The sequence below is a fragment of the Populus trichocarpa genome, chromosome 4 (genome assembly GCF_000002775.5).
Source record: "Populus trichocarpa isolate Nisqually-1 chromosome 4, P.trichocarpa_v4.1, whole genome shotgun sequence".
NCBI classification, from domain to species: domain Eukaryota; kingdom Viridiplantae; phylum Streptophyta; class Magnoliopsida; order Malpighiales; family Salicaceae; genus Populus; species Populus trichocarpa.
This window is the reverse complement of record NC_037288.2, coordinates 2,933,768-3,003,765: the sequence shown is the minus strand read 5'-3', so window position 1 is coordinate 3,003,765 and position 69,998 is coordinate 2,933,768. Positions and strand designations below refer to the sequence as shown.

At 33.4% G+C, this 69,998-nt stretch overlaps 6 protein-coding genes and 1 non-coding gene across 11 annotated transcripts in view; 4 read left to right on the top strand and 3 right to left on the bottom strand.

The window, feature by feature from the left end:
- The first annotated feature begins 2,212 nt into the window (after positions 1-2,212).
- On the top strand, positions 2,213-7,456 carry LOC7494350 ((E,E)-geranyllinalool synthase). Its single transcript, XM_024599200.2, has 12 exons — positions 2,213-2,596; positions 2,939-3,134; positions 3,232-3,452; positions 3,570-3,693; positions 3,995-4,110; positions 4,186-4,415; positions 5,279-5,394; positions 5,595-5,693; positions 5,778-5,993; positions 6,076-6,205; positions 6,306-6,551; positions 6,642-7,456. Exons 1-12 carry the CDS (start codon positions 2,272-2,274, stop codon positions 7,131-7,133), a joined length of 2,511 nt encoding a protein of 836 aa, XP_024454968.1. The 5' UTR covers positions 2,213-2,271; the 3' UTR covers positions 7,134-7,456.
- A 2,724-nt stretch (positions 7,457-10,180) lies between these two features.
- Positions 10,181-14,484, bottom strand: LOC7494349 (serine carboxypeptidase-like 31). The gene is made up of 10 exons (XM_024599253.2): positions 14,089-14,484; positions 12,620-12,727; positions 12,378-12,473; positions 12,177-12,269; positions 12,008-12,090; positions 11,625-11,912; positions 11,209-11,339; positions 10,907-11,002; positions 10,719-10,824; positions 10,181-10,546 (listed from the first exon to the last, which is right to left on the bottom strand). Exons 1-10 carry the CDS (start codon positions 14,369-14,371, stop codon positions 10,400-10,402), a joined length of 1,431 nt encoding a protein of 476 aa, XP_024455021.2. The 5' UTR covers positions 14,372-14,484; the 3' UTR covers positions 10,181-10,399.
- A 6,889-nt stretch (positions 14,485-21,373) lies between these two features.
- On the bottom strand, positions 21,374-21,445 carry TRNAQ-CUG (transfer RNA glutamine (anticodon CUG)). Its single transcript has one exon. It is a non-coding gene; the product is annotated as a tRNA-Gln (tRNA).
- A 554-nt stretch (positions 21,446-21,999) lies between these two features.
- LOC7490807 (helicase-like transcription factor CHR28) lies at positions 22,000-32,734 on the bottom strand. Of its 2 annotated transcripts, XM_024600182.2 has the most exons (12): positions 32,290-32,734; positions 31,995-32,067; positions 31,514-31,900; positions 30,175-31,382; positions 29,485-29,556; positions 28,551-28,628; positions 27,542-28,451; positions 26,514-26,644; positions 26,101-26,322; positions 24,231-24,824; positions 23,906-24,115; positions 22,000-22,529 (listed from the first exon to the last, which is right to left on the bottom strand). In XM_024600182.2, exons 1-12 carry the CDS (start codon positions 32,446-32,448, stop codon positions 22,425-22,427), a joined length of 4,149 nt encoding a protein of 1,382 aa, XP_024455950.2. In that variant the 5' UTR covers positions 32,449-32,734; the 3' UTR covers positions 22,000-22,424. The 2 variants fall into 2 exon arrangements, with proteins under 2 accessions (XP_024455950.2, XP_052307921.1); XM_052451961.1 differs by lacking the exons at positions 31,514-31,900; positions 31,995-32,067; positions 32,290-32,734 and having other exon boundaries at positions 30,175-30,489; positions 30,582-30,785.
- Positions 32,735-43,877: 11,143 nt separating this feature from the next.
- LOC7490806 (protein GID8 homolog) lies at positions 43,878-48,392 on the top strand. 2 transcript variants are annotated; one of them, XM_052452552.1, is made up of 7 exons: positions 43,878-44,072; positions 44,171-44,271; positions 45,077-45,236; positions 45,573-45,676; positions 46,578-46,709; positions 46,952-47,108; positions 47,980-48,392. In XM_052452552.1, exons 2-7 carry the CDS (start codon positions 44,269-44,271, stop codon positions 48,099-48,101), a joined length of 678 nt encoding a protein of 225 aa, XP_052308512.1. In that variant the 5' UTR covers positions 43,878-44,072; positions 44,171-44,268; the 3' UTR covers positions 48,102-48,392. The 2 variants fall into 2 exon arrangements, with proteins under 2 accessions (XP_052308512.1, XP_002305675.1); XM_002305639.4 differs by having other exon boundaries at positions 43,881-44,072; positions 45,570-45,676.
- Positions 48,393-55,001: 6,609 nt separating this feature from the next.
- Positions 55,002-56,351, top strand: LOC112327141 (uncharacterized). The gene has a single exon (XM_024598620.2). The coding sequence runs from the start codon at positions 55,206-55,208 to the stop codon at positions 56,349-56,351; it is 1,146 nt and encodes a 381-aa protein (XP_024454388.1). The 5' UTR covers positions 55,002-55,205.
- A 10,312-nt stretch (positions 56,352-66,663) lies between these two features.
- LOC7494347 (uncharacterized) overlaps positions 66,664-69,998 on the top strand; it is a 4,232-nt gene continuing 897 nt past the window's right edge. The window contains exons 1-2 of one of the 3 annotated variants that reach the window (XM_024598942.2): positions 66,664-67,196; positions 67,274-67,344. In XM_024598942.2, coding sequence (XP_024454710.2) covers positions 67,133-67,196; positions 67,274-67,344 — 135 coding nt within the window. In that variant the 5' untranslated portion in view covers positions 66,664-67,132. Of the gene's footprint in view, positions 67,345-69,998 lie in introns of all 3 variants that reach the window. The other 2 variants (XM_024598941.2, XM_002305637.4) reach the window with 2 other exon arrangements.

Here is a 69,998-nt window from a genome sequence, read left to right as displayed (position 1 = left end):
AGAAATTAAAGAACGAGGATAAGAGGAAATTAAAAAATATAATCAAATAATTATTCAAGCTGAAGAATTCTATTATTTTTTTATATATATAAATCCTTTTAAACTAAGTTGTTTATTTATTCACAAATGAATCATGGCGAAGAGAAAACATCAACATGAGAATTCTTCGATTCCTAGGCCCTCGGGATCTCATGCTTTCTCCTCCTTTTGCCGCTCGACTGGGGTATCTGTAATTAATTACAAACCGGCCACGTCAAGTGTAGGATCAATCTCTATCTTTCTGGGGTGCCTGTCCTCGGTCCGCGTGCTTTCTCACCACAAACATTAATTGCCAAGTTTTGTTTTTTACTTTTATTATTGGATTTAAGCATTAAATATCTATCAACTTGTAATCTCTCTGCCGTAATGGTTTGTTTTTATATTTTAAAAGATTTTAATTTTTTTAAATTAATTTTTTGGTATTTTTGTTTTATTTTTATTTGTTAATATCAAAAATAATTTTAAAAAAATAAAAAAAATATTTTGATGTATTTCTGAACAAAAAATATTTTAAAAAGCAACCGTTACCGCACGTTAAATATACTCTTATGGCAACGAACAAGAGAAGCATCAAATATTAATATTTTGTATTGTTTGTGGTGTGTAATACTTTTTAACAATATTTTTTGTAAAATTTCAAAAAATAAAAGTTATTTTTAATTACAATACTAAAGTTTGGATTAACAAGTTCAAATCTTATTACTGACTCTCTTTTATAATATGTGCGGATTTCAAGCCCTGAAAGCCTAGATGCTTTAATTACTTGAGGGGAGATAGCCCTTACAGATGCCTTTGTAAGAATATAACTTTCACTAGTATGGTTGGAAGTGGAGCATTGATGACAGCATAAATCATGAAAAAAGAAAAAAAGAATGGATCTACAGGTTTTTGCAATTGTATATGCATGGCTTAATTATGATCTCTGATTATAACTTTTTTGTCCGCAGGTATGGCCTTTATATATTGAAGCCAACCCAGAGAAGCTTATTGGAGAAATATATGACTCTAATTGTCGTCGTTGTTCTGCCATCGTTATCCCTGCAGTGGTTGAGATGGTACAAATTAATGGTCGAGAGACCATTCTTCCTGATCGGATAAAGAGGAACATATGCTATAAAAGGGAAGAAATTCTTGAAAGGTGCCTTTTCCAATCCCTACCACATGGCTGGCTGGCTAAGATGTTCGGTTTAAGGGTATTAATAACAAGAGAAACATCAAATATTAATATTTTGTATTCTCTGCGGTGTGTAATATATATATATATATTAAAATATTTTTTTATTTTTAAAATCAGTATTTTAAAATTATTAAAAAAGATTAAAAAATAAGTTTAATAATTCTTTTTTAAGATAAATATACTTTTAAAAACTTGTTTGCTGAAAGAAACTTGTACACGCAGTGTTTAAGTTGGGGTGTTCGATCTAATCCATGGACTGCCTCCTCAAGTTACTTTCATTATTATTATTATTATTACAAATCATGGGCCTTTTAAATAAAGGTTTAGGCTTATGAACACAGGAGAATATGAATATCGGCTAGCTCTTTGAGATCAAGTAATTTTAATTGGTTCCAAACAATGGATTCTATTATCTGTGATTATTTGTTGCGGTAAATCAAAATAAAATATATAATTGGCTAGACACAATGCTGTTTTCTACATAATTTCCTAAGAAACGGTAAGACTCAATTTTGTTTTCCTAATTAATCTTGTCATTTGATAAAGGGTAAAATTTTTGGGGCTATAGTTTATAAAATTTCATATAAAAACATGGGGTAGCTATTTTATTTTTTTATTTATTTTTCCGATGATAAAGATATTCCCAAACTAATTTACTTATCAACCAAGACATCCCTCCCCTGCATATCTGGTGATACATTTTTTTTGCATAAGAGTTTAGCATTACTAGTTTATTTTTATAAATTATATTTTCATTTGTGAAAATGTAATTAACTAAGAATCATAATCCAGAGGGACTAGTCTTCATTGTTTTTGGACGTATTAATTAATTCTGTCAGTCTCATGACTAGGCTGAACACAAATCCAATTTTACTTATGTGTGAACGTATGCACTAGATTATACAATCCCACGTTATACATGCCATGTCCCTAGCAGTCCACGAACTTTATAAGAAGAATTCATTTGCTTATTACTACTCACTCCAGCAACTAATTGATCAGAAAGAAGAAGGAAAAAACACACTCAATTTCCTAATATCCTCTTTCTTTTAATTATGGAATTTTCAAAATCTTTCAATATTCAAGCTTTAGTTAAAACGATCAAGGAAGAGTTGTTGTCAGACAACAACGATCCATATTCGTTTATTGCACCTTCTGCTTACGACACTGCATGGTTAGCCATGGTTCCGGATATGTCCGAACCATGTCAACCCATGTTCAAGAACTGCTTGGATTGGGTGCTCAACAACCAGAACGTAGAAGGGTTCTGGGGAGAGTATGATGGCCATGGCATGCCCACTATTGAATGCCTTCCTGCAACAATTGCTTGCATGATTGCACTCAAACGGTGGAATGCAGGAGAAATGATTATTGATAAAGGTAATGATAGTGTACAAACGAGTATAAAATAATCATATCTTGATATTTTTATATTCGGTACGTGTTAAAATCTTGAGCAATAAATGATTACCAGTTTAAATCTTGCTATTCCATTCTCTTTTCTTATATGTGCATATTTCAAACCCTGGAAACCCAAATGTTTTAATTACCTGAGGGGAGATAGCCCTTACCTATGCCTTTGTAAAAATATAAATGGAAGTGGAGCATTGACAGCATAAATCATGAAACGAAATAAAAAAAGAATGGATATAAAGGTTTTTGCAATTGTATATGCATGGCTTAATTATGATCTCTGATTATAACTTAATTTTTTGTCCTCAGGTATGGCCTTCATTGAAGCTAACGCAGAGAAGCTTATTGGAGAGATATATGACTCTAACTGTCCTCGTTGGTTTGCCATCGTTTTCCCTGCAATGGTTGAGATGGCACAAATTAATGGTCTGGAGATCATTTTTCCTGATCGGATAAAGAGGGTTGAGATGAGCATATTCTACAAAAGGGAACAAATTCTTGAAAGGTGCCTTTTCCAATCTCTTTGAAGATCAAGTTTGAACAGAACGTTCTATTAGCAATCTTGATTAGTTCCTGCTAACATTGTTGTCCTTTCCATTCAGGGAAGAACTTGTGGACAAGTATCATTATCCTCCATTACTATCATATCTTGAAGCATTGCCTGCTCTATATAATTTTGATCAAGAAGATGCACTTAAGCACTTGCATGCCGATGGTTCATTATTCCAATCCCCCTCTGCTACAGCAAGTGCTTTCATGGCTACTGGAAACAAAGACTGCTTGAATTACCTTCAAACTTTAGTTCAAAAATGTACTAATGGAGGTTAGAAACATTCCTCAGAAGCTTATTTAAGTCCATTATTTTTCTCATTACCACTTGCAGCAGTTTGGTATTTGTGTATATATTTTTCTTAAGTGAATCTAAATATTTGCGAGGCAGTCCCACAAACTTATCCTATGGATGAAGAGCTATTAAAGCTTTGTATGGTTAACCAATTGCAAAGGTTGGGTTTGGCTGAGCATTTTAACCAAGAGATTGAAGAACTGCTGGAACAAGTTTACAGGTATATACAAGTAAATAAGTAAGTGATAATATATATATATATATATATATATATATATATATATATATATATAAGATTTATAATGAGCTTTTAAAAGTTATTTTTTTAAAATAAAATTCAAATTCAAATATTTAATAGTAGAATCTGTCGGGGACCATGATTGATGGTAACAGGAACAATGAAAGTTTCAAAGCCCGATGCACTTGATAAAACTAAACTAAATTATTCTATCAATATAAAATTATGAGGTGATTCTTTTACATAAATTTATATTTATTCTCTAGCATTTCATTTGTTTCAGGAATTACATGAACCGAGAGTCATGGCCAAAATGGACAAATTCGATGGCAACACAGCTATACAAAGACTCTTTGGCATTTTGTCTACTGAGGATGCATGGATTTCGTGTATCTCCATGTATGATGGTTCTTAACTATGCCAGTACTTACAAGCACTGCGTCTTCTTACTCCTTCATTCCTTTTTTTTTCCAGGGATGTTTTGTTGGTTCTTACTTGAAGAAGAAGTTCAAGATCAAATAGAAAGCAACCATGAATATTTCTCAAGTGTAATTCTTAATGTTTATCGAGCTACCGATCTTATGTTTCCTGGAGACCATGAACTTGAGGAGGCAAGGTCATTTTCAAGGAAGTTGCTTGAGAAAACCACATCAATGGGAAACGAAGACCAACATACTGTTCCTTTTCCAAGTTTCCACTCGGTGGTAATTTCTTACTATCCCATTGACAAAACAAAAGATATACCATCTAATTTCTAATTTAATTAGTTCCCATATAAGCAGGATTAATAAAGGAACACAAACTGTTTCTCACATTTTAATAATTACTCGATGATCAATTTCCGATTTGTCGATGCTTAATGGTGGTTTTGGTGCAGTTAAATTTTTTTTTTCCTTTCAAATTAAAAATAAAAAAACATGGTTAAAATAGCTTGATAGATTGATCCGGGGCCTAGATGAATTCTGGTTAAATAAATAAATAAAACTTTTTTTATTAATCTTGGCCGTTAATTAACTTATTAATTGTTTTTTTTTTAAAAAGAGATTGTTTTAATTCTTTCTTAAAAAAATAAAATTTTTGGGTAGGGGATTTGACCCTTAGGTTTTGTAATGCATGCCTTATGGTGTTTTAAAAGACTTTTTCTTGAAATACAAGGAATAGTGAGAACAAATAGAATGTCCTATCTTGAATTTTTAGAAGTATTTGAGATTATTGATTGTTTTTTAAAATATTTTTTTGTTTAGAAATGTATAAAAAAATATTATTTTTTTATTTTTTAAAATTTATTTTTGATATTATCGTATCAAAACGACCAAAAAACAGTAAAAAAATTTAATTTGAAGAAAAAAAATCAAAATTTAACAAAAAAACAGATTGAAAATCAATATCAAACACCCCCTTAAATTAAGTCTGCCACTTAGCTTCTTTCAAGGAACCGTTTCTGAAAACGTGAAAAAATAAAAATATTCTACCTTAAGGGAAGAAAAATAAAAATAAAATTCTTAACTACTAGCTAGCTAAGCATTTCTCATGTGTCATAACTTTTGTGCGCTAATTAAATATGTAGATTAAGCATGAGTTGAGGTTTCCATGGATGGCTCGACTGGATCACCTGGAGCATAGAATGTGGATGGAAGAAAAGAATAGCTCCGGTCTATGGATGGGAAAGACCTCCTTCCATAGGTAGGGAGATCTTACCAATTATTCAAAATATATAATTAATTTTGAAATGTTAACTCTTTGAATTGTTACCATTCAATCTCGAAGGTTGAACGATAAGGTAAAGATAAAACCTTCAATCATAAAAAAGAAGAAAAAGAAAATGTCAAGCACTGGAACATAGTAATGATGTGGACTAATATTCAAAGGTTTGATACCTGCAGGTTATCATGCCTTCATAATGACAAACTTAAGCAACTGGCTGTGAAAAACTACGAGTTTCGACAAACGACATACAAGAGTGAATTGGAAGAACTGACAAGGTAACACACAGGGAAAGTAAATTTTTTATGAAGTATAAGTACTAGATAGTTAAAGGAAATTAATGTCTTGGTTGTGTGAGACAGGTGGTCTAAGAGCTGGGGCCTTAGTGACATGGGGTTCGGCCGAGAGAAAACTGCGTATTGCTACTTTGCCGTTGCTGCTAGCACATCACTACCTCAGGATTCTGAGATCAGAATGATGGTAGCAAAGAGTGCTATAGTTATCACAGTTGCTGATGATTTTTATGATATGGAAGGCTCTCTTGATGATTTGGAAAAAATCACAGATGCAGTTCAGAGGTAAACCAATGTGCCTATACAGAGAAATAAAAGATTATGAATGGAGATCAAACTCCTAATGCTCCCAAAATTACTTTGACAGATGGGATGCTACGGGCTTGAGTGGCCACAGTAAGACTATCTTTGATGCCCTTGACAGCCTTGTGAACGAATTAGCAAGAAAATACTTCCGGCAACACGGAACCGATATAACAAACAGTCTCCGAGATATAGTAAGCTTTCCAATATTTTTCTTCACCTTTATGGTTTGTTTAATTTTGTCTTCACAGTTGATTAACGTGTCTCGGTATTTTGTTTTTTATGGTATGAAAGTGGAGTGAAACATTTGCTTCCTGGTTTACGGAAGCTAAATGGAGTAAAAGTGGATTCATACCTGCAGCTGAAGAGTATCTTGAGACTGGCATGACATCTATTGCTTCACACACCTTGGTTCTTCCAGCTTCATGTTTCTTGAGTCCAAGCATACCAGATTACAAACTAAATCCAGTCCAATATGAAAGCATTACCAAATTATTAATGGTCATCCCTCGTTTGTTGAATGACATACAGAGTTATAAGGTCAATTGTCATCTTTCATGTATTCTTACAGTTCTTTCTTTGTGGTATATCATATAGAAAGCTAATATATATTGTCCAATCCATTCACAGAAGGAACAAAAGGAAGGGAAAACCAACTTTGTTTTGCTCCACTTGAAAGAAAATCCAGAGGCAGACATCGAAGATTCAATTGCCTACGCCAGAGAGATTCTTGACAAAAAGAAGAAAGAGCTGCTGGAACATGCTCTAATGGATGGTTTTAATGATTTCTCTAAACCTTGCAGGCATCTCCACTTATCTTGTGTGAAAGTTTTTCAGATGTTCTTTGATTCCAGCAATAGATATGACTCCAACACAGAAATGTTTCAAGACATTCAAAAAGCATTTTATATTCCTGTAGAAGTTGGAGCACCAAAGCCTCTGCCTCCTCATCCCGGATCAAAACAGAGATATCCAACAGTAGTAGCCAGCTATCACTTCAATCAGCGGTACAAAAATCGAATCATTAGATTGGCTGCAAACAGTGTTGTTTCTCATCCTATTTCAGGAAATCCATACATGAAGATGCCTATGGCACCGAAGTTAAAATTCTGTTTCATGTAAGTAAGTTTGTAATTTAATATAAGAGAATAAGAGCCGGCGAAGAAACTCTTGGGCTGTAGGTGTCATGTAGCACAAAGTACTGGTGATGACCAGGATTTCAGCAGCTATTGTTTTGCTGGTGTGTACAGTATGGTTGTCTGCATATAGCATGTTGGTGTTTACAGTATATTTCCTTTGTATTGCAACATTGCGAGACTGTGATTGCAATATAACAATAATAGTTGTATATCTATGTTTGTAATATGAAGTTAATCTCTTTATGTTATTATGCAAAAGAGAATGGATTCAAATTTGAAAAATCAAGCATAGGAGATATTATAGGACTTCTTGGAAAAAATTTATGTTCTGTTAGGTATAAATCTGGAATAAAACTGAAGAAATTGGAATGAAAAATCAATGTGAAATTTAAATTATTTTTAAAATATGTTTTTTAAGATAAAAAAATAATGATTAAAAAAAACTTTATTAAAAGGGATGATTGTGATACTGACAATGAAGGAAGAGGTGGACCCGTGGCAGCATTATGTTTGTAACAATATGTAGATCCTTTTTAATATTATATAGGATGCTAAATTAATGTTGAATGATGAAATAAATTAATTTAATTTAATTAAAAAAATTCTTATTAAAAAAGGTATATCTAGCAAAGATAAAAAAAAAATTAAAAAACAAGGCATCCCTTGTTACTCTTAAAAAGTTTGAAAAATTCTATAGAAAACAGAAAAAATATTGGAAGATGAAACAAAAAAATATGATATTAAAAAATGAAATGAAAAAAATCAAATAAACTCAGGCGAACCTTCTAACCCCAGATTAATATCTCAAACTCACAATCTGTTAATCTCTAGACCCGGACTCAATCAAGAAGGTTAACACTCGACAAATTTAATGTTAAACAATAAAATCATAAAATAAAATCAAACTAAAATAATTTTAAAGGTAAAAAAATAGCAAAAACAAATTGAGGATCAAATTCAATAGAAAAAAAACGATGATGAAATCGAAAAACAAATTAATTCTATAAAACATTTTAAATAAAATAAATAGAAATTAAAAGAATGCGGACTAACTTTAACATATGAAAAAATTCATGGGGGATGAAATTGAAAAGAAATTCTAATTTTATAAATTATTACAAATAAAATAAATACCAATCAAAAGACTAAAGATCAAATCTGGAGAAAAAACTAATTAAGGGGTTGCATTGAGTTTTTTAAGGACCAAAGTTAACAAATAAAAAAATCTATAAGGGATGATATTGAAAACAAATTATTTTTTTATAAATTATTTTAAATAAAATAAATATTAATCAAAAGATTAGAGATCAAATCTGAATAAAAAATAATTAAAAGGTTGCATTGAATTATTTTAGGAACAACACACAAGAAAAATAATATTTAAATAATATTATATAATTGGTATATGACATAACAATCACTCTTTCAATTCGATAATTGTCTAAAAAAAAAAAAGAAAAATACACGAATGTCATTGCACACCTGTTTTTTTTTTTTTCCTAGCTTCTAGGAGTAAATTGAATAATTCTAAATTTGAAACGCCAAGTTACTCTTAAGTGATACGTATATGTCATTTTATATTTAAAGGTAAAAAAATCATTAAATTATGCAAAAAAAATTTGTAAAAACCGATTTGCCTCCAATTAATTCAGCAATGCCAAGTGAACCTTGGGAAAGATAAAAATATCTTTAAAAGCAACCATGATAAGTTTTGTTAATAAAAGTATAAATATCAAAACATTGTTAATAAAAGTATTTCAATAACCCTTGAAATTTTAATTCATGGAATTAATTGTCAATATTTTGGTATAAATATTGGACCTACAAATAGACTAGTATTTAAATATCAGGAGTTGCCAAAAAATTCTCAGAATTATTTTAAATATTCTCCAATTTTAATTGGAAGTATTTTTTATCACAATATACGAATTATGAAAAATCTTTTTGCCTTTGAAGATAAGTAAACCTTGTTAGGGCACCTACATAGACTCTTTTTATAAGAATTCATTTGGGCACACAATCTCATAATAAATTCAAAATACCAGATTTATTCGTAAGAGTAAATCTTTATCCTGACCTATAAACAGACCACCTGTTAGGAACCCATCAAAACCTTTAAATCATATCTAGACCGCACAGTGTAGTTTATCTCAGGTAAGGTGCGCTAGAAATGTTAAAACTTTTTCTAGCCACAACCAGTCTCTTACCTTTGAAATTTCTGATAAAACAAATACACTTGAGTTTCCTAACGACCTCGAACCAAACAACTAGGTAGTGACTCTTTGACCACCAACTTCACGAGTCCACGTACGACATTAACTACACAATATTTAAATTAGAAACTTTTAAAAAACAATTGGTCTACATGGGAAAGTATAATATATTAATCAAAATTAAACAATTTCCCCTCTTTCTTACTTTGAATTCAAAAGGTTTTGGCCATTATTCCGCATGCCTAAAAACTATAATGTTTTTTGAAACAATATTATTTGTTTGAGTAAAAAGAGAGGAAAACAGTTAAATGGCATGCAATTTTTTAAGAAAATAAAATTATGTACGAATGTGTGAGTATTACAAGCAATCTAACATAATAATGTAGTTGTACTAATTTTAATTATATTTGATCCTTTATTTTTGGTTTGATAAACTAAACCACTTCAAATCTGTATTATTTTTTTTTAGGATGCATATTGTGTATCCAACCTTTTTAAAATGGAATTTATCCAAATTATTTGTTAAATAATACTTATATATATATACCTAGTTAACAAAGACAAATACTAACTTTTGACCGTAGATCACTAAGTATTGTTTTTATAAAAATATAATAATTTTGTTTTAGTAAAGTAATAGAAATATTCTAATCCAACTATAACAATGAGTTTTGGGAAATGAAACTTTTTATCTAAAAAAAAGAATTAATATAAGATTAGGATTGTTATCATTGACAAATATAAAATAGAAAAAGAAAAATGACTTGGAAAGGAAAAAAAAAACATGAATAATAATAAATAAATAAATAAATAACAGTTTTAGTTAATTAGGATTCTAAATTTATTTATTTAAAAAAGACCAATCAAATCACAACTTGACAAAAAAAAAAGGAGAGAGAGGCGTTATGGTATCTTTAAAAGCTTGCCCCCTAATTGAGCATTCTATTAGATTTAAGATATATATTTAATGATATCCTAATATACTAAGAGCAAAATCTTTGAGGAACAAGATGTCTTGATCTTTTACACCACTTATTTATCGTTCACAAGGAAGAGATTCTCCTAGAAGAAAGGCTGAGAAGAATGCGAGGGAGTTGCTTGGTTTGAAGATTGGCACAGCATGTCCAGCTCCTCTAAATGTTGCAAATGTTAGACCCTCGTATTCTTGGAACCAACCACTGACCTGATCCAAAGAATTATTCCTCGTTGTCAGAGATAACTTGATGATACTGTTAGTAATTCTTTCTTAAGACAATATATCTGAATGGAGTGGTTGATCTACTTTAGGACTAATTGATATAAGGTTTGATTTAATTTAGCTCAGGTTTTTGCATGTTTGTAAACTATGTAAATACCTGCTTCTGGTGGTACCAGGGCCTCCATGCCTTGGTGATTTGCAGTCCCAGAGAGCTTAAGCTGTATCTTGTAGACAGCACAGAAACTCCTCCATCTGTATCACCACTGAACCATCCAAAAAAGATAATGTGAGGTTGATGAAGAATATTTCATTAATTTACAATCTCCACAGTGCAGGGATTCAAACCTGTAGACCCATATTTTAAGTCCTCTTGCTATCAGCTTCTTGTATATAGGAAGAACTGATGTCTTCGAGTCCGGCCATTCCTCAAATATCTTCTTGCTGAATCCAGAAAGTAGCCATAATATTTTTCAGTTTTGAATGAAACGCATATATGTCTCATGGACTTCACATGATTAACTAGAATTTCAATTTGCAGCCATTGGAATTTCCTGACCCCGTGTGTAAATGAAACTAAAAACATTGAAAAACAGAATGAACATTGTTATAGCTATTATAGAGAAGCATATAGATAGAAAACGAATTACTTGCAGATGCTCCAGTTCTTGAGCACGTGACCATCACTCACATGGAGGGCCTTTTGAACATCTGGTCTGTTGTAGAAAGCTTTTGCATAGTCATCCCGGCATGGATCATAACCACCCATAATTCTTGGCATCTGATAATATAATTAGACAGTCAGGTCATCACTTTACCCTTTGCTTCAAAAATAAGCGACAATCAATACCTATGAGCTTCAGATTAAAGTACATCAAAAGAAGAGGTCAAAAAAAGGCCTCATCTACAGCTAGTTTGTGTAGGAATTTCATCAGCAGAATACTCCAACAAAACAATTCATGATCAGACTCAGCTTAAGTGAGGTCCTTTCGAAAATTCAACAAGGCCATATCGCCACTTCACTGAAATAATATCAACAAGATTTAGCAATTCTGAAATCATTTACCTTCTTAGATGAGGGCCTAAACATGATTTGTGTAAATCTGTCATCTGAACTTGCTGAATCACCGATACAAACTGAGGTGTAGAGGCTGAAAATATCTATCTCCTTGTACTGTTTGATTAATTCATCAACAGACTCGGTACAATCATCATTGCTCCATGTGTCATTACTGTCAAAGTTGCAGCTTTCTCTAATTATCTTATGAGTTTCATCTGATATGACAGCATGACTCCAAGCATAGTCCACCATACCTCTCCAGTCTTCAGCATCACTTGTTTCAGGATTTCCTAACTATAATGTCACCAAAAAGAATGGGGGTAATTCCTTAAACAAATACTATCGAGAAACAGGAAAGTCATACACAAGATTTTGTTATGGGACCATACTAGAATAGCCTTGAGGTCGATGTAAAGGGAAGGATCATTATTCTTGTCAATTATAAGCTCAGCAAGCTCCGGGACATACTTTCCTGTTAATACATGTTAAAAGTAGTGTCAGTAAGATTAGAAATGAATCGGATGAGTCAGGAAACTAATTGCTGTCAAGGTTAAATACCTGCATAGCTCTCTCCTGCAATATAAAATGCCCGCTTTCTATATGATGGAAACATGAGAAACCACTTTTGCAGGAAAGCATAGGAATCATTTGCTAACAGAGAGGTGTAAAGGAAATCTCAGGATTTTCTGATGGTACTAAAATGGTCCAAAGCACTCATATATAACACAATCTCTGCAAGAGAATCAGCTTGAAACTCACCCGTAAATTCATCCCCTATGATATGATAATCATTAGTTGTGTTCGAATATGAAAACCCAACTCCAACTGGAGATTCCAGGAATAACATATTGGCCTCTGCATCATCATAGACACGAAGAAGGTTGAAATCATTTTTTTTCTAATTAATAGCATATTACGGAGTTATGTAAGGTACCACCATATATACTTGCATGTCATTTTTTGTAAGATTGTGGGACCTCATTAGATACACACACACACACCTGTATTCCAAGAGTAAGGATTATACTTAAGTCCATGTCCATTGGTGTCTACTATGAAAGGGCCAATCTCTTGTGTTGCTCCTTGTCCTACAGAAGAGCACCCAGGACCTGAAACATGGAGCATCTTGTCACCTCATTACAGAACATAGAAACTAGTTATTGAAAAGAACTTGCTTTGGATAAGGTGGATAGAGGAAGAAAAACGAAACCCCCACTTTGATACATTAAGAAAGAGGATTTATATAATACTACGCTGAAGCTCGGATAAAAAAAAATGTGAAAAAATTGTTGAGGCCGCGGTAAGTGTGAAAAAACCGTTAAATAATTTAGTTAATTTAACGGTTAAAAAATATCTCTAATGACAAGTAAAAAACATAGTTTAGCTTTTTAAAAAACATTCAAGATGATATTTTTTTTAATATTAAGACTATGACATATTGAATCGACACAAACTTTGCGGATTAACCCATTGAACCCGCGACCCGGATCATGGGCTTTATTGAATTTAACAACTTTATATTTTTAACTATTTCTTAATTAATAATATGATAAAAAAAATACTCACAAAATTAAGCACCAATTAAATATTATGATATTTGTTTGAGATTATAATAATTTCATAGAAAATAAACAGAAATAAATTATGAAAATCAATTCTAAATCCATCAAATATTAAGGATAAAATAAATAAAAAAGCCAAAAGGATTCAATAAAAAAAATCTAAAACATTGAATTTAAAAAAGAATTGCAACTCCTTCATTGTTCATATGAAATGATGGAGTTGGGATTTTCTAGTTTCTTTAATTCAACCTGACTTAAATATAAAAAAAAATATAAAATGAAATTTTTTAAAAAATAAAAGAAAAAAAAGTAGCTCTTGCACTATTTATAATCGGTTTTCTGGTTTTTTTTAATTCAATTAAATATTGGTGAATAAAATTAAAAAAATTTAAAAAAATTTAAAAAAAAAAAAAAAAGGAGAGTTCCTTCCCTGTTTCATATACAGTGAAGGAGCTGGGCTTTTCCAGTTCCATTAGTATAGAAGTTAATATATTTAAAGAACATGTGCTTTTCCACTATAATACACTCTAGATTTGGTCAAGAGATTGGTAACAATCTAGTGGCTTTGAAGATAATTACAAGATGACTAAAATTTCTCCCGCTAGAGTACTCTATAGTGATACCTGCATAATACCTTTTTCCTTGGACTCCTTTTGTTCTGACTTCTGATCAATACCTAGCATTTCAGTCTAGCTAAATCCTGACAGGATGAGGCATCACAAAGGATGCTGCAATAGCTAGACACCGGCGTTATTTTTTATTCTTTTCGAGCCGAGAGAACAAGCTTAAATGGCATTCCATCGATCATAACCATTCATGGGGTATATGTCATTTCCATTTTGGCCTAAAAAACACAAGGAAAAGGTGGAAGCTGCCTGTCTAATGATGATATTATGCTATATGCTTACCTCCATTAAGCCACAGGACTAGAGGTTTTTCATCAGGATGAGTTGTGGCCTCATAGAACCAGTAAAACAATGCCCGTCCATTCTGTTCATTGACGGTAACATAGCCAGCATAGTGCTTGAAGTTCACATCTGGCTGGCCTGGCAAATTAGTTACAAGATGCTCACCTCCCAGAGGCTGGCCGGGAAAATGCCAGTACTGTCTAATACTCACAACAGGGTTCACAGAGGATAAAGCAAAATGAACCGAAGCAAGGAAAACTGTCACCTTGGGTACCAAATCCATATTGGAAATAAAGAACAATTTAGTGAGAGATATAGCTTCTAAAAAAAGGAGATGATGCTACAAGAATGCAAGGATGTCTATTTATAGTATTGGAGGGTATTTTGAAGGAGATAAATATTATACAATTGATATTTGGGAGACCAAGCAGTCCTATGTGCCATGGTGATTTTACCATGTTGGCAACCTTAAAGGCATCTGACATGGACTTTTAGGCAACTTGTTCTTGCATGAACATGGTTTGACGGGGCCTCCATATGTCGGGTGGGTTGATTACATGGTGGCATGATCATAGAATTACATCCATCATATATATCCCTCTCGTACATGTTAAAAAAACATTAGATTTTATGACACCCGACGTTTAAATTTCTAATCTTGGCGTGGATTTTCTGTATTTTATGATAGCATTTAGTTATTTTCATAAAATAAAAAAGATAAAAATAATAGAGATAAAAACAAATTTGTTTGGAGAGATGAAAATAAATACATCTTTGTAGTAGTTTTTAATAAATTTTTATATTTTCAAAACATAAAAAATTAAAGGACATGTCTCTATTATCTTTTTTTTTTTTATCTTGAAATAATAATCAAAAGTTACCTGCAAGACAATAAAAGAAAATCTAATCTCAATATAGTTGGTTTAAAAATATCATCATAGAACTAAATATATATCTCTATATTTTTTTTATCTTGAAATAGTATTCAAAAGTTACCTACAAAAAAATAGAAAGTTTAATCTCAATATAATTGGTTTAAAAATACCATCGTAAAACTAAATATAATTTTTTTATAATAATCAAGATTCTATATAAAGTTATTGCCAAAAAGACATAACTAAATAGAAAAAGAAATGTTATATTTGTATTTATGTACATGAAAAAAAAAATTCTATATCAAACTGAAAAACTAAAAAATTAGACTTTTAAAAATCTAATTTGTCCATTGTAAGATGCTTTCAGGACCCTATATAAATTTAGAGCCGTATAAAAATAATTCTTGTTTGTAGACCTTAACCTAAGAGTCAATCTCTGAAGTATAAGATGGAAAACACTATTAAGTATAATTTGAATCATTATCCTAAAACACCATGTTATTTCTAGTCATCCAGATCCCCAGATCCTCCAAAGAATTCCATAAGACAACAATAAAATTGCTACTGTAACCAAATGATTCCACTGTAGCAAGATATGATCAAATAAATTTGGCATACACCACTAGATCCCGCAGCCAATTCATAAGTCTACTTCATAGTTTCCATGGCTCCAAACAATGTAGGAACAAATGTTTGTAAGATTCTATATCACAGTCACAAAATGGACAACTCGCTTGCTGATGGGATGTGATATGTTTGTAGGATAAGAACTCCCTGGTTCATAAGCTATTATGCATCAATTGCCAAATAAAAACTTTAATTTTAGGAGGTACTAGATCTTTCCATAGTAATGAAACGACGAAGATATACTTGGAAAAATTATCCTGTCAATAGTGATATATCTATATTTAACTGTGTAATCATATGTTGTGTCAAGATTTCAATATCATCTATATCTATCGTAAAAGTAAATATGTATCTCACAAAATCCCAATTTAACCTGTGCATATCTATCGTTGATCATAGATGTTATATCCTTGCCTAAAAAGTGAGATAGGCATGACGACTCTGAGTCATTGCTGGATTGAATTATATTTTCGTTGCTTTTTTTTTTTTTTCTTATTTCTTAGAAAGACTAGTCAAAGTTTACTCTTGTCCAAGTCTTTCATAAAAGAAATATAAGATACTGGTTCAACTAAAGGGAGAGAATTTGGAAGATATTCACAGAGTTTGAAATTGGACTCATAACCATGTTTGTATGTGCATCCAGTCATGTCTTTGCTTGTCCATATATGTCCGCTCTCCTATTGTTTACAGAATCCACTAGGGATTTAATTAGCCCCATTGGACAGACCTTTGCGAGGCAGGGAAGAGAGGGCAAATCTCAAGTTCGAAATGAGTATTCTAACAATCTGATATACTCTGCTGGGCTATTTCCTGTTTGTTCTATAATTTTCTAAATATGGGTCTGAATGTTCTCATGATTTTCTTTGAATTCCTGCTGACAGCTTTAGGAAAAGATCAACAGAGACACTTGAATCTGGAAATTCAAAGAGAGAAGCGAAGCTATTGGCATCAGATTGGTAAAATATTCAGCTGGGGAAGTTTAGCTTCAGGTCTGGGCATTTGTTTGTATAGAGTATTTTATACGCGTGAAGGGTAAATGTTTGGATTTTCTCATTGATGCTGGTAATGCTCGTCTCCAGAATGGTCCACTTGTACTTGGCTGATGGAGCTGAGGGAAATCCAATGGCTGCAGAGTTCACCGTAAGAATATTTCCCTTCTCACCGTAAGAATCACACTAAAATGGAAGGAAAAAAATATCTAATGACAGCTAGGAACATTCGAAGCCTGTTAGTAATATATACCATTTGATGATTTGAAATTAGATTACTGTTGCAAAGTCTACAACATGAATGCAGAAATGCTAAATCAGGTCATAGCACGTGCATATCCTTGTGCAGATTGACCATGTTCTTGCTAGTCTGTGATCTTGTCACAAAAGTGACAAAGTGGAAAGACATTATGGTATATATTCCTATTCCAAATTGGTGGTGACCCTAAGATATACAAAAGGCAAATGTTCTTCAGAATCTCATCATCACAAATTAGAGAGATGGATTTTTCTGGCGAACCTTGTCAGCTTGTGAATATTGAGTCTGGTGATAATGAACCCTAGGTGGTGAAAGGTAGGAAAGGAACGACCAAGATGGCTGCTGAATAATGACTTGTATCCCAACTTTACTATAAGTTGAATATGAGATGGAGATCGTCTCTTAGGTGTTTAGTTTATACAGTTTTCTTCAATTTCTTCTGATATTCTTTCTTCCATCCAACAATCATTAACATAACCAATATTATTAGCTTTCAAAGATTCTGTGTTCATATGTAGCTTTTGTTGTTGATCTGATATATTTTTTAGTCTCGAACCAAAACAACAAATCCTATGCTGATTCTAATATCCGCATAATCTTATTGAAAGAAGGTAACCACTCTTTATAAAAAAAAAAAAACAAAGAAAGAAAGAAGGTTTATGCAAGCTCTTTAATCTTTTAGTAATAGAACTTGACATCTAGCATCATGATATCATCTACAAATATTATCCCACTAAGCATGTTCTTTTTTCCACAAGAAAATGGCACCAAAGCACTCTGGGAACTAGCTACATCGATCTCCTATAATCTATTCCACATGAAGCACAAACAACTTTATATTGGCCAATGGATATCTCTGCCTATTCCCTTGGTAATCCTATTAGGCAATTCCCTTTTTGGTTGATTTCGCAATTTCTAAGATTCTTTTGTTTTGCATAAAATATTTTAAAGGGAAATGTTTTCCGGATTTTTTCATGCATATTTCTAAAAAATATTTTTGTATTAAACTTTGTTTATTTTCTGAAAAATATTATCAATTTTCTTATAAATAGGAATTCACTTATAATATCATCCAACTATTTTAACCACTACCTCCATCTCACAATTACCATCATAACCACCACCATCTCCTCTTATACCACCACCTCCTATTTCAACATAAATATTTTCTAGAAACTATTGATGATTGCTAACCAATTATACTCATTATATAATCAACATACATGTGTTATTTATATTACATGCATATTAAAGATTATCTCACTTATTCGGAAAACAAAGCCAAAAGATAAACAGATGTAGAACTGAAAATTATTGATGATCCTTAGGAGGAACGTTAGCAGAAACTATAACAAATACAAAAATTATTCAAAAACAACTCATAGCAGATAACATAAAAGATTTCAACTCTAAAAGTAGAGACCAAAATGAAATTACAAAACCAAAACAGATCCCCCCAATTGATCTCAGACATCTCCTAAATTGATTAAATTAAAAAGAACTGATCAAACCTCACTACTTAGGCAACCAGTCGACCAAAAGAACCACCCAGTCAACCGCCCCACAGGTCAACCGGTCGATCAGCACCATCAAGCCAATCGATCATCTAGTTTAGTTAATCGATTGATCCGGATTCTAAAATCTTGATTTCCTAGTCTTTCAAAATTTTATAGATCCTCAAAACTCAAAAATTCTAGTCTTCATATTAAACTATTTTAAGCCAAACTACCACCCTAAAACATTAATTAAACATCTTAAATCATCCACTTATCAAATTAATATATACATCATAAAATCCCAACACATTTTTTTAACCCATCAATTATCAAACCCCCAATTAAAAACAACAAAATAGCAAGAAATTTACTTGTTTCTTCAAACCTTATTTAAAACTTAAAAGCTTAAGTTTAAAACTGAATTCCTTGGTATTTTTTAGAGAAAATTCACGATAAAAAAAGAAAAAGAGAAGAAGGGAAAAACAAATTCTTTGGCAAAAATTCTTTTTAAATACATAGGTTAGGTTGGGTTCTTCAATTATACTTGGGTTTAGGTCTGATAGGTTAAAACATGGATCTTATAACTTTTAAAAGTAATTCAATTATTTTATTACGCTTTAAAATATAAAAAGACCAGTTTGTCCTTATCAATTTCGAAATGACCAATGGACTCTTGTAAAAACACTATATTACTCTTAATAACCAATTCATTTGTTTTTACATTGTTTAAATGTACAGTATAATGTGTACTCGTTTTGTTTTTTAACTGTGATTGTCATTTTACTAAATAATATATATAGCATGTTTGTATCATGACATAAGTTTAAACACCTATGTGTGATGTGTGATGTGTCTTTGGTGCTCCAATTTGGTTGTTGCGCAGCACAGTCTGAACCATGAGGAGACATGTTTTCCAAACGAGACAATTGCTTTTCATTCAAGCTTTACCCTATTGCTTGCTTTACCAGTGGACAAATTATCTGATTATGATAAGCACCAACTTCCACAAGTTCAATCATTATTATTTTTGCAGAAAGAATTTTTCTTTTTAATAGGTGGGAAATGATCAAGCCAGTGACCTGTTCAAAGTTATGATCAAGCGCATTATCGAAGAAGCTACAAGTTCAACGTCTCATTTACAGAGAAAAGATTCATATCAGATATATCCATGAAATAATAATGCAGAACAAGCAAGGGAACTCGTATCTAATTATGATATTGCATTGCTCATAAATCTTAGATTTTGGCCTAATCCATTCTTAAAATAAATCATAATTTTTCGTTGGCCTTGAAAGCCATTATAATTTTACAAATTCTATTAGTTGTCGCAACATCATCGTCTAAAACTAAAATTATCCATGAATTCTCCCTCCGCCTCCAATGTTGGAAGACAATGATCGATGTGCTGCTAATAATACTGTCAAAACCTGAACTGTTTCAGCTATAACCTAAAGTGAAAAATGTTTGGCCAAGGTAAGTGTGTTCGGAAACGTGATAGAAATTGAGCTTAAGGTAAAATATAACCCAACTATACATAAACTTCACCTACAAGAACTAGTTTTTTTTCACTTTTTCATTCTTTTTTCTGGACTTCATTCACAAATATTAACCTCTACTATGTTCTTAAACACACTCTACAGTCTTCGTGTATGGTCAACAACAAGTGCTTTGGGCCATTCATCTAATCTCTTACCTATAATTCGGTATCGGAGCACTTAAATACAAGAGCATATATTTCATGGGGTGAGATTGGTGTTTCTATATGAGTGGTTGTGTGTCCATTCTGCAGCATGACAAGGCAGGATTACATTCCCCATGGTCAAAATCTGATTTGCAGGAGCCTCTTTTGTATTTGCATCTTTTCAACGAGAACATGATTCTTTGACTATAAAGTTGATATGAAGAGCACAAAAATTTGTAATTTTCTTTCTTCTTGGTGTTATTAGAGTTATCCACGTCTTAATGATACCCAGGAAAAGTACAAAGAGATAGGATGTAATCAATGAGAAGAAGAAAAAATTCCCATGATCAGTACATGCAAATTACAAACAATTTAGTGGATTGTCTTGAGAAAAAATTAAGGTTTAATGAGGCATGCATCAACATTACAACCATATGACTAGCAGATAAAAAGATTGAACCACGCACTAGTTTTCTTACTCAAAAGCTATCAAGAAGCTAATAAACTAGGAGTACAATATCTATTCCAAATTCTTACTCAAAAAAAATATTTGAATATATTTTGGATTGAAAAAATAACAATGATCACAGTACAAAATACTTATAGCTGCCCACTTCCAAAAACTAAATTGTCATGTGCAATTGTTTTTGACCTACGTAACATTGGCATCACCATCAGTGTGGCATCATACTTCTCTCAACTGGGTAGCGAGCGTGTAGTGCATGCGTAGTCTTCCTTGAAGAAAGCTTGGTTTTGTGTACTTTTGATTTATTATTACATAAAGAATGCAATTAGGCTTAGCAAACTTCATACTTGAGTTAAAAGAGCTTGGGAAGACTTTGCTCAAGTTTCATGCTCTTTTTCTTCTGAACTACCTTTAGCTTTTCCCCTTTTTTTTGTCTCGACTTCTAATTTTAAAAAAATTCCAGGAATCTTTATATTACCTTTAGCTTTGGAAAAATAATTCCACTTTTGTCACTTTTTCTTAATTTCTCAAATTGACTCATTGCAATCACACCAAACAATGCGCTATATAATTTAATTTCTTCATACCCATTTATATTTAATAAAAGCCCTTAATTAAATTTAACCAATTATTTAGTAGTCAATTTACCAAAACACCTTTTGATATTTCAGGTTGTTGCAAAAAGCTTGTACGAGGACAAGACAATAACGATTCTTGTGGGATGATGCATTCTTTGTTGTTTTGTGAAACTGAAGAGAATGTGGAAATTGTTCTTATCTTGGTTGACAGTAATTTTGTGTCCTTTATTATTGTTTAGTTGTGGTTGGTTGTGTTATGGGTTTTTATATTTGCGAGTTTGATTTTAAAGGGGGGGAAAAAGGGCAAAAAACTTAGGTCCCACCGAGATTTGAACTCGGGTTACTGGATTCAGAGTCCAATGTCCTGACCACTAGACCATGGGACCACTTCTTGCAAGTGTAAGCCTTTAAATTAACATAGGTGAAAAGACATATACCTTTGGTTCCATAGAGCACCCGAAAGCCCTCATGGTGGCTTTGTTTTTCTCCTTTCCCGTTCAATATGATGGCCTGTGTATTTTTACAGCCTGAAAAGCAATGCTTGCGCAGGCCGTAGGCAAAGCAAGTTTCCCACATTAACTTTTGGTTTAAATTTCTCCCTTTTCGGTATACTTCGGCCATGTTCTCCGAATTCTCAGTTCTTCATTAATTTGCTCTCGTATATTGTGGTATTTATCACAGCACCGAAACTATTTTTTTTTAAAATAAAAAAAAAAGTACACAGCTGAGACACCCACTCGACGCAAGTCCCAAAATAAGTACCGTAACTTTACAGCAAGCAAATGAAATGCAGTCGATCACAAGCTGAATATATGAGGGGCACAAATGACCGTTCCTTCGAGGAGATGGCTAGGTTTTGCGATCTCTGTTCCTTGAGAAGAACAATGCAAAGCCTTTAATGAAAATAAATGCAAAATGATAAGTGGGGCAAAAGAAAAAAGAAAAAAAAAAGACCCTTTTAACATTTACAATTGGAGAGAGAACGAAAAACATCAAAGCAATAACTATATAACTCTTTATCTTCACTTGCTATAAGACTACTGTAAGTCTGTAACCCTATGTTGTATCCCACTGTAGTGGAAAACAAAATGAGAGGATCCACTGTTAGACCGACAAAAAAAAATGGATAAAGAATGGATCATCGTCAAAGCCAACTATGCACGTATCTTATCTACTAGTCAGAAAATCCTATATCCCTTTGTTATCTTGTTGAACCTAGTCAGGCAAAGGCTCAAATATTCATCTGCAACGGCAAGCAGCTAGGAACCTACGGATAGATATCTGAGTTTTGCTGAAAAGGAACCTGTAGGTGATCTCTGGGTTTTACTGAAAGAATATCTGCCAAAAAAAATTTGAACTCTGTCTTCACACCATAAATAGGTAATTCAAGTCATCCACGGTTAGGCGAGTCTGACGACCACCATTTTCATCCTCTCCAAAGGCAGATGCCACCATCTCTCTCTTCTTTTGCTGCAAAAAAAATGACCCCATTATTTTTGTTTTACAGAAATAATTCAGAGCAAAAGTAGTAATGTAGTATAATAAAATAGACAATTAAAAACACGATTATCCAATAATAAACATTCGTGAAAGCTAGATAATGCACTTGTAAAAAAAAAAAAAAAATCTACAAGAATATGCAACAAAACTGAAGGTACAAGAGACGCTGGTCATTATGTTGGAAATTTGGCCAAACCTTTGAAATTATCAACCAGAAAAGTGTTCAGAAATGCATTCGAGTTTTGATTTTAGAACATTGCTAGGTCAAATAAACTAAAATGCAAACAAGCCAACAGCCTATTTGGCTGAAGCTACTTTAGCAAAAACACCCCCTTAAATGCTTTGGTTAAAAGCAAGCAAATGTTGTTTCTATGGTACATTAGGAACTACAAGGACCAAAGCAGGCAGCTCAAAAGCACTTCAAAAGAAGGTTTGACTCCTTTAAGCCAAAGCATCCAAAAGGCTGCTTTTGGCAAGAGTTGCTACAACTTGCAGGCCCAAACATGAGCTCAAAGTCATAACCCATTGATCATGTTAAGCATGTTTGTCCAAAACAAACATCTTTTTCTCAGCCCCCACACTTTTATTGGCTAAAACCAAAGAACTAAAACATGCACTTGACCACACTGAGCTTGACACCTTGAGCCCATCCAAACATAACGTATTTACAGTGACCATTAAAGGAGGTCTGTTCACAAGTTCAACCACTTCAATTATTCTACGAACATTATGTTGATGGCTTGAGCACTGTTAAAGCAAAGTTCACCTAATATCACAACCCATCCCCTTTTTCTGCTCCCCTTACTCTGCTAGTTAAAGTTGTTATAGCAACATTACTATGTTCACTTAAAATACTTAGTTGAGCCAAGTTCACCTAATACCCAAACTCCAAAGATCACATATGATATACAGCTAAATAGTGCGATTAATCAATGAATTCAGTTGGCATCTGAACAACCATTGACTTTAAGAAGTCAAATCTCCATGGCATAGGTGAAAAACGTTTGCCTCTAGCCTCTAGCCTCACCAAAATGAGAAACACAGTTCTTAATTCATCTACAGTGCTGCAAGCCTGTAATATCAATTCATTAACAAAAACTAAGCAAATAACAATGGCAACGGAAGAACCAAATACTCCTTACAGACCATTGAGAGCACCACATCTATCATCTCCAAGTAATACTTTCCATTGTTAAATAAAATTATTGCATGATTAACCATGAAGGGGCAATTTAAACAATTTATGATGGAAAAAGTGATGAGCGATGTCCCTTTAAATGGTGGGGAAAAAAGTTGGCTACTTGATGAGGAACTGTGTAACAAAAATTTAATAGAAAAAAAAGTACCTGGAGAGCTAAGATACGATCTTCAACAGTGTTTTTTACAGTTAATCGCAAAACTGTAACTTTACGAGTTTGCCCAATACGATGTGCCCTATCAATTGCCTGATCCTCAGTTGTAGGATTCCACCAGAGATCCAGAAGCAACACATGGCAAGCTGCAACCATGTTCAGTCCAAGACTAGCTGCTTTCAGAGACATTATCATAACAGATACCTGTGGTGCAAAGGGATCAAACATCAGGGAGAAAGAACATGTGAAAACACTTGAGGGGCATAAAAAACCATTTAGCATAGTTCTTAGAAGTTCAAATGGTTAAAATCCCACAGACCTCTGGAAGGGTATTGAAATCCTTCACAGCTTTATCTCTGGCAACAACTGACATTGTTCCATCCAGTCTTCTGTACTGAATGGAAGAACTCTTAAGACAAGCTTCAAGCAAATCTAGCATCCCTGTCCACTGGGAAAACACTATGGCTTTCTCCCCAACAACCTTAGCTGGGGGGTGTCTTTTATCAGTTCCATCATTAAGTGAGCCTGTAGAACCAGATGAGGTTTCATGACAAGCAACATTTCCATCAGCAGAATTCTCTGACAAATTGCATTTAGACAAACAATCTTTTGGTTTAGTGAGCGATTGCAGGACTTCAAGAGTTGCCCTGATTTTTGATGAATTATGGGGACGGTTGTCAGAGGATGAGCTAACTGCAGCAACAAGCTCAGAACCAGAACCAGAAGAATCTTGATCAGGCTCGTCAGATAGAGAACTATTTAATGTGGCTTTGGAAAACACCGAAGACACATTCAGGCGAACTTTGCAGTTTGACACAGGGCATTGGTTGTCGTCACCAGTAAGATGCTCACAGATACATTGTTTGCAGAATACATGACCACAGACTGAAACAACAGCATCTTCAGGCGGATCCTGTATGAAAATCAGCAGAAACGTCAGAAAACATAGAGCATTGACAACTGTATCAGGTCACAAAAAAAAGTTAATAAAGCAGTTGGGGTAAGCTACATGGAAAAGCAGTTTAAGAAATAATAAAAGAAAACTAAAATATAAAATAAGACTGATAAATACACTACATTATAAAGAAACTATTAGTGGCAGCAACCCTGTCCAACAATTTATACAGGTAGGGGGGGGGGGGGGCTGCATCATGTGCTTAAGCTTTGATTTGAAGCTCCTATATATTGATCTCGCACTAAAATTTACCTCAAATAACTAGTTTTTAAAGTAGAACCAGCCATTATTTTATCATTTTTTCTAAGTTATATTGCAGCTGGGATACTTTTATCTAAATTCTCTTAAAACACCAAGACTTCTGAATGGCATGTACCAGCAACAATGATTCTTAGTTGCTTTTATTAAGCCTTTATATGCTTTTATCTAAGTTTTCTATGCAATGTTTGCTTTCCTAACAAACATAGTAGCATTACTATTAGATAAAAGAAGAAATGATACTCCTAACCAAACAGTAGTCCTGTTGGAAGTACCTTAAAGTATCCTAGAGGCTTCGAAGGATTTGGAAAACTATTCTATGTGTAACTGTGAAAGCTCTAGACAAAATACCACAATGATCTAAGGAGCTATTGAGCACTTTGGGATGGAGAAATCAACTTATTCCTGGAGGAAATTAGTTACGTATGGTCAGTATGATACGAAGGTTAGCCTCAATACAAGGAACCTTTCTCCTCAAAAGCTGCAAACTGAATTCCCACAGAATTCAGCCAATACAAGAAGCCTTTCAAATCAAAGATGTCAACACCAAATCAGATAAAAGCCTATTCCCCCATTCCTGCTTACAAAACCCTAAACCTAAAAACATCTCAACTATTAATGCTTGAAATTTAAAGATCCTGTTTCTTATACATGTAAGAGACATGCATCTTCATGACTATCTTTTCAGGAAATCCAGAACAAAGCACTTGCAACAGCATCCAATTATCTTAAAATCATGTTTCAGGTCCCTTAACTGATTGAACAAGCTGACATTTAAATGAAGAAGAAAGACAAATTAAGATGAACATGTTACAATAAATGCATGTGCACTGAGAATTATTTTCATAATAAGCATCCACGATATAAATGTACCGATGAAGTTAACATATGGAAACAAACCAGTGAAGTTACAAGAGAGAGAAAAGGCGAACGTAGAAATAAGCAGAGTGATCGGGCAAGAAAAGAAACGACATACACTACAGATGCCACAGATTGCCAAAGATGCTTCTAAGCATTTGAGAAGGCATAATTGTTTCTCCTGAGGAAGCTTCTTGGCCATCTCAATTGAGGATCCACCTAGAGAATTTGAATCTAAACCCTTGACAAGAAGAGGATGATCACAAGCTTGTCGAAGACGCAACAGCATCAATAAGATGTTAACATAATTTTGTTTAACAGTTCCAGCAGCTGCATATTCCTGACGAACAAATGGAGAGGTTCAAAGAATTGATTAATTTGCATACAAAAAGAGTATAGAAATAACATGTTTACCACATTAACAATGTTACAATTAAATTTTCTAAAAAAGGAGGGAAAGGGAACGTGATAACCAGAAATATGAAAGAAAATTGAAATAATTTCTAAATTACTCTTCCAGTAAAAGCATACTTTAAACTGAGCTCGTGAATCAATTTCTAGTCTGGTGTAGAAATCACGTTCTTCCTCTGTAAAGTCCACTTTTTTCAATTCTACTACTTTGGGTGGAAGGTTAATAATAGGTTCCCCGTCAAGAAGAGTGCCTAGAGCAAACATTAGCCATCAGATGAGTCAAAAAAGAAACTGCAATAAGTTGCACAACATCAGCAGCCTAGCTAAAATTTACAATCTATATGACGCAAAACAGACAAGAAAAAAGCATGTAGACAAGCATGCAAAGACAGAAATTTTGCAAGCAACATGTTTCAAACAGATCAAAGGAAACTCGTATGTTTATGCATTACAAGACTTAAACAAGTTGTGTGAGTAGTAAAATCATATTTGATGGCACCTGTTCATGCATTGAAACATCAAAGGATAGGTCATTTTACTTGTAACTAAACTCCATCAACTAATCACAGTATTAATCTTGAAGATGTAAACTTTAGAGCAGCCCACAGCAAGACCCTCGAGGCAAAGACAAAAAGAACTAGAAACCACATCACTAATTTAGACCCATTCTTCTAGTTAATACACTACTAATCAATTTGTCAACAGAGAGAAAGAATGGAAAGAGTAGTTGAAAGCTGTGAAAAAACTTCCTAACTATAAACCACATTCTAATTTAGACCAATTCTTCTAGTTAATACACACTACTAATCAATTTGTCAGCAGAGGAAAAGAATGGAAACAGTAGTTTGAAAAAACTTCCTCGACTATCAAAGCAATCCCAATGAATTGGAAGACAGACAAAACATTCAAACAAGGACAGATAATCAGCTCCCAGCCAAGCAACAAACCTCGAATAGAGAACAACTAGCAAAGGATCACAATTATACAATACAATAAAGGAGATAGATAGGTAGAAGATGCTGGGGTTTTTTAATTTATTTTGTAAAATAAATTAAGGATCTTTAGGAAAATCCAGAACAGAATGAATTTCACCACATTGACTGACAAAACATACAAAATTAATGCACGGGAAAATCGTAAGATATTACCTTTGGTTCGACGAAGCATTACTGTCTTCAAAACAGCTTGTAACTTTCTGTACCCTTTTGCTGGATTCTTTTGAATTGGGACCTTTATTGCTGAGCAGAATAGCTTGTAGACCGCATAAGGTTCATATCTGAGGAATCTGAAATAGCTATAGAGATCATCGATTGCATTTTGGATAGGTGTACCGGACAAGCACCACCTGCGTTTTGCCCGAAGACCCCAACAGGCCCTAGCCACTTGAGTTCTGTGATTCTTGATGCTCTGGGCTTCATCAAGGACAACCCTAAACCATGCCACCTTTGCAAGTGGCCGGGCAATGGACTCAAGCATTGCACTGTCCATTCCCTTCTTATTCTTCAGACCTTTTTTGCCAGAAGTGGGAGGATATTTCCTTTTCTTACCATATGAAAGTCCTAGGTGCGGAACATCATCACCTTCCATTCTTTGTTTCTCTTCATCTTCATCAGCCAGAGGCTGCTTCGGGACCTCCATGCTGACAATTGAATATGTTGTAACAACAACATCATACTTTGCCACCTCGGAAGGATCTTTTGTTCGATTGCTTCCATGGTATACTAGAACAGAGAGATTGGCTTCAGTAGTTACCTTCGTATGCAGCTCATCAGCCCACTGTCGCAAGACACTTGTGGGGCAAACAATGAGAGTTCCAGCAGCTGGCCTTCCCTTGGATTGCCCAGGAGAATTCAGGCTCTTTGTTGAACTTCGATTTGACTTAACTTGAGAACCATCAGCACCTTTTTTCAATCTATCAATCTCAATAACCCCATCGTCATCATCATCCAAATTTAAGGTCTCGCACTCTTCTTTCTTAACAGCCACAGCATCCACTCGACATAAAGGAGCTCTTTCCTTGAGTATAAGCGCAATGGTTGATACTGTCTTTCCCAATCCCTGAGAGAAAATGATTGTATAAATGCCAAAGCCAAAAGATAAAAACAATTTCTCAATGCCAGAACTATTAAGTGGCTTTAGCAAGTTAATAAAATCTACCTGATCATCTGCAAGAATTCCTCCAGAACAGTGCAAGCTAGATGTTTCCTTCTGAACCATCCATGACAAAGCAATTCGCTACACAGGAAATTATTGCGCACATCAGTGGGATAATAATGCATAAACATGCATATCCACAAGCACATAAAAAACACACATGCCCATTAGAATAGAAAAGGGAATCCATATATAGTTTTCAAACCCCATCTTGGAAGTAGGAGTGAAGAAATGCAGAACATCACAAATAGAAAGCATATAACAATAAACAAGTACTACAAAAACAATAGTTGACTTCAAATGCAGTTAGTCAATGCCAGTTGATTTTAAATTGCTAAAAGCCACCATAAAAATCCACTTCAAATGTCAGTTTTGCCAATCCCAATTGATTTTGGATAACTATACAAACTACCGTAAAAAACAGGATCCACTTCAAAAGTAAATTTTGCCAATGCCAGTTGGTTTTGGATCACTAAACAGGTCAGACTGAACTGAAATCTCTGTCATTGCATTAAAAACCCAACTCATCAATATCTCTAGCTCTATAAATGTATTCTTTCCACTGGCACAAACTTGAATTTGATTTTGTATATATGGATTAACATGAAAAAAAGCAGAACACAACTCAAAACAAATTGTGGCCAACCAGAAATATCCATTTTTGGCTGCCACTACAGGCATTTTTCCTTGCTACTAGAATGGAATATAGGAGATAAAAGTACGTTCCAAGCTTGTTGATCCACATCTGGTAACTGCAAAGAGATTGTCTGAATATGGAAAACTATTTCCTCGTGTATAGAACTATTGGGAGGAATATATTAGAGTCTGCTGATAGAAATCAATTCCATAATACATACCGATTTCATGATGCGTCTAACGCATCAAGAGTCCTATATAGCCTTATTTCTTTTATCTTTAGAAAAAAGAAAGTTCGAACCTGGTGTCTCAAAAGTGGTACTGCCAAAAAACCATCGGGTGGAACAGCTTCTGACTTTGGTTGAGCAAGATCCTGTCAGTGTGCCATAAAATTAGTCATGTCAAATACTCACAATGCAAGTCATGATCTAAAAATCATGGAATCATGAAAAAGCTCTTTAATTTCCTGATAAAGGAGACAATGTGGTATGTAGCAATATAAAAATTCTGAAACATGAACTAGTTGTGTGTATTATTCAAGATGGCAGGACCATGTCTCTATTCATACATGAGAAAATCAGTTAAATTTCATTAGAGGATCACAGCATTTTTTTTATTTTTTTCCGTTGAATATTTGCTAGCAAGGAAAAATTCTCCATAAACAAAATAAAATTATGTTCCTCCTAATATGTGAGCAAATTCCTGCACATTGTACTCATGCTTGTTGTAAGGACATTTGGTGAGAATGTGTCTATGAGTCTGTGACACAGCCTGTGAGCATCCAAACAAAATATTTCAGGCTGAGGGAAGGAAATCTCGTATCAATGTGATGACATCTGACCAGAAAGTAAATTGTACTCCGGCTCCAATGATTTCCAAATTATGTATTTATTAGTTTCAATTTCTTTTGAATTCGAAAGGAATTTAAAAAATCATTTTTTTTTGTTTTAGTGTAACATAGCAGGTAGATTCCCTAGCTCACAATACTCACCTGCAATGCAACTCGAAGTACAAGTTGCTCATCATTGGCCTTGAACCTTGTGCCTTCTACTGTGGAATGATGAAGTGAATCATTGTATGTAGGGTGTAGCAAAGGAACTATGGGCTTACTAGGAGCAAAACATTGGTTTGAGCGAGCAGGTTGACTGATATCGTCAAGAATACATATATCAGGTTCATCATCAACATGGGATTTGCTACCAGATGAATTACTCTGAATTGATTCAGGGCTGACTATTGAAAGATGAGAACCCAAGGCCTTAGAATGAATAGGCAAGCCTTGTTTTTCATCCTTGCCACAACCCAGCTGCATCTTGCTTATATGGGATGTCGGAGCAAAGGGCAAATACTGCTCTGAAGCACTTAAATTCAAATATACACTATCGAAGGGAAACCTACCAGCAATCCCCTCAACTTGAGCTCTTGAAGATCCAAGAGCCATGCCCCCTCTGTCATCGTTGGTGTAAATCACATGCTTCTGACTTTGCACAGATGATAAAACACCAGAAGGTGACTGCTGTTTGTCTTTGTAAACAAAAGTACTGTTTCCATCGCTCCAAGAACACTTCCTGTCAACAGCTTCGGTAACACCTTCACCAGACTGCCATGTCATGTTCCTACATGCAACCAATCCATCGGTTTTTTCATCCTCTACACAAACTGTTTGGACCTCACTGATGCCTAACTGAATATCACTGGGTGGCATAACCGATGCTTTGTCATGGTTAAGTCCATCATCAGCACTTGATGAAAATTTTCTGGTCTTTGGAAACATATAGCCATCACCTTCAGATTTAAAATTCATCCCATTTACATCAGAGCAAGGCATCATCGAAATCTCTGGTCCAGAGCATGCATTCTCAGGTTGAAATTCATTAATTTCTTGATTAATGGGAAATAATCCAAAATTAAAATCACTGGAAAAATCAAAACCTGAAGAATCAGTATAATGTGCATCATATCCATTCATGCCAAATTGCATAGCTGAATCATGATCCCTTAGTTCGCTATTAAAACCAGGATAATGCCAGTCAGCGGACTTGGTAGAAATCATATCATGATCTGTATCCATCAAGGGCATGACCATCGATCTATGAATATCAGTTTTAAGTTCTAGAATTCCTAAGCTATCATTGTCTAAAGCATCACGTGATCCAAATTTCTCATCCAAACCATCCATCCAAGGACCATGTGAAGAACCTGCAATTATTAGAGAAACATAAATGAGAACTCCAATAATGAACACAGTGATCTAAATCAACCTACCAAGTACACATCATCAAACATACAATACAAAAGCAAAAAAGAAAACGAAAAACAAGTTTACATGCCTTTGGATTCAACATTCCCTTCCACATGCCTCAATTGGTTTCCATTATCATCCAAAAGAAGCTTTAGGTTCAAACCACCTGCATGATCTGCAACAAAGCTAGACACTCCATCAGCAAAAGTAGTAGGTTCTGTAATGCAACTGGCTATCTCTGATTGTGACGCTCCTGCCCTCATTGTTCCCTGATCTTCTTGAAACGGGAAGCAAAACTCTCTACTACTTCCAGAGCGAGCATGCATAAGAGAGCTCATTTGTCTCCCTGTGTAATCAATAGAACCACCCGAATGCCCTGCCCTAGCATCCGAACCTTCTGGATTGTGCAAAGAGTAGGCAGCATGATCCATGGATTCTCCCCCTAACCCATCTGCCCCTTCTATCTTCTGAGACCCTAAACAGTATATGAACAAAAAAGGTAATTACAACCTACACAGCGACACCCAACGCCACATCATATTCCAAGGATTTCAGTTCAAATCTATTACCACTTTGGAGCAGCCAGTTTCGGCTATTTCCAGCATCCAGCACCGTCTCATCCAAAAAATCTCCTTTACCACTCTGCAATTTGACATAACAGAAAAAAGATTCACTCAAGAAGCAGAAAACAGCAAAAGCATCACTCTTTTTCTCTCAAGCAACAATATTCCGCCTTTAAACAATCAATCAAACAGCATCAAATTCAATAATTTAATCACAAAACAAGTTAAAGTTCTCCAAATCCTAAAATCCAGTTCAATTTAACCTAAAAACACAAAATTCTCAAGCAGACCGGAATCTTACCGGAGAAGCAGGCGACGGTTCTTCTCCGAGAATTGTATAAAACAAATCGACATCCATTGACAAATCCTCCTCCTCTCCATCGCCGCTATTACCGTCACCAACGGCCATAATTTCACCACCTGGCATAACACTCCCCGACCTCCCGTCAGCCATTATCATGATTGTCGACTCAAATCACAAATCAACCAAACAAAGATAGAAACCCTAGCAGTGAATTCAATTAAACTCGTTCTAGAAATCCGAATCGCATTTTGATTGTAACCGCTTTTAAGAGAGAGAGATATTGAAGCGGAGTTTCGGGTTTGGGGTTTATATGGCGTGTGTTGTTGTTCGTGGACTTTTTCTTCCCGATCAGAGAACCGGAAAATCAAATAAAATAAAATTGTGTATGAAACGAAGAAGAAGAAATAAAAGAAGGGGAAGTCTCGTGTAGAAAGCGAGTGGCGGAGATTTAAATATAGGGTGAAGAGGGGGTGGGGGGTGGGTGGGTGCGTCGGTTAACGACTTTTTCTTTGGTTTTTACCTCTCTTTTCTTTTTTTTTTTCGGTGATGGAAATAATGGATGAAATATACTATTTATTTATGGCGAGATAACTGATGGGGAGGGGAAAGTGCGAGGGTCGGAGTAGCTTTGGGTTCGGTTGCTCTGTTTCTACCTTCGGTTTGTCATTTTCACACTTTAGATTGGTCGAAGACCGTGCATGTGAGGGTTTTTGGTGTTGCCTAATGTCATCTTTGAATTAACATAAAACCCAATTGAAAAGTACATCTAGAATCTAACCTCGTTCAAGTTGGATTTTAAAATAAATAAATAAAAATTAATTTAATTTAAAAAACATGATTGTCATCTATAATCAGGTTGATCCGTTCACAACCATGATTGATTTTTAATTTAAAAAACATTAAAATTAAATCATTCTTTTCTTTGTCTATATATATATATATATATATATATATATATATAGCGTGTTTCATGAGTTGAGAATGATTCTATTGCTTAGAACGGGATGTTATAGGGCAGCAATAGTTGCATCGACTAGAATGGGCTTCATTTTCAGAAAGAGAACTTACGTATGGCGGTTTCCAAGAATTAATTGAACTTTCACGAAATATCCAAGAATAAGACTTGAGCTCGTGATCTTTCCATACTGTTGACAAAACGGTGGCCACTTACATTAAATATCAACCTTATATTTATCGTTTGATTCTTTGTATTTTTATAGCCATTCGGTTGCTTTACTTGTTGGATCCGCGCATGCAAAGAGACTCGCCATCTCCGAAATTTCTAAGAATAAAATAATATTTTTTATTTTTAAAAAATTATTTTTAATAGCAACAAATCAAAATTATTTAAAAAAATAATTTAAACAAAAAAATTCAAATTTTATCCGACTTCTGTTTGGAACACAGTACCAGATGGAGTGTAAATTTAGTATATTGTTCTTTATTCTAGTGTTGTAATTTATTATCAAAGTTGATCTTAAAAACGTTACCATATTAGAAAGATATGTGCTAAATCCCATTCTTTATAACAACGTGAAATCTTTAATGCTTTATTAATTAATTAATTAATTAATTAATTAAGAAAGGAGTAACATTATGTGCTGTTATTAAGGATAAACATTAATTAATGACACTGACAAATCTTCGTACTATTACAGAATAAAAGGCAATGGTTGAGACCAAGACAAAAAAGAAATTGTTGAGATTTTTTTATTATTATTATTATGGAGAAAATAATGGTTCGATAGAGCTTGTCGACAATGGCTTTATGACAATTAATCAAAGGACCATATTGTCAAGCTATGGAAAATTAGAGGATGGCATTAAGCCAAAGCAAAGGGCAAGGAGAACAAAGTAAGTGGGATGGGTAAAAGGCTACTAAAGTGAGAGTCGTGAACGGGCGATGATGGCGGGGGGGATTGGGTTGGTATCTTCTACGCTTTGAATTCAACGCTGATTGTGCATGTGATGACGAATACCAATAGCCAAGCATGAAAACACGCATTTCGAATGGACTTCTACCTTATTTGTTTTTACGCATAAAGACGGTTTTTAATATTTAATATTATTTAATATATTTCTGAAAAAAAAAATAAAAAAATTATACTAATTACAGCATAAGAATTTTGATTTGGGATGGTGAGCTGAAACCTAGCCCAATACCACAGAGAAGTATAAGGGCAAAACTAATCCCAACACAGACGAAAGGAGAGCAAAATTGAAGTCGAAATTAAGCGAAAAATCGAACCCAAGGAGAAGGAAGGAGGAGGAGGAGGAGGAGGAGGTGCTAGCTCAAAATGGAGCCCGTTAAAGCTGGAAAATGGATCCAAATCCGAGTCCATCATCCTTTTGTTTTTCTTGTAATTTTCTTTGCTGACATGACTCTTCACTGTTATGAACATGTTAAACAATGTCTAGACATAATCATCCCACTCCGATTGCCCACCGGAATGCCCCATTTTGCAAGACAACTCTTGTGGTTGCTCACTTGAATGTTTGGTGTCACAAGTCAACAGTGTGATTGCTTACCTCATCGTCTTGTTTTACAAGTTAGCTCTGCGGTTTTTCATGATAAAGATAATTATTTCACATGAGTACGATAATACTAGAGATAATCGCGGATAAGAAGGATATTCTCCTTCATTTCATTCTTTTAAAACTATGTTTTTTTCTTGTAATTTGCTTAGTGAAGTATCGAAAGACCTCATATCCTATGTAGGAAGCTTGTTTTGTAGGAGAATGGGAGCCATTAGTCAAACCCAACTTAAAAAAAAAAAAATCAAAGTTCGTTAAACATTTGTAAAAGGGACAAGAATTTTTAAGGTTTTCTCCAACTTTGTCGATTTGATAATATCTATTGAAAGAAAAAAAAAATTATCGCATTTAATGATTTTTTTTTAATATGGTCTAGAATAGAGGTAATCATTTTCGGTTCGGTTTGGTTTTTATAAAAAAAAAGATAACTAAAACGAAATTTTTTAAAATAAAAAATACCGAACCCGGTTCAAACCGATCGATTTCGGTTCGGTTCGGTTTTTTAGGACAAAAACCGGTTCAAACCGGTTTGGCTCGGTTTTTTCGGTTTGGCTCGGTTTTTTCCGGGTTTGGCTCGGTTTAGGTTCGGTTCGGTTCGGTTTTTTTGGTTTTAGGCTTATAAAACCGAAATCGAACCAAACCGACCGGTTTTTTTAAAATTTTAATTGGTTTTTTTTCATGGTTCGGTTTTTTCGGTTATATTTTTTCCGGTTATATTTTTTCCGGTTTTCTCAGTTTTTCAGTTTTTTTCTCACCCCTAGTCTAGAATATTTGGACTTCATGCAGCTTTACTTTTCACATTAACAATGAAACTTCTCGTTTTTTTTTTAATTTCCATCTTTTTTTTAATATATATCCTTTATTTTTAAAAAATCTTTCGATTAAATCTTTTTATGGTCCAATCAGATGAGATTGAGTTTGAAATTGTGGTACAAGGACCAAATTAAAAGATAAATAACTAAAATGTAAAATACAGAGAAAATACATGATTAATCCCAAATTAATAACAATTTTCATTCTGGTCCAAAAGTTAATTAATTTTTTTTTTAGTCTTTGAGTTTCAAAGATGAAAGAGAGACTCGTTGGATATTGATGAAGAAGAGAGAAATTCATCGTTTTGCCATCTTTGAGCCACAAAAGAAACCGATATTGGTGTCAATGGATTCCATTCGACGAGAGAAGTTTTTTTAAGGTGTTTTGAGAATTTAAACTTGCTTGAAAAAGTAGATTGTAGTCGAGAGAAAAAAAAATGGTTTGATTTTATGTTCTTTGACCAATTTAGATATATGTTTGTTGAAATATTGGTTTATTTTTTGTTTTTATGGTGTTTCTTAAGTGTTTTGTGTCAAAATAGGTTAAAAATAGAATTTTGAATCAAGAAACACCCCACTCTGATTTTTCAGCCATCACAAGTTGTCGAAATTTGAATTAACAGACAACACTTCATTTGCATTGTTTTCAAATAAGAAGGGGTGGGCGACATGTTACTCATCTCTTAGAAAAAATAGAAGGTCAATCACGTAGGCTTAGCCTAGGCTGCCCTTGCAAGCTCCACACGTTTTTGCCCTCAATTTGTTAGGCCAAGCCTTGATCTTTTTTCCATTTTAATTTTTTTAAAAAAAAATAGATTTAAATGCACTAAAAAAATTTACATTTTATTATAATTTTCTTTCAATTTTTTCATGTTTTTTAAATAATATTATAGATTTTTATGGGTGTGTTAACATTCTTTGTTTAATTATTATGTGCCATATGATGAAAAAAAAAACTCATGAATATTTAATTAACATAAAATTTCTGATTTTTAAGCTTTTTAATAAATAGTTTAATTGCTAAAGCAAGTGGCCGAAACATTTCTCGTGACAAGCTCTTAATAAGAAGTGAAAATCAACATGAAGAAAATCTTTGTTTTATTTTTCTTTACTTTATTCACAATCTTACCATAAAGTAAAAAAAAAAAGAAAAATAATTAAGTAAAGTGATTGCAAAACTCGCTCAAATTTAAGATGTCTTCGTCTTTGAGCTTGGTAAGGATATTTTTTTAGTGGTTCAAGATTCTTACCCTTAAAACTTTAAGAAGGAAGGTAAGCAATGTGGATTTATTTAATTATTTTTAAAAGAAAAAAAAAGTCTACGATCTACGCATAAAGCAGATAGAAAATAGTGGAGAATAGAATGATGGATGCCAGTGCTTGCCTTTACATGGAGGCAAGATACGCGCACTAATAACACTAAAAGACTCGACCAGTAGATAATCAGTAATAAGAATTTAGAATTAAAAAATTTATTTTTTTTATGATTTCATGTTCTAATCTTATGGTTGCTAATATGATGGCTACTGAATCATTATATGATCATTAACTTCAAGACCCGTGGAATTAATCGAGGTGCACACAAACTGACTCGAATATCAATATTAATATTAAAAAAAAGACTATGCTTCTCATTGGTTCAAAGATTACAAATTAGAAATTTATTTGATTATTAATTTTAAATTTAAAAAAAAATTAGTTGAAATATGTGTAAAACCTATAATTACTTTAAAAAAGAAAGTTAATTTAATAATAATAAAAAAAGACTGGGATTCCATTTGTAGACAAAAAGTAAGGCAAATTTCTCAAAGATGCCAAACGTGAATCCGAGTTAAATATAATAAAACTCTTAGCGACCCACGTTCCTAAGAAAGTACAGGGCTGGGTACATGTCAGGAAATTTAATTTAAACCATGCAGGCAGGCAGCAGGCAGATTCTTCTTCAATTCGACTTTCACCTGTGTAGAAAACCCTTGGAACTTTCGTGTGGAATCTGCCGAACTAGCGTTTGGCAGTTGTCTGTCGAGGAGAAGGCATCCACCCCGTGATTCTTGGCCAATTCCGATGGCAGCGACGTGCTGCCTATCCTAACCCTACAGTAGTTAATATGTACGGGCACAATCCTCGAGTGCTTAGAACTTTTTTATATACGCGCTTGGCTCAATCATTGGCATGGTGAGAATAATAAAATTTTATAGATTACTTATGTTTGTGATATTTTAGAGATTACTATTGCATTATGTTTGTGATATCATTGACATGTTTTTTTTAATAAATAAAAAAATATTTATATGTTGCTAACATGTTTTTTTTTTTAAAAAATTATCTATGAATTTAAAATTAGTTGTATATGTGTAACAACCGAGCCCAGCATGTTGTATATTGTCCGATTTCCCACCTTAAGACGAGTCGTCCTCGGCTCTAATACCAAATGTAACAACCCGGCCCAACATGCTGTATATTGTTCGCTTTGGGCCTTACTGACCTCACGGTTTTGTTCCTGGTGACGCGAGCCTACTTCTGAGCCTGACGCCTCAAAACGCGTACAACATGTTAGCAACCAGCACTATTAATAAGACCCTAGCTCTGGATACTCGCTTTCAATGTGGGATATCACAATATGAGATGATTTTTTTATATAATATTGATAAGGAAACATATTAGATCAACTTAGATTATTTTGAGTTAACATAAAAAATTACAAGGATAATCTTGAAAACAAACGAATCAAGAACCTAAATCTCGAATCAATTCAATGTTGAAAAACAAAAATGACAAAAAAAACTCAGTTTTTTTTTAAAAAAGTGAACTTGAGTCAACTAACCAAACTCTCAAAGCAAGTTATGCACGCCATAGGATTCAATAAATTTTTCATTCCATAGATTATTTGTCATTAAATAGATTTATATGATAATAAAACACACATGACTTTTTTAAATGAAATATGTTATAAAAAAACATGATAGACGTGTGGGACTGAAATAGTAAAAGCAAATTATTGATAACAAATGGTGAAATTGTATTTTTTTTAATTTTAAGTTAAATAAAAAAAAATAGATCATCGAGAACAAATGGTAAGACTGTATTTTTAAAAAATCAAATGACAAAAAATGCATTAAAAAAATAGATTAGATGTTGTGGCTTAACTCGTTGACATTATAATCCAGGTCATAAAACCAATCGGGTCAATTTGTTTTTCATAAATTTGCATCAAAAATAAAGGCAAAAAAAAACCCCAACATCACAGGTCTATAGCCCAACACACTAGGCTTTGGAAGAAACAACCCAGGTGTGTGGGCCTTTAAGCCTAGACTCTCATGCTTGAGTCTCATTTTTATCATTTAAAGGGGTAAACGACCTATCATCCGTCTCTTTTTATTTTTTATTTTAAAAAACACAAAGACGATGCGTCGTCCACCAAGATAGACAACGCGTCGTCTTCTACCCAGATTCCAACCACCATTATGGTAGCTAGAAAATCAAGGTTATGAGTTTTTAACTCAGCAAACCCATTTTTCAACTCATTTTAAGCCAAAAACACCCCAAACAAATCCTAGAACATATGGAAACCAATTTAGCAACTCAATAAACCAAAAAAAAAAAAAACAGCTTAAATCACAATATCAAACCAAATAGATTTTCTCCTCCTTAACCTAGATATGTTTTTTTGGACAATGTCAAGGCTAAAAAAACAATCACTATAAAACTCTTTTCGTCAAATGAAACTCATTGACATCAATTTCAACTATTTTGGTGGTCGTAATAAGTGTAAACGATGAATTTCTCCCTTTAAGCCATAATCTAGCAGTCATTTATCTTCTCTCACATAAAAAGATTGAAAAACAAGGGAAATGAACTTTGGTACCAAAATTGGATTTCTAAAAACTAAAGGAATTGATCACCTATAAACTAAACAAAGTTTGGGGACTAAAATAAATTTTTTATATGCAATTCAAAACCATCACCTATGTTACACGCCATTTTAACTTTGGTGCTTAGATTTTCAACCCAACCTTTTCTTTTTAAAAAATAGGCAATTAAGTGCAAATTTAGACTTAAAATGGCTCAATTACTTTGGAAAAAAAAAGTTGAAGAACCAAATTAATTTTTTAAAATTTTAGCTATTTCAATCTATTATGATTTGTGAGATAATAAATAATAAACATGCAATAGTGTTTTGGCCACATGGCTTAATGTTTACTAGATGTCATGCTCGCGCGTTGCCGCGAGCTTGTTGTATGCATGTGCGTTGTCGTAGACTTATAAAAAAAAACATAAAAAAAATCATTTTGAGAAAGATTGTTGCAATGTACAATGTTTTCAAGAAAAAAAACTACAGTGATAATTTAAAAAAAAAACATAAAAAAAGAAAAAAAAATCATGTGGAAAAACACTGTAGCAAAACAAAAACCATGTGATGAAACATTGTAGCAATCGACAATGTTTCAAAGAAAAACATTATAAAGCTAAATTCTCAATCAGTTCAATAGTAAAAAAATAAAATCAACAAAAATAATTAAAAAAACAAAAGAAGAAGAAGATAATATTGGAAAAAAAACAAAAAAAAAATGGAAAAAACAAGGAAAAAACATGCGGGGAATGGGAAAAAAAAAAAAAAAAACATGTGAGAAAAGCTACAGTACTTTCCCCACGCGTTTTAGAGTATTAGTTAATTAATAATTAATAATTATTATTATTATTTAGTTTAGATTATATGCGATGAAGGGCTTTCCATGATTGATTCTCGGCTTGAGTGCTTGGTTTGGATGTTGAGCTTGCTGCTTTTATGCGAAAACAAGTTCTCTTTGTAATTTGAGGATCTTCCGATGTTTAGGTTAATGAATTGGTGAGGAGGAAAATAAAGAGAAAGAAAAATGAGTGAAAACAGGGAGAGAAAAGATTTTGTGTAATGGTGGAGAGGCTATTATGAATTGTCAGTTGTGCGGGTGGTCTGCGTTATTTGGTCGGAAGATTAAACCTGTTTTTTTTCATTAATTTTTTTTAAAATATTTTTTATATTTTCAAGTTATTTAGATTTGTTAGAATAAAAAAGTGATTTTTAAAAAATAAATAAATATTATTTTAATATATTTATGAGTAAAAAATACTTTAAAAAATAACAATTAACATATTCTAAACACTTTAGTACGGTCTCGTTTGGGAAAACGGTTCAAACCGCGTTTTAGGGGTGAGCAAAAAAACTGATAAACCTATTAAACCGAAAAAACCGGGAAAAAAATAACCGAAAAAACCGAACCGAAAAAAAAACCGAATTAACCGCTTAAAAAATTACAAAAAAGTTCCGATTCGGTTCGGTTTCGGTTTCTAAAGTCTGAAACCGATTGAACCGAACCGGTTCAACCAAGCCAACACTAAAAAAAAAAGTATAAATAGGAAATGTTTTAACCCTAAACCTAAAGTAGCATTCCTAAACAAATCAGCTGCCGCTCTCTACATCTCTCTCTTCCCTTTGTCTTTGGTCTCTGCATCTCTCAATTCTCTCCTTCTCTGGATCTTCAGCAAGCCCTCCCTTTCCCTTTGCTCTTTGCATCTCTTCTTCTCTAGATCTTAACCAACAACCCCCCCACAGGCACACACACAAATACCTACTTGATAAACCTCACAGACAGACTTCTCCTCGACTTTTTCTTCTTCTTCATCGAACTCTTCAACTCAAACGAGCTATGGTTGTGCCATGGCTGATGTACAGATTCTTCAATTGCTTTTGAAGCTTTCATGCGATAGCAAAAAAAAACGAGACAATCCTTTACATGTAAAAGGTTGTGCCATGGTTGATGTACAGATTCTTGATAAGGATTGGGTTGCTAAAAGCAAACTCCTGTTTTGGCTTGATAAGGATTGAGTTGTTAAACCCCTGTTTTTGCTTGTACATATTCTTGATAAGGATTGGGTTGCTAAAAGTGAACCGAACCGACCGGTTTGGAAGGGGAAAAACCGGACCGAACCGAAATTAATCGGTTCGAACCGGTTTTCGGTTCGGTTCAAAAACTTTTTTAAAAAAATTGGTTTGGTTGTTTATTTTGGTCCAAAACCAGACCGAACCGAACCGAAAATGCTCAGCCCTACCGCGTTTCACTAAAATTTAATTTTTTTTGTTTTAAATTTTTTTTTATATATTTTTTAGATTAATATAGATATCCGGATGTATTTTTTATATATATTTTTAGATATTTTGATATGCTAATATTAAAATTAATTTTTAAAAAATAAAAAATATTATTTTAATATATTTTTAAATAAAAAATATTTTAAACGTTATCATTTATCAAATTTACCCGACATCTGACCATTCAATAGTTCTTCTGACAAGGGAGAGGAAGTAGTGATTCTCCTGACAATTTATTATCTGTTTTCTTGACCTATAAAAATAGGACATATCGTGGATGCAACCAAAATAAAATATATGGCTGCGTATTTATAGGCGACAATTGTTTCCAAAACAAGCCATAAGGTGGAGCCATATTGTGTGTCAGGCATATATGTGCTAGGGTATGCCTGGTCAATATTGATTTTGGAGTGTCACGCATATAATAAATTTGAAAAATAATTTTAAAAAATTAATATTTTTTTAACTTTTAATTTCAAATTAATATTGTTTTTGTTTTTAAATCATATAGTTGATGGCAAAAATAATTTTTTAACAATAATAAAATTTTATTTTAATAAATTTTTAAATAAAAAATACTTTAAAAAACAATTATTATTATATTCATTATCCTAAAAGCAAAGAATTTTTGCAACTCTATTATTGACTCGAAAGAAAAACTCTTTTGTCATGGCGTGAATAAAAAGTTATAAGAGTGGGTGTGACTTAGTGGCCAAGTAACCGCCCGGAGGGGGTCACTGGACGATCGGAGGGTTCTTTCTTTTCGCCTCGCCAATAATTGATGTCTGGCAAATAAAAGAATCACTTGACACATTTTACACGGTGAAAACATGAAATGTTCAATCCACGACCATTCTTAAAACGTTTCTTATTTCCATAGATTTTGAAACGACTTTATAACATTAGTTATTTGCTGGCTATATGACGGCTTGTTTGCGTGGGTTGGATAATTTGTTTTTTTTTTATAAAAAAATTAAATACACAAGCTTTTTTAATGTATTTTTTATATACAAAATTTAAACGTCAATCAAAAAACATATACATATATTTAATTAAATAAAATCAGAACCATTGATATCAATAGATACATATATAAAAAGTTATCAATAAAAATTAAAGACTAGACTATAAAAATCAAGAAATAAATATAGATTAAGATATTTGACCTTGCAACACGAGCAATTTACCAGGTTATGTTTAATGATTTTGTTTACTAGAATTGATTTTTTATTTAATCTAATGATGATAGAAACACACGCTTACATGAAATTGATTAAATAAAAAAAAATACTATGCAATGTTGCATATATTAAAAAAAAATACTATCATTTTATGTGAAAACCAAACGACATCTAACCAAATAATAAACTGAAAAGTTGAAAGATAGATGTGTATGTAGATATATAACCTTGAAATAAAGGTCATAGACTCGATTGTATTTAATAATATTTTTAAATGAAACTAATGTTTTATTTAATAAAATAATAAAAAAACACTTATAGGAAGGTGATTTTATAAAATTAAAAAGAAAAAATTAAATAGAGCTGCATATAAATAATGCCTCCTAAGATCAAAAATTTCTTTTTTAAAGCATGTTTGTAAACCAAGTAGAAATCAAATCATATTTTATTAAAAAAATCGTTAAAACAAAAAAAAAAGCCAATACAAAATTTAATAAAAATCTAACAATGATTAATCCAGTAGATCCAAAACAAAAAATGTTTAAACACGTGAGCCCAACACTCTAGGGCTTGAAAAAAACCCAAGCTCATGTGATTGTGTTGAATTTAGTTATTTTTTAATCTTAAAAGGGTGGAAGACCAGTCATCCATTTCTTTTAAAAACAAAAAAGAAAAGAAACAAAGAATGTGACGTGTCGCTTGCTATTTGGTTTGAGGTGTCAAATAACAAATATACATTTGAACTTTTTTTTGGTGAATTTATGGGGCTGAAAGCCCATACATATTTTCACCTCAGATCCATCATCAACGCAGATATTTGGTATTATAATGGAAGATTTTGTTAAAAATATATTAAAATAATATTTTTTTTTTTTAAAATTTATTTTAATATTAATATATTAAAATAATCCTAAAAACATTAAAAAAAGCCGCTATCAAAATCAGAAAACAGAATAAACTCTCTGCAGAGCAAAGCAAAACAAAAAAAAAGCAACAAATCTCCTTACCGAAGGTTTCTCTCTCGCGCAAAATACTTCCCAGAAAGTGGATATTTTCCCGGAAAATCGAAACCTAATACACTCTTGAAATCTTAGTTTCAATACAGTTAGGGCTTTTGGCTTTCTGGTGAGAGTAAATACAAGTGTTGAATTCTTTTTGAGTGTAACAGTGTAGGTTTTAGGACTTTTTAGGCGTTTTTAATCTGGGTGTTTGTTTGATTACAGAGGGAAGTGGAATCCAGTGGATTACGGACGGTGGTGGTGCTAGTGCACTGATGTAACTGTTCTGGGTTGTAATTCGTGAGCTTGCGGAAATTGAAGCAATGGTAACAGATTATGGTTTCTTTTTTTCATTTCTTGTCAATCTTTACTTATAGTGATTAGTTATGATTGATGCTGAGTTGTTTTTTTGTAGGAAATGAAAGATTGTTGTTTAGGGTTTTAGATTAGATTTTAATGGTGGGTTTGGATATGATTGCGTTTTACTAAAAACTGTGGTCTTTTCTTGATTATTAAAAGAAAATCCTGATAGATAAAATAGGCCAAAGTTTTCAATTTAAAGAAAGGGAGTGTGACTTTGACCTAGACTAGCCGAATGACTGTGATAATTTCTTTGAATTAGGGTATTGTTAATCATGATTGTTTTGATGTTATTGAAGTGTTTAATCTCATGCATCTATTGAAGACAATTAAAAATGATTATGTAGGGTTTTTTCTTTTGTTCACTATAAGGTAATACTGACTGGATTAATGCTGCATTTTGATCTTGATTGTGTTTTATTGTGTGGTGCTGTCTCTAGTTGGTTACGTAGTAAATATCCATGCTAAAAGAGGGCATTTTGAATTCTAAGAAAAAGAGAATTTGATTGTGACTTGCCTAATAACTATGATAAGTAGTTTGAGTTAGGGTTTTGTTACATTAGATCCAAATGAGAAAATATGTGCCAATGGTTTGGTTGTATTTTTAGTTTGCAAAAATAGGAAATGAAATGTGTGAACTCTTGCATTTATGGCGCTGAATTGTGTGAGATTTAGTGTAGAAATACAGTGTAGAACAAATTTATTGAAACTGGAATATTTAGATAGGTGTTGAATGGGTAATGTGCTTATGTTTATGTTTGTTGTGCACAGGCTATGTCAAAAAAGGTGATTACAAGAGAAGAGTGGGAAAGAAAGCTTAATGATGTAAAAATTAGGAAAGAAGACATGAATAAATTGGTGATGAACTTTCTTGTTACGGAAGGTTACGTGGACGCTGCTGAGAAATTTCAGATGGAATCTGGAGCTGAACGTATCCTTTTTCATCTATGTGTGTGTATCAACGTTATTCTTACTATGGTATAAGGGCCTGCTTGGGATTGTGGTAGCGGTTGTGGTTCAAAGTGCTTTTCGCTTAGAAATACATCAAAATGATATTTTTTTCATTTTTTAAAAATTATTTTTGAGATCAGCACATTAAAACGATTTGAAAACATAAAAAAAAATAATTTTTAGCAAAAAAAAAAAAAAAATTGAAATTTGAGGGAGCGCGGTTGAAACCGCGTTCCCAAACGGTCTCTTATGTTTGGTTTTTGTGCTTTGGTGGCATGATACGTTGTGTTTTTTTTTTCTTATTGAGAAATAGCAGATATAGATCTTGCAACTATTACAGATCGAATGGCTGCTAAGAAGGCTGTGCAGTGTGGAAATGTTGAGGATGCGATTGAGAAAGTGAATGATTTAAATCCTGAGGTGCGATGCTTTACTATGTTGCTACAATCTTTGTGAAGGTGACTTGTGGGTCATTTATTCGCATATTATTATCCCTATCATAGTTTGTTAGGACCATGTGATTATATTGTTTGTTTGATTAATATTTTTTCTTGAAATTTTAGCTTTTCATTGTTTTAAGGGACTTCGGGAGTTTCTTATAATATTCATGGATGTGTTATCTGAAACTCTCTCTTTTCCAGCAGGATCAAGAAGCATGTTAGGCAGTCATCTATGATTATGTTGGTTGTAGTATCTTTAACTTTGCCAACGGCCATACAATTGCACTGAGCTGTAGGAGACCTTCAACTTTCTATGACCATTTAATTATTTCATCATCGTGGCAAAATTAATGCTTTGGCCTTAGTAACAGGTCATAGTTTAACTCCCATGTCCTACTGATTTTATAGGTTTGAAAGAAATATGGCTTAAACTATACAGCTGTTATGTCAATGATATTCTTATGGGCTGAATGCTTATAAGCAATGAATGTTTCAAGGAAGCAAATGAATAAACTGCAGGATTATATATTATCATTTTGCATGCCTTATCATGCAACCCATTTTAGTCTAGCCATGAGAAAGTCATGTGATGTTCTTATACATGACATTGTCATATTGCCTGTTTAGTGTGTACTACTGAAAATCACAGGAAAGTGATTAAGAAAGCTAGAATATGGAAACCTCATCTTTAATGGCGGTTGTGGAATTTCAGAAACATAAATTCTTTCATAGAGGGCTGTTCTTTAAGTCATCATTGCTTGTTCTATGCAGAAACATACATGCACATATATGTATATACATGCATGCATGTATGACACAACCATATAGATTATGGCCTTTTTTCTATCTAGATTTTCCTCATGTGAAAATTTTGCTTGCAGATACTGGATACAAATCCGCAACTGTTTTTCCATCTCCAGCAACAGAGATTGATAGAACTGATTCGCAATGGCAAAGTAAATGAGGCTTTGCAGTTTGCTCAGGAGGAACTTGCTCCAAGGGGAGAAGAAGATGTAATTCTGAGTTCCTCATAATTTTGTCATGTTTACTTGCATAGCATTTGATATCATCTGCAGTTCCTTCTGGCTTTGTTTTTCTTCTCAATTTGGTTGAACTTCAATGATTAAACTGGTTGCATAATTATTGAAACTAATAATGATATTCACCTTGAAGATAAATACTGTCTTAGTGGGACACATTCACATGACCACTTTCATGATAATAAATGACCTGAGAAAGTTGAAAATTTCTGCAGCATAGCTTTTTAGAAGAACTGGAGAGGACTGTTGCGCTGCTGGCTTTTGAAGATGTTTCTAACTGCCCTGTTGGAGATCTTTTGGATATTTCACAACGCCTTAAGACAGCAAGTGAGGTGAATGCAGCTATCCTTACAAGCCAGAGTCATGAAAAAGGTTTGCGGATGTCTATTTCTTTTCTTTTATTTTTTAATTTTTTAATTTTTTTTATATGTCCGCGTGTTTGTGTTAATAGAAATAAATGTTCCTGTGTGCTTGGGTGATGTCTGCTTCTCTTTGTTTTTATTTGGTTCTTATGTCCCAAAAGAAAAAAAAGAGAAGAAGAAATCAAGCACCTTTGTATTGTACATTTTCATTGCCATGCTACCAGCTATGTCATGGTAACCCAATCAATTATTATTCTTGACACGTCTTCTGGACACCCACTACCATTCATCACAAACATCATACACAAGCTTCCACTCTTAAAGTTGTGTAAAGAGATGCTCACCTCCCAGGCATGTCAATTAGATAATGGTGTAAAATGGGCTTCAGTTACTGTAACAACATCCTTTGTGTCAGAAAGAACCTTTTATTTTTGGGTATACCATTTGGACATTGCTGATTTAAGGACCCACATAAATTGTGCTTGATCTTCTCAGTAGCACTAAAAGCCTTGTACATCATTGGTTCTCACGTAAAATGTGGCCATTTTGTTCTTTCCTTTGGAGGGGATTACACGGAATATTGGGAAGGGCAAGAGCTTGCATCTAAAGGGCATCTGCAAATTTTATTCCTTTAGGTCACATCATTTGCTGTGAGTTAGACACGTTTATTTTCTTTTACAACATTTGCTGAATTCTTAACGAGATAATGACTAAGCGATGAGATGCAAGCTCCTATTTTGGATACTGTTCTTTGTCCTCTCCTTTCTCTGTTTGCTTTACTGTGCTTGTGTACTTGAGTTGATTATCTTGCACTATCTTTATTATAAGAAGAATTAATTATGCTGTCCTTTTTTTATTTTTATGAATTGACATAATCACAGATCCAAAGCTTCCAAGCTTGTTAAAAATGTTGCTATGGGCTCAGAACCAACTTGATGAGAAAGCTGCATATCCTCGAATAAAGAATTTATCTACTGCCATGCTCGAAGACCCTGCAGTTTGAGCTGCTCGCAAGTTCTCGTGGAAGAATTCGCTTGGTCAAGATTGCACATGCAGAAACTGGATGATGGAAGGACAAAATGTCTGTGCTTCTATTACAATGACTTTAGGCAGTCAGTGATCTGTTGGATGCTACTGTTTTACAATTTGTTCGTTGTTCATTCTCCTCTATTCTAAATCCTTGCACAGTAGATATGTTTACACGATTTGCCTTCTTTAAAGTTGTGGATTATGGCATCATATCCAAAATCATAATGGCATAAGTAATTTCAAGGCTATGACCAAACTTTGAAAATGTTGCCCTGTTGCTACCCCCCACTATCTTACACAATAAATTCAAGGCCATGACGCATTCCCCCTTGCCTGGTTTGTTCTCCGGGATAAATGACTAGCAGGGCATCTACTGGAATGATGCTTTCTGCTATTCAGCAGCCCAACTGCTGAAGACCAGACAGCGAAGACAAAAAATTTAAAGCAAACGAACAAAAGGGGAGAGGCAGGGATCCGAGAAAATACCAAACTGAAATAAGATTAAAATATATATTTTAAGGAAAGCTAAGAAACTGCTGCTTTTCTACACAACTTCTTGAAAGCCGCTGATTAAATGAAATCTAGAGAACAAACTGAAATAAATAAAAGAAACCAACACCACCCTGTCCCCAAGTACACCACTCTTCAAGGTTCTACCCACAGAACGTAAACCCACAGCATTTCTTTGCTATCCTGAATGGTGTTTTTACCATGTTTGACTGCATATCCACTTGCACCCAAATTGCAACAGCCATCATCAAAATTGAGAGCATAACTTGAAGGATCATACTGGAACTTGAATTGCTTCTTCCCACCATTCCTTTTCACAGCCTTCCTCACTGCTGCCCTGAGCCTCCAGAAAAGGGTCATGCATTGCTTCTTGCTGTATCTATTCACACATCCAAGGCTTCCAATCACGCCCATGTCAACCAACAAGCAGAGAGTCTCAATTCTCAACTTCAATTATCAGAAAGAAAACCAATAACCCAATAACTGAAAATCTTGAAGGGGAAACAAAAGGAACTAGGAAGTTGGCTAGCAAGTATCTCTTGGCTTTATAAAGAGAGAAGAAACAAGAAAACTTGGAAAAGTGCTAGAAGAGTGGGAAAAGAGAATGACAACAAACTTAAAAAAGTAAACTTTCGAAGTAAGATGTAAAAGAATGAATGACTGGAGGAAAAACAAAAAACAAAAAAAAGCAAATCTTTTGGGTCTTTCAAAGAAGCCGCTACAGGTTCAGATGCAGTATCCACAGCCATGTGCTCTCTTTTGCATCATATTGGGATGCTCAAATTCCATCTTCTGCTATAAGAAAGAGAGAGAGAGAGAGAGAGAGAGAGAGGGAAAAGTGAAGGTTGCAGTGGGCAGAGAGCCTCTCTCCATCTCTATGGTCCTATCACTATCAGACTGTTGCTATTGTTGTAGCAGCAGCTGTATTGTTATACCAAATGTGTGCTGTGTGTGTTCCTTGGCACTTCTTGACGAATTCCTTTGTCCACATTGTGTTCTACTTTTTTTTGGTAGTGTAATACTATTTTTACCCTATGAAGGAAGAAGAGTCAGCTAGCTATGGTAAGGGCTACTGGGTTAATGGACACTGGCTAGTAACTAGACCAAGCTCTAACAAACAAAGATTGCAATTAACTCTCAATAAAGTACTCAATAATTATGTTCCAAACTGTTTCAACTAGCTAGCTGGTTTGATTCTTAGATGAGTTTTTTTTTTATTTGAATAAAGATTCTGATTTAATTTTGAGATTTAAAAGAGAAATCAATTATTCCATGTTTTTATTTTTGTATTCATCAAATATCTTTTTGTGTTTTAAAATTCAGCTTTCGGTTCTTAATTATACATTACTATTCATCTTGTAATTTGGTTCATTGTATTATAAAAATTATCAATTTTGATTACATATCTTACTTTACTAAAAAAAATTTCTTTTTTAATTTTAATTATAATGTATCTTTGGACTAGTTTGTACGTCAATCAAAACTAATTTTTTAAGAATAATTTTAAAAATACTTCCGTTTGTATGACACATTCAAAAGAATTTAACCTATGAATTTTTTAAAAAGAGTTAACCTTCTTAACCATTAACAACTTTATAGGTTGTGATCATTGAAGGTTGTTACATGTATTTGGAAAGTTTTTATTTATATTGATGATATTTGGAGTTAAGAACCAATCCCAACCCTAATATCTAAGTTGTTGGTATTTATACATTAAAGTAGTGTTTAAGATGGTGATAAAAATTAATTTTCAAAGTGTTTTTTTGTTTGATAATGTATTAAAATAACAATTTTTTTTATTTTTTAAAAATTATTTTTGATATTAGTATATTGATTTAAGAATACTAAAAAAAATTAATTTAAAACAGTAAAAATTCAAAATTTCTGAAAAGTTCAGCTGACTGCGCTAGAAAAAGTGGGCTCTCCAATGATCCTACAAATCAATCCCATCTTTTTTTTCTCCTCCCAAGTGCTTTGTCTGTAATACAAGACAATGTGGGAAGAAGGTGGTTCTCCTGACTGCCTCCTGGATTTCTACCTTCTATCCATTTGTTTTCTTCTCCAAAGTCTCTCTGCCTTTTCATATTCTCATTAAATTCCCTTTTGTCTCACTCTATAGTTCCCTTCTATCATTTAGCCAGGGCCCGAGTGCCTCAGTGCCCTTTCTCTTGCCTTCTGTGCCTCGGTCCAAACTCCTACCCTAGCCTACCAATGGAGCTTGTGGACCCATTTCCAGATGAGTTGTCATTCTGTGCCACCAAAGCAAAGCTTGTCTTAAACATTGGAAACTCCCTCTCGACCCTCCACACCATTTTATCTCTCCCCTTTCCTATTTTGATGTGGGTTACATGGGCTCTACTCTTGAAGTGGGCCCATCTTATCCTGAGGCTAGGCCATATGGTACTGGTAGCCTGCAATAGATAGCATAACAGGCCCAGATCAATCTACCACCTAAGATTCGACACAATCCCTTTTGTCAGTCCATTTGTCAAGACTCTCTCGAGGCTATTAGCTGGATCTCACAATATTTCCACGCAAAGTTTGTTCTCATTCCCAATTTGATAGTGCTTGTTCATGTGCCTTTACAGATTCTTCTTCCACTGCTACAAACTTATATTCTCATTTCTGGCATCGTTCGTACATTTGACCCTTTCTGTTGTTGAACGTTTGGAGCTCAGCATAACTCGTTTTCGAAGCTCACTCTCTGCAAGTCCACTATGTACAATTATTGTAGTTCATTCACGTATGCTGTGATGCATGCCACGTTATCAAACTCCATCATCCCTTCAATATCAAACATCTTCATGACATAGATTCTACAATATCAATTTTTTTAAATGGTATATTTTATTAAAATAACATTGTTTTTATAAAAATAATTGACTTGCGAGTAAGCTCGATAATCAGGTTTTTTTTAATCAATCATAGAAATGAATCCGATATCTATGCTTTATTATGTGCCCTCTCTATGAAGGAAAACAAAAACAAGTAGAATTTCTTGCGATCAAAGAGAGAACACAAGTTACAAGAGAAGAGGCATCCCATTTTCACAGAAACTGCTCAAAACAACTTCTTATATTTTATGATCACATGCTCTATTGCCGCCCTTGAATGTACAAAGATAAAGAGAAGATAAAGATGTGATCCCAGAAGATAACATCTTATTATAAAACTAACTACTTGATAAACATGAGTAAAAAGGGTCATTTCTTGATAATCAGACCTAATGCCTAGAGCCGAATTTGTGTTGGCCTAGTGAGAGCAAGAGTGTGAGATTCGAGATTTCTAGTATCATGCGGTAGTATCTCATATGGATTTGCTCCCTATTCCTTTTTTTGGGTGCCTTTTCACTGTGGATACATGGGTACATGCCTGCATGTATATAATATATATTTCTCCATGTGTCTTTCATCCTTTGGACCACTTCTACATTAGCATTCAAGAGTTTAAAACATAGGGTTTTTCATTACAAGGATGATCATTTCAAATCAAAATTTTGACATGCTTTCTTGATTAGTAGACGGGTGCTTGCGTAACGTTGCGGTACACATTACTCGAGTGAGTGTGTGTGTGTAAAAATCATCATGATAACATGAGAACAAAATGCAAAAAGACTTAGGTAAATTAAACATAAAATTATAAAATAAAAAAATAAACTGGTGCGAGCCAATGCGAGCCACCATGGTTGATATTTAATCTAAAAATTAAGAGGCGAGTGAGTCTCGATTAATTTGACAAACCTACTTTCTAAGTCATGAAGTTGAGATAATTCAGTAGAAACTTTTTTTTAAAGATAACCACAAAATCTTTTTTTAAAAAAAACAATGTGCAACAACGATATTAGAAAGAAAATAAGAAGAAAAAAAGATGTCAACCCTTGTAATTTTTTAAATCCATGACCTGAGTTATTATACCAGAAGCACTATATATAAAATAATTATAAAGCGTAATCCATAAGAAATGAAACAGTTAAGGATGACTAAAAAAAAATAAAAAAAATAAATTAAAATAATGAGAGTTAAAATTGAAAGAAAAAATAAATCAAAGGGAAAAAATAAATTTTCAATTTTAGAGTTCAATTGAAAAGAATGAAAACATTAATAAAAGAAAAAAAATCAAAAGAATAATAAAAAAAACCAATACACAGTCAACTTGGATTGAAGGGTGAAATTAAAAACAATAAAATTTTTATAAAATGGTCAACAAAAATAATAAGAAATCAAAAGAATAAGGATCAAATTGAAAACAATAACACTTGATTAAAAAAGTTTGAATATGTAGAATTTTTCAACGCGTTGTTTTACATAAAAAATAGTAAATGTAAATCGAAAAACTTATGAACGCAACTAAATACATTAATTACAAACTATTTTGTAACTAAATTAAAAACAATCCGTCAACAATAAATAAAAATGTAATTGGAAAAATTAAGTGGCAAATGTAAATAAAGATATTTAATATCGCAATAAAGGTTATTTACTCAGTTGTGTTTGATGAATACATTTATAATTAAAAATCAATATGTAATAGAAATCGACATAAATATAAAATTTATTGAATAAAATAAATAAAAAATTTTATGCAGGGCTGTACATATTAAAAATATTGTAAAAAAATAAATGTTATTTATTTTTAAAAATAAACTTAATTTATATAAAATATAAAAAAATTATAAATGAATCACACTAACCTCATAAAAAAGTTAAACACACTTAATATAATTAAAAAAATAATTGCTATTTCAAAAAGGTTAAATAAGCCAAACAAATCAGGGGTATTAATCAAAACATAAATGCAGAAATTATTTTTTAAAACTAATATAAAAAATATTAATTAAAAATAAAATAAAAATAAAAAAAGAATGAGGCTAGGTGTTATGGGCCTGGTAAGCCTGGCCTAGTGCTTGGCCCACAAAGGCAGGCCCATGCACGCGGACCTGCAAGTCTAGGCCCATACACCCATGCCTCTTTTTTTTTTTTCTAAAGTTAATAGGACAGCCATTATTTTAAAAAAAAAATAGATAACACTTCATCTATAATTGCCCTGAATTCGACCATTGTGATGATCGAAAAACAATGCTTTTTTTTTCTAACAAAAAAAACTATTTTCAACCCATTTTTGATCCAAAACACCTTTAAAACCTTGTTTAATCAATTTATGACCTTAAAAAACCGCCCCAAAACCCACAATCAATCTAATCTTAACTCCCTTCATCATACGAGACCATTTGACGTAAAACTCGATCATTTTAGTTACCGAAATCGTCGTCAATGATAACATTCTCTCTCTCAGATGGAATCTAGCGACCCCCCTCTCATCTCCACTGAAAAAGAACTAAAAAAAAGAGAAAATTTTGGTATGGTACAAAAATATAATATTTAAAAATTATAGGGACCGATTACGTAATAGTTTAAAAGGATGGGGGACTAAGATAAATTTTTCAAATAAATTGTAGAGCCGTCACCTATATTAGCCGTATTTTTCACTTAATCCCTCTTTCTTTGAATTCAACCCTCACAGAAAAAATACCTGCTCCAATTTGAGCTAAAAAAGGCTTAATTGTGCACAAAAAAAAAAAGAAGAAGTTTAGTGATCAAATTAAAATGTTTTAAAAATTTCACTATTATAATCTATAATAAATTATGATGAGAGAATGAATAAAAAAAAAATGCAGTATAAAAAGCCACACACTTTGTATATTTTGTTAATTTATTGTATCTGGGATCATGTATGTTAGCTAACTTCATTGGTTAAATTATTAAATATAATTATTTTGCAAAATTTTGATATAAAAGTTCAGTCACACTTCGAAACAACATGGATTACAAAAATAGCTGTGAATATTTATCACATGTACAGACGATTAGCTAGTTAGATCTAAGTTGATAACAGAGACAAAAAAATAAAAAAAATTAAGGGAAGAACTTGGCATTGCGAAGCTCTACAATCCCAAGTCCAAGGTATGGCCTCTTTGTTCCTTTTCTATTGGCATAAGAAAAGATATTAAGATTTATTTTTATATCAACATATTAAAATATAAAAAAATAATTAATTTAAAAAAACTCAAAAAATTACAAAACTGAAGTTCAACGACATCGCAAAAAACTCTCATAATCTCAATATCGACCATGGCCGAAGATGAGTACACAGAATGCTAGTGCTGCCTTTTGAAAGAACATAGGGTCTTTAATTCAGCTAGGATTTTTTCAAGTTCCACGATCGTGTTCTCCCTATATTTTTGCTTCGATTTCTCAGCAAAACCTTTCTCGTAATCCAAATATGACAAAGCAAGAGACAATGACCCACCAAATTGTTCCCTCACACCAAATCGGGCCTTGATTTTTTGGTCATCAACTAGGTATAGTCCTAGAATTTTGCTCCATTCTTAACATTAGCTACCCTCCATGCATAATCCTTAGTCGATGCAACAACCCCTTTGTTGTGTTCTCCGCTGGTTTCTTTATATGTTCCATTTTTGTCTACATAATAATTCCCATTTCACCTAAGATCAATTAAAATCATATAGGAACCATACTAGAACTACCACCTCATCTTTGCCAGTTCTTCAATGGGTTCACTTCCTTCTCCTCCCCAAACAACAACACCATCTTCATCGCCGGAATCTTCTCCTTCTAGCTATATGGTCTATGCCTCATTCTGCCACAAGAATGTTTCCAATTGGATAGAATGTTACAATCCATCAAATAACACATGGAGTTATGTTAGCTCAGTTCCTAACCTGATTGAAAACCATGTCTTGAAAGGTTTTGCAATGGTTACATTAGGCGATTCAATTTACATAATTGGAGGATTATTATGTCGCAGGGTGCAAGCTCCTAACAGTATCGATGAGTCTGACGAATTTATCGACGTCGGTATTGAGGTGCTACCATCGGTTCTTCGCTACAATGTTTGTTCTAACCAATGGTCTCAAAGTGCACCCTTAGGCGAGCCACGGTACGATTTTGCTTGTGCTATATGCGAGAATAAAATTTACGTGGCAGGAGGCAAGTCCAGTTTGGCAAGTAGAAGGGGAATTTCTTGTGCCGAGGTATATGATCCAACCCTTAATGCGTGGAGCCCTCTGCCGAGTATGAGCACATTGAGGTACAAAAGTGTAGGTGTGACGTGGCGAGGTAAAATCCATGTGGTAGGGGGGTTTGCCATGAGAAGGGACTCCGATAAGACGGTGCCGTTTATAACCGAAAGGAGCTCCGCTGAAGTGTACGATCCCCGAACAGGAAAGTGGGATCTAGTGGCAGGAATGTGGCAATTAGATGTGCCTCCTAATCAAATTGTGGAAGTTGACGGGAGCCTGTTTAGCTCCGGTGATTGCTTCAAAGCATGGAAAGGTTACATTGAAGCCTATGATGGGAAGCTCAATATATGGAATGTTGTTGATGGATCACATTTGCAAACTCTCAACTCACCAATTTCACCTTCAGATGACAACAATGAAAATTGGCCACCAACCCAACGAATATACCTCACTATGGCACCAATTGGGACTCGATTATTTTTCCTGGCAGGCTATAGGAAGGCTGGGGAATCGTCACGTATAATGTCCACGGCCCTTATTTTTGACACTACAGCAACTAGACGTGCATGGGCGAGCTCTGAGCCCATGGAAGAGGAGGGGGTGAAGGAACTTTGTAGCCATTGTTGCGTAGTTAGAATTTCTGAAACGACAGTAGCAAGTGAAGTGACAATCTAATGCTAGTCATGCTTGTATTACATGAAAGCCGAATCGAATGTAATGCGTACACACACAACTGGAATTAATTGAATAATTCATGCACTTGCAGAAGTCCATGATACTCTTTACTTGAGTGGAAAACATCTCTGTGCTTAATCTGTCTTTGCTGGGATGCTCCACTTGTGACTCGAGTGCATGATTTTGGTTAGATTGGGATGACCAAATAAGACAAGTCTTGTACAAGTATGTGTCTTTTCTTAAGAGTTATTGATGTATGAAAAAGAGGCATTTATAGTATTAATTTAGAGAATTAGAAGCCATGCTAATCAATAGGCAGCACTTTTCCTCTCAAAGTCGTAACTCACCTAATTTTCTAACCCCAAATGGGTGTGTGGCCTTCGCCACTACAAACATGTCTACTCTATCCAAGATTCAATAGATTAAAGAGTTCCTTTTCAAAGTGCTTCACTGCTGCCAATAATTAGAAACGATCAGGTGTAGGAAATATCTACTTGAAAGAGTTATTAAATGACTCAAATAGATAACAAGATTTTATTTAAAATTATATGTATGTATGTATGCACACAAAACAATTATTTTATTTAAAATAATAAGGAGTTGAAGACTTTGACTGCTTGAAAACTCTATCCTCAACGGAAAGATAATCATGGACTCTTATAATGATATGGATCTTGACCTGTCTGTAAATATATGCTTGTAATTATCATCAAGTCACAACTTAAAAAAAAAAAAATCAGGCTAAAAAACTTTATCCCTACTTCTCTCTATTATTGAGAGAAAATAAATTTTTTGATTTTGCACATAGAACAACAATATGATTATTGCTTAGAGACAAGAAAAGCTACCATCATGAATTCATATATGTTTTTTTAAAATTAATTACTTCCAATGTGAAAAGTATTATAGTTAAATATCTAGAATTACATATTAAACTAAATTAATTTTTACATTGTTGAACCTTTCATGTTTTTCAATTTAAATATTATTGGGTTAAGATGATTCTTTAACATGGTATCAGAGCCTTGATGACCAAGCGGTCACAAGTTCGAATCTTACAAATTTCTATTTATTTGATAAAAATTAAGCACAAGGTAATGTAGGCATGTGCAAGTTTCAAGCTCAAATAGCAAGTTTCAAGCCCAAAGAGCTTTCACTTGAGGGAGTGTGTTAGAGAATAATATAAATTATATCTTGGACCTTACCTACAATTTAAGCTATTGGATTGAGATGGTTCTTTAACAATTGTTAACCCTAATTGTATGGATTCAAATTTTATTTTAGTGATTTTATTTTATTATTCTGTTGCTCATTAGAATAATAAAATAAATAAATATGTAAATAGTAACGCTTTAATTTATATGTCTCCTTGCCGCAATGGTACAAGATAGAAATTTTATTTGCAAAGCTTTTCTTAAACTCATACACATTGATTTGACAAATTAAATAACATGTTATTTGGCAAATCAATTCCTATGTTTGAATATATTTTTTTGAGGGTATTGATTTGAATTTCATTTGAAATTCAAATCATAAAAAATGAAAAAAAAAATAGAAAGTCTTCTGATTTGCTATCGTAATTCAAGGTAAAAAAATATTATTGTGAAAAAACCCTTATTTCTTTTCTCTCAAAACCCTACAACCGTTGCTTACTATTGCTTTTTTTATTTTTTTGTGTGCATTCAAAGTGTTTGGGGAAAAGGATACTACTCAAGACAAAATCAAAACTTAAAGATAGTCAGTCGTGGAAAGATATGGAGGAAGATCATAGGTCGAGCTTTTGGGTGAGGAAACGAAGGGTGGGCTTAAGATCGATGAAGGAGTTGGAGAGCCATAAGATATAAGAAAGGTTGGGGGGCTAGAGGGAGGTTGAAGAAGGCTTTAAAAAACACAAAGAAGGAGAGAGAGATAAGATAAGGAGCCAGATCTCCATGTTTTTTGTTTTGAGGTAAAATCAAAGATGAGTACTATAATAAGAAAAGGACAGATGATAGGATTACTTTCATGGCAACGGAGATGATCTGAAGGAATTAAAATTATAAACTAATAAATTATTAGTAAGAATTCATAGGCATTATTTGGTTTAATTGTTTGTTTAGTTTCATCCTAACTATATCAATTTATATATTAATCAAGATTAATTTTTTAAGGTAAAATAATCAAGATGTTAATTCAATTCTATAGGTATTCTAAACAATTATAAACTAATAAATTTTCTTTGGACTCACCAAGTTAATTGGATGATATTGGGTCAACTCCTATACAGTTTAATTTGAAATATAAACTAGGCAAAAATTCGGGTTAAGAAATTTCAAGGTTGATTTGTTGGACTGAATTTAATAACATTCTCAAAAAGTTCATTGTGACCTGGACATTATTTCACATTCTAAAAGAATTTTGAGTTGATCCACAGTATAGTGCAGACCACTCATCTATCATGTTTAGAGATTATCATAATTTCTTTTAGTATTAGGTTTTTTTACAATTAAAACAAGATTTAGAGATAACTAGATACTTGACCCGTGCTTCGCCATGGGTCAAATTATTTTTCCAACAAAAACAATTGTATACACAAGTTTTTTCGACAAGTTTTTTGTAGTTAAAAAAATTAAGTGAAAATAAAATTTTTTATGTATAAATGTAATCAAATAAATCGAGAACTATATAACTTAATAAATGGAAAAAAAAAACATAAATGATAACTGAAAATAAAACTATAAAAACCGAGAGACAAGTATAGATCAAGATATTTAATCTCATAAGATGAGATATTTACCCAGTATGAAAATAAAATATCATAGACAATTTGATGAACCCATTCATGGCCTCAAAAAACAAAACAAAAATCATTTCAAAACCCGAAACAAAAAATCTTACCAAGATCAAATATGTTTTTCTTGGCAACCCTTTATGTGAGCTCCCCTCGTCAAAAGAAACAATTTGATACTAATTTCAACTGTTTTTATGGCCGAAATCAATGTCAACAAAAATTTTCTCTTTCTAGCACCAGATTCTGGTGACTTTCTCTCACCTCTTTTATATTAAAGGCCAGAAAATAAAAAAAAACAAGTTTGAGATCAAAATTGATTTTTCTCTTTTGAAACTGAAAAGACCTAATATCTTCTAGTTTGATGTTGAAAAAATATCTTTAAATACAGTATGAATACACACCTCAAGTTATATTTTATATGTGTTCTTTGTTTATCGCAACAATACCTATATAGTATCTGACTAAAAAGCAAGATCAAAATAACCACGCCTTTTTTTTTTCTTTGAATGCTTTGACCTCGTACATGTAGTGAGAAATGCTACAAAACCTAGGCTTTAGCATCGAACATAATACCAAGGCTATCATGATCATTGGATGCGCTATTCATTCAAAATCAATGATTCCCGTTGCCATTATTGATATTGTACTCCTACTCAAGCCATACCATAACATGATAGTTTCTGCCTGTACAAGTTATAAATGCTGCCTCTCTAAAAATAGAAAGAGATGGTTGGCTCAAATTCATAATTATGTTTTGCTTTGCCTGCATGGCTATCGAAATCGATCCAGTTATCTGTTCAAGAAAAATAAACTTACACTCATATCCTTGTTTCCCTCTTGTTTACTAAATATAGCAGGAGTTTAGTGCTTCAAAAACCGCACAAGTTTTTTTTAGTTAGCAGAAAACAGTCCAGATTTACATTTTTGCGTCAACCAAATGATGCTGCCTCCCAAATTGGACCCCTATGGCTATCATCTGCCTAGCACTGTTCCATTTCCACACAAGAAAAAGGAAAAAGAAAAGAAAAGTAGAGAGAATTATACTTCGTGCTTTAGCCTCTGCCAAGACATGTTAACTCAAACCTGGACAAGCTTGGAAGAGAAGCCCAAATGGTCAAGATCTTCTTCACAAAGCAGAACACACATAAAACCCCATCTGACCCACCCCCAAAACCTTTTTGTAGTGTAAAAAGGGACCTGGGGTCACCTTCTGGATGTAGGCTATATACCCTATGCATAGGCATGCAAGCCCAGCCCCGAGCCACGACCCTTTATTATCAATTGAGCGATGGCTGGTTCAAAAAGCTTGCCATCAAAAGAAGAGAAAGTGGCATTCCTATGACCACAAGCCAAGAAATTGCAAAAGCTAGTAAAAGATCCTTTCACGTGAGCCCGTAAGATTAGCCTCTATCACAAGCCACCATGCACCCACCTGAGTCACCTGACCCAGATCATGACCATACCAGCCCCACACCCTGACATAGTCCCCCCCTGCACTTGCTGAGGTTCTTCACTCTCTTTTTATCTAGGTTTTTGGCGCTGCGGTTGGGGTTATGTTTTTTAAAAATTAAATTTTTTTATTTTAAATTAATTTTTTTATATCTTTTTATATGCTAATATTAAAAATAAAAAATAAAATTTTAATATATTTTCATTAAATTGTTTTTTAAAAAAACAGTTTGTATCTCTCCTCCACGCGCCACTACTTCTTTGACTCCTCTTCTCGTACGACTGCTAGTCAATTATGCCATACTGTACAAGCAACTGCACGTGCGAATTGTACCATGCACGCATGGGGATTCTACAGTTCTTGATGTTTGACCCACCCACCTACAATGAGCGTTCCCTGAATCAACGGTTAGGATTTGATGGGATCGGAGAAGTGATCTTGACCGTTGATGCGGGGGACAATCTCAAGAAGTCTGATGTCCACATGATGTTGGTTAGAGGTTGGAAAGGCCGACACTAGAAGTTGATATGTCGGATTGTTTTAGGGAAAGGAGAGATTTAACAGCACATCATTAGTAAATTTTTTATAGATTTTTGGGTATGTTTTATTGGTGCCACGTGGAGAGAGTGACATGGATTGACACACGGAAAAGGGGTACAAGAGGGAACCATTGGGCAAGGGAACGTTTGGGAACGCGGCTGCGCTGCGTTCTTAAAAAATTTGATTTTTTTTTATTAAAATTTAATATGATTTATATGTTTTGAATTGTTTTAATGTGTTGATGTCAAAAATAATTTTTAAAAAATAAAAAAAATCATTGGCATGCATTTTAGCACGAAAAGTTATTTGAAAAGCACTCGCAACCACACTGCCAAACACGCTCTTACAGGGTTTGGAAGACACGGACACGTAGCCCGACATGGTGCACGTGGTGGAGTTTTTGAAAAATTTTATTTTTTTTAGTTTTAAATTTTATTTTTTTATCTTCTTTAAGTTATTTTGACATGATAGTATTAAAAATTAAAAAAATATATTTTTATGTATTTTTATGTAAAAAAATACTTTGAAAAAAATATCTATTACAATCCTAAACACACTCCAAGTCTGGAATAAATTTTATTTTTTTCCAAGTGTTTTTTATATAAAAAAAATATTAAATTGATATGTTTTTAGATGATTTTTGAAAATTTTAATATGATAATGATAAAAAAAATCTAAAAAAATATTATATTGATATATTATCAATTGAAAAGCATTTTTGATAAGTATCATGTATTACATTGCTAAACAGACACTAATATAAACATGATTAGTGCAAGGTTATTAAATCGGCCTAGCACCTTACCTATTCTACGGTATGAGTTGGAATTAATTCGGGTTCAATCTAAAACGATGTTATTTTAAGGTGTTTTTTTTAAGGTAGACAATGTTGTTTAAAAAAAAAATAGATTGAATTTTAATCAAATCTTGAATTGAATGACTTGATCAATCAAGTTTAACGTCAAGATTTACTCTTATTTAGTTTAATTTAAAAATAACTTGAGATAGATCTTAGGTTAGTGGATCAGTTAGAGGTTTAATAACATTGGAATAGAATTGTTGTTTTTGCTTAATAAATCTTTGCCAATTCAGCAATTCCTAATACATGATGCCTTGTAGATCCTCATTTATTTTTTGATGGGGGACTTCAGACTGTTTGTTGGTGATAATTGTCTCTTTTAATTGCCACTCTTCCAACATGAAGTTGCATGGGATTCAAGAGAAGAACATGGATTTAATTTTATGCATGCTTTATGTCACCAAATTTAGGAACCGAATTTTGCCAACAACTCAATGTGTAGTTTCATACATTCTTATCACCAATCAGTCATTTGAACAAGAAATACTTGTCAATGCTATTGTGCATCTTCAATTGTCAATTTGTAACGTTCGAATCAAGATAATAACGTAATAAATAACCTTTTTTTAATAATTAAATGTTTTTTCAAACTAGTTTATAAAATATTCTTTCAAATAGTTATATGAAAATTATTTTGAAATGAACTAATTTGGGACCTTTGAAAGAAAAATTTATTTCTAGCGTATCTAAGATTGTAGCGAGAATTGCTTTTAAAAATGTGTTTTTCTAGAAAATGTATTAAAATAATATTTTTTATTTTAAACAAATTTATTTTTAATATCAGCACATTAAAACAGTTAAAAAATCATAAAAATAATTAAAAATTAAAAATATTTAAAACTATTTCAAAAACATGATCCAGCTATAAAAACAAACACGACTTAATATTGAACAAAATCTTCAAAATTATTTGAATTGGATTCAAAATGTATCTCAAAAGGCAACAATAAAAACATTAACATGTTTTCTATTCATAGCCATGAAATTATTGCAAGCAAAGGGAAAGAAGATCAATTATGAGTTGAAGTTGGATTAACAAATCACCATCCTCCTATTTTATTAGGCCGGTTCAGTTCTTTCGTATAAATAAATATAAAACAAAAACATCAATAGATCCTAATGATGAACATGCTAGGCAAATGCCACATAGGACCACAAACCTGCTTTGTTGGAGGACACGTGACCATGTGGATTCTTGGGCTTGTGGTATCTAGCTTTAGTGCGAGTGTAACGTATCTCATATTGTTTTTTAAATTATTTTAGAATTTATTTTTGATATTATTATATTAAAATAATTTAAAATTAGAAAAATTAAAAATACAGTGCAATACCAAAATACATGTTAGGAAACATAAGCTTGTGCTTCCCTTCTCGAAAGAAATAAAGAAATGGATCTTTAGTGAGTACTTTTGTTGTTCCGTGTATCCATCAGTTCCAAGGTAAGGTTAACCTGGGAAACCTGTGTCTTCACCTTCACTGCAATTCTAAACTTGGACCATCTTCCATTTCTCCATTTCCCATATCCTTATAATTTCATAAATACCCCTGCAGGTAGTCCCATGGTCCACTGCCACCTCCCATGCTCCCCCGCAAGTCCACTGCCAAGTCCCATCTCGAGGCCTCCCCAGACGACAATTTCACCATCATGAAATGGGTGCCTATGACCATTTCATTAATACCCACTGCCCCAGATTCCACTGCAGGTTTTGGATTTGCAGAGTCAACATTTGCCCTATTTTATAAATTCTGAGGTCAAGTTTCTTTCATGTGCGTTGTTTGCTTTGTATTTTTACATGAACAAACGATGCATGGTATATAAGAATTTTATTCAAGAATGATGGTGAGAAATTGGATATTGATTCTAATATGTGATTAGACGGATTTAAATGAACTTTCACACGTGAGAGATCATGGAAAATTTATTTATTTTTTGATGTAAGGGATTTAGTTAAGTAAATATCGAATCCATGAGAATTAATTCTTCTGGTGTGCATGATAAAACTCTAGAGTTAAATATCTGACCACCGGACCAATTATATATATATTTTTTCAAAAGGGTTACCAAGAACGAAGATAAGATCGAATTCTAAATCATTTTTTTTTCCATGAGAAGTCTTGGCCCAAGAAAAGAAGATGGTGCCCACAAGAAATGAGGCGCTTAGCTTGATGCTCTCAGAGTTTTTAATATTCAATTAAAAAAATGCAAGCTCAAACAGAATTTCTTGTGTTGGGATCCAAATGTGCAAAAACCAATAAAGGAGAAGTTTTTTTTGGAGCATGGCCACGCCATAACTGAGCTCCTTTTCCTTTTAAATTTGTATGTTAATCAGTCTAGAACGCTTTTGTTACAATGTGTTGTTGATGGCAGGAACAAGATGTGCTCAATGGGCCTGAACAGTTTGGTTAGGATGCCCTCAGAGCAGTGGATAGGAGCTCGATCACATCTTTTTAAGCTTGCATGTTATGTGTCTTTTTTATCGTATTAAAGGCATGCATAAAGATAGTGAATGATAAATGTTAGCCATGATTGTGAAATTTCTGGCCAATAAAGTTGTGTGAAGTTTGTCGAAATTTCTATTTAGATCAAAAGCCATGCATAATTGATGGGGAACTCTACCAATGATGCTCGGCCTTTAATGCATTGTGCTAGAAAAAAAGGAGGAAAATAATAAAAAGAAAGAACTGGGCTAAATTTATTCGATAGGGTGTCGAGGGTAACTGCCGATCGATATCTAAAATTCTGCCTCGTCAAATCTCTGAAATTATAGCTATAGGTTTGCTTCAAGTTAACTACAAACCAGTGCTCCATCTCCATCTACAAACCATTGCAAGATAGAATTTCAAGGACTCTTTCCGGGTTGATATAAAAAAGGACCTTTTTAGGAAGAAAATGGGTAGCTTTTGATATCATGTTAGCTTCTACTTTTTAAAACATTTTCAAATTATTTTTTTATCTCAAAAGGTATAAATTAATGATTTTTCAAATATTTTGATGTAAAAAATAAAAGAAAATTTAATTTTAATATATTTTTATTTGAATTTAAAAAAAAAACATTAATTTTATATATATTATGTTAACGATCACACTAGTACAAACCAAAATAATTTTGAGCCATTAGATTTTTGTGCATGGTGAAATCCCCCCCCCCCTAAATTCTTTTTATTTTTGTCGCCAGAAATTTATTTAACCTGATTTAATTTTCATAGCAATGGCACTATGAACATGATAACATTACACTTATTTAATCTCTAATATTCAATGTTGTTAGAGATTCGGAAATCATTCAAAATACAACAGCAGATGAGCACAGCAGGCATCTAATTGACAAAACGAATGAGAAGATTAAACTAGATCCTAAAAAAAATAAAATTGTGACTTGCAATGAGATGACTTGAATTCAGCTTAAGTTCTTTTATCATGATCAAAAACGTCAAAGGCAAATAAATTCACATTTTCTTAGCAATAGGTCAATTGGGGGTAGGGAGTGTGTGGCCAATTTCTTGTGATAAAGAAAGATATACGATCACTCCATCACAAATAGTGATCATGAACTCAATTTCTATTTTTATCATCAATCATCAATCATCAATTTTTAAAAATAAAAAATAAAAAAACAACTACAAATATAGTTTTTGATACAATCATATTTGTAGAAACAAAAAATTATGAGCATTCGAGTGAGAATCTGACACAATTAGATAAGGATTTGATTCAATCAGATTATATAGATGGCCTAACATATAATTTTTTGGACTAGTTAAACAAGTTTAGATTCAAAAGGAGGTTTGAAAGCACAATACTAGTTTGTTACCTTAAAATTACAATAATAGAAGTTATGACTGTGGGAGAAGACTTAATTTTTTCCAAATGATTCTATAAATAACTTTTCTATGCCTCGCCTATCAAACTGTTAGATATTTTGAAATTGAGTTTTAAGCCCGGATACTATTGTTTGGATCAATTTTGTTATTTTTCCTATTTGTTTTTGGATTTTATGTTTTAATTCAAACTTTTATTTTTTTTCTTTATACTTTTGGATTTATAGTTAATTCCTAATAGATATAGGGTTTTTTAGTCTATTTAAATGTCATATAAACCTGTTAGAGAAGACATTCATTATATATTTTATTTTCAAAGAATAAGATTTTAAATTTAGAGCTTATACTTTCAACCCCTTTTACTAATTAAATTGTCTATGTTTTTATTTAACTTTTTTTTCTCATTAAATTATCTGTATTTTCCCGTGTTTCTTTTTGCTGTCATATTAGCTTTTTTATATAACTTCAAATGTTAAAACAATAAATAAAACATTTAATTTCATGCCATCTGGCATGCTCTTTACAGGTAGAAATTTCAAGTTCGCCTCTTGCTTTTTTTTGTCAGAAACAATTATGGTATTAAGGCCAACTTCAGCAAATCTGAAAATCACTTTTTGATCGATTTTAGGTAGGCAATTCATATCGAATTCAGATTTCTTGAGAAATTCCATCGTCCTCCTCTTGAATTTGAACCTAAAATAACAATCTTGGAACTCGAAAACCTCATGTTGCTTTGCTTGTGTAATTTATTTTACTGCTGTAACTCTGCAGACCACCACAAAAAGGACAAGAAACACCCAATGTGAAAGGCCACAGTACACTTCCAAGTCTTGGTTATATAAACTGAAAAGTCAATTTCAACTACCAAAACAACCATTTCTCCCATTTATATAACACCAAGAGTTAAAAAGCAGACAAAGCTATCCAAATTCCAAAGCTTTCTGTCTTCTCTCTCTAACCCCAGTCACCTCCTGTAAGGAAAAGATAGCCCACATGCCCCCCTCCCTCTCTCTCCCTCTCTCATAGCCTCGCTTTCTTGAAGCCTTGAAATACCAAAGCCTCTAAGCAGTCCATCAAGGTTCATCAAGTTTTGAATTTTGAATTCTTTTTTGTTTTTTGTTTTTTGTTTTTGAGTTAAAAAGCCTGAAGTAGCGCCTTACCTTTTGTTAACACACGATCAGGCATCAATTTCTCTCTCTGTCTCTCTCCCATGAGCAAAGTAATGATAATGAAAGTGAAGTTCACGAGCTAAAGAATTGAACTTGAAAGAAAGGAAATAAACAAAATGGTTGCACATGATGGTGGCTATAATGTTTGGCCACCAGCAGAAGCTCCATTGTTGAATGTGCAAAGAGAGGATCAACACTGGAGACATTTTGACAATTCAGTTAACGCTGTGTCTTTTGGGTTTGTAGCTACTGCCATTCTCATTTCAATGTTCTTGGTTATGGCCATCTTTGAAAGGTTTCTTAGACCCACTTCAGGTACAGGTGGCCAAGGTGATCTCGAGTCTCAAATGGGGTTCAATTCCAAGCTTGGACACCCTTCACCGAAAGTAAGTGATACCCTTTTGTCCTTTATGCTTGCATTTAATGTTTTTGTTTAAGAATTACTAGTTTGATTGGATAATGTGTGGTTTTCTCTAGCTTTCTCAAGGGTAAAAGGTTTCAAATGTTTCATTTTGCAATTTTTTCAAGGGAAATTCTGTTGCTTGCTTTCTTTCTTTTCTTCTTTTGTTTTAGACAGTTGGATGGTTATTTTGATTTTTGGAAATAGTGATGATTGTTGGTCTGACATAAAGTTTTGCTGCCTAAGTGGTTTCCTTTCATAATTATAGGTTTTTTTTTCCTTGTTTTCGGTTGATTCGTAATTATGCCTGTCAGAGATGGATTTATTGCATTCTGGAGAGTTTTTAGCTTTGGTTATTTTTTCTTCTTGAAAGCATAACAAAGGAATCTGAACATTAGTTAAGATTCTAGCCATGTTTACTAACTCCTCATGTTTTTCTCTTCTAATTCCCATCTGAGTTTCGCTACTTGGCTATATTTCTTCTTAAGAATTCCATCACCAAAAGTCCTCCTCGTAAGTTATGACAGAGATCTATAATTACATTAGCCATGTAGTCATGTTAAAGTAATCCTGATTACACCTGTGACCCTTCTCTTCCTCTCCCAGGACTGGCCATAGCTTGAATGAATTACATTAGCCATGCAGCCATGCATCGTATAATGTTTGCATCTTATAGCAAGTTGTAGTAGCTGTCCTTGAATGAATTACTACCTTGATGTCTGAACAGATTTAAGATAGGTTTTGGTTTTACAACCAAAGTGATTAGAGTTTGATCCAAATACAATATTTACTAGCTCTGTAACGATGCGCTTTGCAGAGGTCATAAAACTGAAGCTGATAAAATTCATTTTTTTCCTCATCTGCATTTTCATTTTTTAGTCAAAATTCATCATTTAGGAACTGTCCTGTCCCCAAATTATGATTGCTGGGGCAATGGCCCATCCAAGAAGTTGTCTATTGAATGAATGGCTGGTCCCAAACCAATGAGTTGCAGGAGGGGAGATGTACTTCTTGTTGTTTAGACCCACCATTGTACATTAGTACATGTTGGTTAATATCAGCCTCAATAGAAATAATCTTTGTGCTGTCCGGTGCTTATGGTCGGAGACAGGTTTTCTGTGGACACGGCCTTGGTTTAATCATCATCTTCTTATGAATTCCCAAATCTATCTGTGTGTCCTACTAGCTTTCTAAGGTCACAAAGTGTCTTACCAGCTTTAAATACCATAGTTATGTGCATTTATGAAGGGAGATAAACTACCTGAGTTTAGGTTTAAGATTTTTTCTGCAGTATCCAATGAGGTGTATGCTTGATGCATTACATTTGTGGTCTACCATGTGCCATAACTTTAAAGGAACACACAAGACCCACTTGCATAGCCAACCTTGTTGTTCAATCTTAGGCCTTATGTGGGGCATGGCCTAAAAAAAAAGTGGTTTCAACTTTATGAAGTGATAAAAATGCTAACAATCCATTGATTGTAAAACTATGCATTTTTTAAATCGTTATCTATAATTATATGAAAATCCTAATCAGTTAATCACTTTGATTATTGTCAGTTTGTAAGAGTGCTCATGGGAGCTTTTCTTTGATAAGTCTAAATCAGTTTACTTATTGTGACGTAGTGCTTAAGGGCCCATATTTACACTTCATATCGACTTAGACAGGGTGGTCTTTAAAGTGTTTTCAGATTATCGGTTGGGAGACAGTGCCTTTTTTTTCAGGGTCCAGGGTTAGAAGCTAACAGTTAGTCTTGTTTTGTGGGCTGACGATCCTCATTAAACTCATTTAGCTCCACATCCTCATACAGGATCTTTGAGTTGATGTGATATGCAGACTGCAGTAGGGCCAGTAGAGCATGATGCATGTATTCCAAGGTGTTTTGAAATCCAGAAAATATGTGATTTAGAGCTCAAGTTTGTATCTTCTAGATTAGCAATGGACAGGTTGCATTAGTTAGAGACCTTAATCAAACCAGTTGCTTGAGAAATTAATTGCATTTCTTCACTAATAAACAAGTCCCCATGCGTAGGTTTGTCACTTGGTTACAAAACACAGCTGTTGTGTGGATAAAAGCCATAAATATCTTGCATCTGTTAGCATTACTGTATTGTAGACCATCCTCGTATAAAATTGTTTGTCCCCAGCATGCTCAAATTAAATGGACTCATCTTATAAAAAATGGGCAAAAGTCAAATGCACATGTTAGTTGTTGGGATAATGTTGTTAGTTGTTACCTTGTCAAATAAAATATGGACACGAACAATAAAATGGAAGAGTAAGCAGTAATAAAGCACTAGCATGTGCTTGGATTTTCTGAGCATTTAATTTGTTTGTGTCATGTTTTGCCTGTCTTGTTATTTTTATCTTTGCTTCAACCCCCCAAAACTGTATGATCCTAAGTGATTCTGTTTCGTTTAATGCTATGTTGCAAAGTTACAAAATAAGTAATGAGGTTCCTGAACCACCAAATTGGGGATGGAACCTGTCTACATTGCATGTATGGAAACCTGTCTACATTGCATGTATGGAAACTATGCTTGATGTTAACAGACAAACACTGCTAGCATGTGGAATTCTGTCAACTTGTTCCTTCCTCTGGATATCGGGTGGTTTGAGCATGTTAAGTCTCTGAGGCC

What these genes read in the sequence shown, in the direction of transcription:
- LOC7490806 (XM_002305639.4), top strand. An exon ending in GATGGAATCTGGAGCTGAAC is followed by an intron (nt 45,237 to 45,569) that starts GTATCCTTTTTC and finishes ATTGAGAAATAG; the next exon opens with CAGATATAGATCTTGCAACT. An exon ending in CTCCAAGGGGAGAAGAAGAT is followed by an intron (nt 46,710 to 46,951) that starts GTAATTCTGAGT and finishes AAATTTCTGCAG; the next exon opens with CATAGCTTTTTAGAAGAACT.
- LOC7490807 (XM_024600182.2), bottom strand. Translation starts at nt 32,448, where the DNA reads ATGATAATGGCTGACGGGAGGTCGGGGAGTGTTATGCCAGGTGGTGAA. An exon ending in CAATCTGTGGCATCTGTAGT is followed by an intron (nt 24,825 to 26,100) that starts GTATGTCGTTTC and finishes ATTTTCATACAG; the next exon opens with GATCCGCCTGAAGATGCTGT. An exon ending in ATCGTATCTTAGCTCTCCAG is followed by an intron (nt 22,530 to 23,905) that starts GTACTTTTTTTT and finishes TTTTTTTTGCAG; the next exon opens with CAAAAGAAGAGAGAGATGGT.
- LOC112327141 (XM_024598620.2), top strand. Translation starts at nt 55,206, where the DNA reads ATGGGTTCACTTCCTTCTCCTCCCCAAACAACAACACCATCTTCATCG.
- LOC7494349 (XM_024599253.2), bottom strand. Translation starts at nt 14,371, where the DNA reads ATGGATTTGGTACCCAAGGTGACAGTTTTCCTTGCTTCGGTTCATTTT. An exon ending in AGTCCTGTGGCTTAATGGAG is followed by an intron (nt 12,728 to 14,088) that starts GTAAGCATATAG and finishes TCCATGTTTCAG; the next exon opens with GTCCTGGGTGCTCTTCTGTA. An exon ending in TGCAGGAGAGAGCTATGCAG is followed by an intron (nt 12,091 to 12,176) that starts GTATTTAACCTT and finishes ATGTATTAACAG; the next exon opens with GAAAGTATGTCCCGGAGCTT.
- LOC7494350 (XM_024599200.2), top strand. Translation starts at nt 2,272, where the DNA reads ATGGAATTTTCAAAATCTTTCAATATTCAAGCTTTAGTTAAAACGATC. An exon ending in GAATTGGAAGAACTGACAAG is followed by an intron (nt 5,694 to 5,777) that starts GTAACACACAGG and finishes TGTGTGAGACAG; the next exon opens with GTGGTCTAAGAGCTGGGGCC. An exon ending in CAAACAGTCTCCGAGATATA is followed by an intron (nt 6,206 to 6,305) that starts GTAAGCTTTCCA and finishes ATGGTATGAAAG; the next exon opens with TGGAGTGAAACATTTGCTTC.